The sequence below is a fragment of the Myiozetetes cayanensis genome, unplaced genomic scaffold (genome assembly GCF_022539395.1).
Source record: "Myiozetetes cayanensis isolate MyiCay16 unplaced genomic scaffold, myiCay2020 scf4, whole genome shotgun sequence".
Taxonomy (NCBI): domain Eukaryota; kingdom Metazoa; phylum Chordata; class Aves; order Passeriformes; family Tyrannidae; genus Myiozetetes; species Myiozetetes cayanensis.
Genome location: NW_026087631.1, coordinates 70,109,730 through 70,169,192, shown reverse-complemented (window position 1 = coordinate 70,169,192; position 59,463 = coordinate 70,109,730). Strand labels below are relative to the sequence as shown.

General features: G+C 42.7%; 2 protein-coding genes across 6 annotated transcripts in view; both read right to left on the bottom strand.

Moving 5' to 3' along the window:
- Window positions 1-1,432: 1,432 nt before the first annotated feature.
- ARK2N (arkadia (RNF111) N-terminal like PKA signaling regulator 2N) lies at window positions 1,433-45,871 on the bottom strand. Of its 5 annotated transcripts, XM_050330012.1 has the most exons (7): window positions 45,747-45,830; window positions 44,092-44,233; window positions 41,792-43,657; window positions 29,214-30,030; window positions 10,384-10,566; window positions 5,949-6,075; window positions 1,433-2,382 (listed from the first exon to the last, which is right to left on the bottom strand). In XM_050330012.1, exons 4-7 carry the CDS (start codon window positions 29,935-29,937, stop codon window positions 2,199-2,201), a joined length of 1,218 nt encoding a protein of 405 aa, XP_050185969.1. In that variant the 5' UTR covers window positions 29,938-30,030; window positions 41,792-43,657; window positions 44,092-44,233; window positions 45,747-45,830; the 3' UTR covers window positions 1,433-2,198. The 5 variants fall into 5 exon arrangements, with proteins under 5 accessions (XP_050185969.1, XP_050185971.1, XP_050185970.1 ...); XM_050330014.1 differs by lacking the exon at window positions 41,792-43,657; XM_050330013.1 differs by lacking the exons at window positions 41,792-43,657; window positions 44,092-44,233 and having other exon boundaries at window positions 45,747-45,871.
- A 7,433-nt stretch (window positions 45,872-53,304) lies between these two features.
- HAUS1 (HAUS augmin like complex subunit 1) overlaps window positions 53,305-59,463 on the bottom strand; it is a 9,115-nt gene continuing 2,956 nt past the window's right edge. Inside the window, exons 4-9 of the mRNA XM_050330017.1 lie at window positions 58,810-58,944; window positions 57,703-57,826; window positions 56,869-56,934; window positions 55,530-55,601; window positions 54,434-54,481; window positions 53,305-53,467 (exon numbers count right to left, since the gene is read on the bottom strand). Coding sequence (XP_050185974.1) covers window positions 53,408-53,467; window positions 54,434-54,481; window positions 55,530-55,601; window positions 56,869-56,934; window positions 57,703-57,826; window positions 58,810-58,944 — 505 coding nt within the window. The 3' untranslated portion in view covers window positions 53,305-53,407. The remainder of the gene's footprint in view (window positions 53,468-54,433; window positions 54,482-55,529; window positions 55,602-56,868; window positions 56,935-57,702; window positions 57,827-58,809; window positions 58,945-59,463) is intronic.

Below are 59,463 nucleotides of genomic sequence, written 5' to 3'. Positions count from 1 at the left end.
TTAGGATGCAGTTGTTTTTATATATACATGGAAGTCACATCATATACAAACTGGAAAAAAAAAAAAAAACGAAAAACAAAAAACGAGAAGAGTTAGTTTGCTTTTTTTTTTTTCACGGAAGGACTGCAAACGGGTCCCTGCAGCTTTCTTCAAAACTGATCTCCAGGAGCCTTTGTGGAACAGGGAGAAGCAGCCACACTAAGCCACTGTTCCAGAGTTACCCCTACAGCAGGTGTGTGAGCCCATGGAAACGACTTGAGGTGCGCGATGAAAACACCGGGAGGAGGGACCGACAAGAGCTTTTTTTTTCCCCTACTGCAGCGCCAAGGGGCTCCATCCACGCTCCCCTCCCTCCCTCCCACCCCCTCCCAGAGAAAGGAATCGCTCACTAGAAGCACCACATACATTTTTCTGGCCATGCAATAGCACGCTTATGTTCAATGTTTTAGAAAGCTGGAAATTGGGAGTTATCGATCCCTTACCTACTTGTCTTGTAAAGTGCAGTCCAAACTGTTCTGCTTATGGGAAAAAAAGAGATGTTTGTTACTGGCTATACTGGGCCGTTTCTCCTTTATGTGACAACACAGGCAATTCTATTTTTAATTATTTTTTTCTGCCCACAGGTAAAACTGTTGGAAGCCAAATAAATTTTGAAAGCAGCCAGAACAAAAGGAAAGCGGAACTTCCCATGTCCTGACCACCCCCCTGTTCAGCCTTAAATGGTAAAAAAATCTGAAGACAGAGCTGTACAAAATTCCCACTAGAAACATCCGGAATATGAAGGAACATTTTAATTGCACGACAGACTTTAAAAGTGAATAATATCGTCCTGTTGGAAGTCTAATCTTTGGTTTTTGCCTTGAGAAAGGCTCAAAATGACAAATGAGGGGCAGGAATTTCCATGTACACCACAGAAACCACAGCCCACTAAACTGAGTAGCTCCACTGATTTCTGCGAATATTCTGGTAAAAAGAATCTAATTCATGCGCTAAAAACATGTTCTAAAACTAGCATAAGAGGCATGACTTAAAGTCATTTAGGCTACAACCCTGCAGGCTGCAGATTATGAATTAAAAACCAAAAAAAAAAAAATTACAACCTTAGGTTCTGATCTCCTGATCCTGCAACATCTTTTGGGACAGAGTTTTAAGCACTTAAGTGGCCCCACGAGTTTCTGGGAACAGTCCCAGCTGAACACGAGCAGCTGCCAATGCTTTGCCAGGCTGGGGCTTTGGAATTTGCTTGTTTGTTGTTTTGTTGGGTTTTTTTAATTTTTTTGAAATGGTGAGTGAGGCAAATAAGCATCAGGAGAAATGAGGACTATGATAAAAACATTTCTCGTTTCTCCGTCTCCTCCAGGCAATTCTTGGATAAAGGTAAAAAATTCAGCTATAATTAAAAAGGAAAGGGATGCTGGACCTTTTCCTGTGCTTTTGCAATAATCAGCTGCTACTAAGTCACTACTATTACTATTTTAGCCTTGTCAAGCCATGGGAAATGATCAGTGAAACACAGTAGTCAAGTAGACGGAAGATTCAGCACTGAATAAACCATAAATAATATCGAAAATAAAAATGCTTGAATAAAAAGCTGTTCAGTGCATATGTTATGGGCCATTTGCATTAAAGACAGTCCCTCCTGCTGGTAACATAACCAAATCAGCTTGGGTATAAACACTCTTGGCCCAAATTTCGGAAGCGTTGAATAACCCCAGTTCCACTGAAATCAGTGAGGACACACCATTTCTTAAAATCACTGATGCTCACACAGCAACACACTAACTTCTACTAACAAACTCAGTATACTGATAAGTTAAAAAATGTTCTGGAGTTGGGAGGAGGGGAAGGGCGGGAGGGTGTAAGTCTGCACACTGTTACTTCTTCAGATTAACACACGCACGTTAGTAAACTGTAGATGTGTTTTAAAATTTGGTGCTGTTAATTCGGGAGGAATCCCCCTTTGAGAAGGCAAAAAAAAAACACCCCTTTTTAAGTCATACTGAAATTGTACTACATTCTTTGTGGACATGAGGAAAAAAAAACCAAAACGTCGTGACTTTGAATTTCATAGGGCCAAGAACGGGGTTGGGGGGCAGGGTTGGGGAGCGGGGAGGGCTCTGAAACTGAAGGTTTAATCATGAACTTCTGTGCCACAGAAGGGAGGAGGGGAAGGGGGAAGGGGACACAGTGACACGGAATTACAGCAGGAATTTGCGCCTGGTGTCCTCATCCAGGGTGAGGTCCACGACTTCTGGGGGCGAGGACCAGTTCTGCTGGGGAGCCACTGCTGTCCATGGCTGCGTTTGCTGGGCGTTGATGAACTGGGAGCCGCGCTTCCAGGAGGACACGCTCTGGATCACACCTCCCCTGGGATGCACACACCTGCAGCAAGGCAAAAAAAAACCAAAACCCACAGAGGATTAATGCCACCACTGAATTCAGGCACCAGAGTCTCAGCTGAAGGGTTTTATCACTTAGGCATCTGGTTAACATGTCCCTCTCCGAACTGCCCTCACGGGTTTGCCATCTGGGGAGTCCACAACATCTTAAATACCCAGTAAACAAGGCTGAGAGTAAATTTAAACTGTGGGGGGGATTACATTATTTATAAGAAATGGGTTCTGAGAGTGAGTGTAGAGTGACAATCCTTAAAAAGTACGTGCATGGATCCCAAGGATCTTGAAGAAGCCTGCCCCACCACGTGTAGTACCATAACTCAGAAGCACAGTGTCCTGCTGGCAAGCTTTACCCACTGGACTTTTAGAAACAGAAATATTTGAAGTGAGGCTGCATGAGACAAAAAGAAAAAGCCATCTTGCCACATTAAATCAAAACCATGTTAAAAAAAAAAAAAAAAGGAGGTAATGATACTTTCACTACAGTAATTGCAAACGAGATGTTGTTAATTGCGTTATGTTCGATTTTTGTTTTGGTCTTTTTAACTAAAAATTACCAACACGCTGGGAAATGCTCACATTCCCCACTACAGCCCCTCTTCAGCAAAACATTTAAGCTTTCAGTGATTAAATCATGTATTTAAACATAAGCACAGGCTCAAGTGCCTCACTGAAGCAAGATACATAGGTACTTATTTACGCAGCACTTTTACCTATTATATTCATAGCAGGTATGTGACAAATGAAGCATAAGTTAACAGCAATTAGAAAAAAAAGAAAAGCAAAATGAAAGACAGACTAATTTTGTTGCATGGTGAAGTGATTACAAGAATTTACAGGAGGCTCTAGGATGATCACTCCATTTCCAGCTGTAAATCTTACACAGGCACCAGTAAAACGCGATACCTAGTGCTCCAAAAATTGTTTTGGTCCTGTCTGCACAGATAAATATGAGGCGTTCTGGCTGCTGGGGTAACCTTCTCCCATTTCTTTGTGCATTTCAGGAACTCTAACTTTCTGCACTGATCCAATATCCCTGACACTGACATTTTATTTATTCTAATTTAAGATTACGGTATTTATTCTCTCCAAAACTACTTAGGTGATGCTCAGCTTTCTTGGTTCTGGTTGGAGTTTTGTGAAATAGAATGAAAAATCTCATTCTCTGAGCTGTAACTTCTCTGAATATAAATGTCTCGTTGCCTTCTCAGATGTGCTGTTTAGTTTTAGATGTGGTGTTTGGAATGGCTCCTTTATAGCTTCTTCAGTCTTAAAAATACATACTCAAAAGTATACATCTACAAAAAGCTAGCAACAAGAGATTGGAACTCTGAGAAATGTATGGGATTTCTTTCTTTTAGAGCTTTCTTAAGAAGAAATACTTTTAGGCATAACTGACAAGAAAAGGTTGTAGACAAAGCAAATTAAATATGATGTTTGGTGTCAGGGACTACAGTCCATCACTCTGAGAACAGTCCTCAATGCTTAGGCAAAGCTAAGACTAACTTTTCCTCCTGAAGATGACAAAAACCAAGCCATAAATTATCTCGTAGGAATGATGTCTCGCGAAAACAAAAGTGTTTATCCTCAAACAAGTCACTCAAGCAGCCAACAGCAAAACGTTCAGTCAGACACGAGCTCAGGGAACATGCTTCCAATCTGCAGTTAAGGGGGGGGGTACCAAGTAAAGGCAACCAAAAAAAAAAACAAACAAAAGGGGATAAAAAAAAAAGCCCTAGGAAAAAAAAAAAACAAACAAACCAGAGGAAAACTGTTTTATACACATGCACGATTAAAAATTAAAATCTAACTGGAGAAAAAAAATCCAACGAACCGAAAAGCATGACTTGGTGTCCTAAGTAGATGCCAAGTAATAATATTCCAGTGATGAGAAACAGCACCAATTCACTGACAATCTGAAAAAACTACAGAAGATGGACAAACCCCAGGGTGTCACGACTCACACCAGCCCGACGACAACACAGAGAACGGAGCACAATAAAAAACCAGCAAAAGAACAGAGCCCAAACACCACACTAACTAAGCATGCAAAAAATACTGATCAAAAACCTAAACCTTGTCCAAACGACAAGCCCATCAATACTTCATAACTGCAAGCCTAGACCTGCAAGAGAAATAAAACTCTAAACAGGATTCGAACAACCGAAACGTGTGAGAATTCACTAGTCCGTGAGAGATGAGAGGTGGGAGAGGGTTACAGGAACAAAGAAAAGCACAGAAGTGTCCTTTTAGTCCAATCTGCTGAAACTATTTCAGTCCATATCTACTAGAACTCATTTTTAACAGCAACTCCGTGTTTAGTTCTTCCCATTCTGTACATGGTGAGTGTTATCAAGGCAGCAGCATGGGAAGCTCTCCAACAAAGGACTGCAGCTGGCGGCTTATGTGTGCACAGTGCCAGGCAGATTCACACCAACTAGTGCTGGAGGGCAAGTCCACACCCCTTTATCATTAGCACAGAGATCCTCCGAGCCCTGGGTCTGCTGGATAAACAGCCCAAGGAATTAGTATCTTCCAAAAGAGTTGGCCTCGCGAGGACTTTCACTGTTCTAAAAGCAAAGATTAAACCTCTTCTCACCTCAGGACCCGAAAACTTCCCTTTTTCACATCCAACAGCACCAGGCTGTGCCCACACCATCTTTACATTTCCTGCACGGGAAACTGGGTCCTGCACACCTTCCTTCTTCTTTCCTCAAGGAAGATGCAGGGAAGGGACATCAAGAAACAGCTCTTTTCTTGTCCTGGCTCTGTTCCTTGTCCCCCTTCTGCCTCCAAGCACCCTCCAGGCAGCAGACCAGTTTGTATACTGTTTTATCTTGCTTTTAGTCCACCAAATTCACAGTCCACTTTATATGAAAAGGCCAGCCTTGTTCAACTACTTCATAATACCTGAAGCCAAGGAAAGATCATAGACTAAAGATGAAGAGCAAGGGCAAAAAATGCCAACCAAGAATAACAGCTGGAGCCCAGCTGGACAGGTTTCCAGCTGAGTTTGAGAGAAACCTCTGGCACCCTTACCCTCATCGGCTTTGGGGATTTGAACTCTCTTGTATCTGGAAATAAAAGCAAGATTCATAGTCATCTAACTTTTAATCTAAAGGGGATATCTTGTGACACCAACCTTGAAAAATTCATATTGTTTTTACAACTACTGATTAATTAAGCAAAGTGGAAGCTGATAAAAAACTTCTTATTTTGAAAGGAAACAAGAACCCACATAAATTTTTTTTTTGCACGTTCACATATTCCCTTAAAATCTGAATTCCTGATGTATACGTACATTTGGTATCTCAATATCTGGTATTTAAATACTACGTACCTTTAGCCAGTTAATGTTTGACATCAAACATTATCAAGTATCAAAGATATCAAGATATCAAAGATACCTGAATACTTATCAAGTTGGTCACGTTCTAAAGAGAAACACATTCTGACACCACCGTGACCAGCAGAACAGAAGAAACAACTGCAATGTTTGCCACCTTTTGGGGTATTGAAATAAATATTAGAGCAATAAAAAATAATTCATACCTGGCATGCTCCTGAACTCCAACAATCTCTACTTCGCTATCAGAAGAGGCAATATTAATTTCTTCATTGGCCTGGGCGTTACCAGAAGAGGTTATGTCACCTGCAAGGAAGCCTGGGTCCAAACAACCTGTGGACGGGGAAAATGGAAATACAGCCTATGTTTAAACAGCTTACACAGCTCAGAAACCACTGGAAAAGGAGTTTCTCAACCTAACAACAAAAACAAACAAACAAACAAACAAAGGGACAGAAACACTGAGATTGGAAAATCTTATTAGACCAAATCATTCAACTTCCAGTTCATCATCACCCGATGCACTAAATTTAACCAGCGTCAACAGCTCTGGTGATGGTGTTATGACACAAATGTGAACAAAGACCGACTGTTCTTGATGCAATTAGAATTTCCAGATGCAATTTTGTAACAATGCTAAGAGTTAGACTGTGCCTAAACCCCTCTGGCTTAAAGATACAAACCAATCTAATCAAGCTCAATGATACTGTGGTAAAAGCAAGCCTATGCACTGGACAGAAACATCACACACATGAAGGAAAATTAATTTATTTTCTTTAAATAGAAAACTAGGGGAGGCTGGTCAATGAAAAAACACAGCAAACCCATCAGTTTCTGGCTGTGCTGCTTCACACATCTGCTCTAACATTATTAAAAATAGTTTTTTAAAAAAAAATCTGTTTTTTGTAAGTCACATATACAACAGGGTCTTTTTAATTACAGTTCCTCCATGCTATCCAGTTCATCAGTCTGTCAAACAACAAGCCCTCTCTAAGTACAGCAAGCGTGGCAGGTTTTTGTCTTTCCTGCCAAGTACCACCAAGAAGGTTCTGCGCCCCAATTAGTGAAGCTGTGTTGAGTCATATTAAATAAAACTTGCAGGGAAAACACAAAGCAGAACAAAATTATTATTTCTTTCACACGAAATAGATTTTTTTAAAGCTCTGTTAATGAAAAGATGTAACTTCTACTCTTTTTTTGTTGGTTTTTGGTGGGTTTTTTTTAGGAAAAAGAGAAAGACAGTTAATTCTACTGTCTATCATTAGCCTGGAGGGTGCTGGGCAGCCCTGAAGTAGGTGACGCTACCAACTTCTTAGAAACCACTTGCTCAGCTGTATTACACAGGGGAACAATCATTTGTTGAGCAGGCAATTTGAGAGGAGGTGAATATTTTACGTGTATCTAGTTTGAGAGGACACATCCTCAGAAGATGAGAGGAGGAGGAAGCAATAACGATCCGCAGGATTTCAAAGGTGTGTGAACATGCAGAACTGATTACACCCCCAGGCAGATCAAAAGGACAAAGAGAGAAGAAATTAAACTTGAAACAAGTGCCAGGGAAACCTTCTAATGACTGCTTTAAGCACTTGGAAAAGACGCCAATTGAACAACAGAATGCTTTGTCTTGGAAGGGACATTAAAGTTCATCTCATTCCACCTCCCTGCCACAGGCAGGGACACCTTCCACTAGCCCAGGTTGCTCCAAGCCCCATCCAGCCTGGCCTTGGACACTTCCAGGGATCCAGGGGCAGCCACAGCTTCTCTGGGCAACCTGTGCCAGGGCCTGCCCACCCTCACAGGGAAGAATTCCTTCCCAATATCCCATCTAACCCTGCCCTGTGGCAGCAGGAAGCCACTCCCCATTGTCCTGTCACTCCATGCTCCCGTAAATAGTCTCTCTCCACCTTTCTTGTAGGGGCAGAGATGCTGCAAGTTCAGTTTTTGGAAAGCCAAGACCCCTAGTGCAACATCTGATCGGGATTAGCAAGGGAAGGAAACCCACGTGCTGCCAGGTATACCTGAAGGAGTAATTTCCACCTCACAAGACAAAAAATGTTTGTCAGCTAAACTTAAAATGAATTAATAGCCCAGGTAGACTTTTCCTAACATTACAGTTCAGCTGAAAGTTTCTTGGCAAATATCACTGACTGCCAGAAAGCCCAAAAATGGGTCATGGGTAATTTCTCTATTAGAAGTGGCTGGGCAGACAGTGAAACATGAAATGGGAGTGCTCAGAGACTTTGATTCACGTGCTGGTGCCTCCAAACTGTCAGAGGGCAGGGTTAGATGGGATATTGGGAAGAAATTCTTGGCTGTGAGGGTGGTGAGGCCCTGGCACAGGTTGCCCAGAGAAGCTGTGGCTGCCCCATCCCTAGAAGTGTCCAAGGCCAGGTTGGACAGGGTTTGGAGCAACTTGGGATAGTGGAAGGTGTCCCTGCCCATGGCAGGGGATGGAACTGGATGGCTGTAATATCTTGTATTAATGCCACACCACCCTTCTGCACCTTTTTCTAGACAGGCTAATTTTTGACAGAGGGGTAAAGCAGAGCAGCTCTTAAACAGCCCCAAGAAGGTATACCCAGAGGTATAAAATTGGAGTCCCAAAAGAGCTTTCATACATTACCATAATTTAAAGTTCCAACAACAAAAAGATAATCAGCAGCAGTGAAACCATGATTAGCAGAGTAAATACTGCAAGATTAGCTGATGTAAATCAGGATTACAGCACACAGACAGATTTACAGCCTCTGGCCATACAAATTTCATGCCTTATAACATGCCCACGCTGTTAACTTCTTTGCACAAATGCTGTGATGACGCCCAAAGTGATGCTTTGTTTGCCCTACAACACCAGGGCTTGCAAAACAGCCCCAAATATTTGCCCATGCACAAAGATGTGACAGCACAGTAAGATTTTTCACTGAGATAGAGCTTATGTTGTTGTTTTCCCATGGGAGCACATTCTTTCGTGTCTGCTAAACCAGATGCTGGCTGAAGATTAACTTTGTGAACAAGGTGCAAGATCTGAAAGTTCTGCTTTCCCAGTGTGCAACCCGAGACAGGGCAGGAAAAGGCCAGGACTGACAAAGGTGCAGTCAGATGTGTACCAAGGCTGCAGGGCTCTGGGGCAAGGAGGAAAACGAGATTCATCCTCTCAGCTGCTGACATGGCCAAGGCACCAGGACCAAATCTGTATGAACACGGCCAGGGATGAAGAATTCTCCTCAAGTTTTCTAGTTTTCTTTTACCAGCCTCTTCCTTGCAAGTCCCCCTCAATACAGGTGGAGGAAGGAAGAAAAATTTGTACCAGCACTGCAGCATTTTAGGTGGAAAGTGGAAGAAAGCTGGGTAAGAAACGTTACTTTTTATTTCCTTTCGCTCCTTTGCAGTACCAATCCATTAGTGCTATATAATACAGGTGATTTCAGCTGTTCTGATTGTTTTAAAAATCACTTCATAAAGGACTGGGCTTGTTAGTGGGCAAACAGCTGCCAGCCAGTTGCTATCCTGCAAAAAATACCAATGAGCTTGGAAAACATAGGCGAGCTTCAAAAAGGCTGGAACAAACATCCAGGGCAACAGTGAAAATAACGCACAAGGATTCTCATATTTAAATTATGGACCTGTCAGCTCCACAGTGATGGAGCATCTCCCTAAGAAAGCCACACATTTGTATTTCTTTCAGCCTTACAGAGAATGAGAAGCATCTCAGAGCCACCACGACACTCCCAGTGTGGGTGCCCTGTGGCAGGACACGTTTGGGAAACACAGCATAAAACACAAACCTGTTGTGGTCCACCACAACAGGAGAGACTGTGTCCTATGCAGCCAAAAATCCTAAGAGGGGTATTCAAATACCAAGTGGAAAGGAAGGCAGTGTGTTGGCACACCAGGCTGTGGGATGGAGTTGATAGGAAATATTCCCTGGTTGTTTAACTCTTTTGTTAGTGAAGAGTTAGGGGAACTTAAGTGAAGCTGAACAATTTTTATGAGCTACATGAAGTTCTCTGGATTCTTCCACAGTATTTCTGCTCTTGCTTTCCTGAAGGGAATTTCTTTGTTGTCTCCAGATGCTAAGCCCACCTACCAGCATCTTTTCACCCTTCATCTTTACCTGGTGCTGGGATGTCCAATTTTCTAAGGGATGCTGGAAATGCAGATGGAACATGGGACCAATTAATGCTTGTATTTTAAAGATATAAAGAGACCTACAAAAATAACAGACATACACAGACATTTCCAATATGTAAAATGAGATTAGGACCATTGACTGGCTGGTGGCATGGGCCACCACAATCAATCACTGAGGAACAAGTTGAGTTCACTTTCACTTAAAAAAAATCCCAACAACAAAACCCCACATTGAAGCTCCCAGTAGTAATTAGAGGGAGAAGGAGGAGGAAAAAATAATTAACAAAATTAGTGTCAAAAATACATTGCAGGAATCTTTGTCAATTTTTGTCAGTTTTATTTTGGCATAAATGTCACACCTTTTCAATAAGCACCTGCCCTGTCCTCTCACAAAATCCACACAGGGAGTTTTTACAGCTGTATAAACCATAAAAATACCGAGAGCAAGAAGGGGAGAGACACCAACTGCGATGCTGGAACAAATGTCAGAGGAAGAGAATTTAAACAAACCTGTATCAGCACTCATTTCATCCAGCAGCCCTCTGGTTCTCCAGGCAGATCCCGACTCTTGATTTCCCAGAGAACTATTGTGCTCTTGAACTACTGCAGCTGCCAAGAGATTGTCCACATTTACCACTTCTGGGTCCGAGTTTGTGTCTGATATATCATAGTGAGCCACAATGGCGGGTCCATCTGCAGGAGAGAAAAGCAACAGGGATTAGAAGTGTGAATGGCACCTCTGAAAGTACAAATAATTTGTTTAAGGATTAATGCAACCTCCTATGTGGAGCTCTTATAGTTTATAGTGATGAATTATATGAATCATTAAACTTCAGTTAATGAACACAGTCTGAGATTACAGAGACATTTTAACCTTTGCATACACAGAAAACACAAGTGTAAGAAAAACACGTTTATCAAAGTATCAGTTATTTGTGTACTGCCTTTTTTACATTAACCCATAAACATCTCCATATGTGACAACATAACATTTACAATCTTTAAAGGATAAAATCTCCAGTTTAAAATAAAAAGTAGTGAGTTACAGGATATTAAATTTGGTAGACGAGGTATTTATCTAGAGAATTTTACAGAAGTCAAGTGACAGGTTACATTATTGTAGGGCTGATGGAATAAAAACTAACTTTTTCACATAACTGATCCAGTAACAATAGATTTAACATTAGGCAACTTTCCTTTCATAACATTTACCTGTCAAGGGCAGGGGAATTTTTCAAAATTGCAATGTTTTTTGGTAGTTTGTTTTGGTTTTTCTTTTTAAGAGTAACAAGAAACAAAAATATATGTACAATGATAAATATGCTTTTCATTTAACAGGATTACCATATGCATTTTTGGCCACCATAATAAAGGAGGAAAGAGGGAGATAAAATTGCTTACGTGATTCTGAAATCTGTTCTTGAGGAATAACAAAAAGCTATTTTTTATCTATTTTGTTAGCACCGACTAAATTCTTTGTGATGAATGAAAATCACTTACAGTTGGAAAGCATGCTAGAAACAGAAGAGGCTCAGAAAAAAAAACCAAAAAAACAGGCAAATTCAAGACAAAGATTAATGAGAAAGCAGAGAGAATGGATAAATAATGCAATTTTGGAAGGATGTGGGTGTTTTAGCTCAAATGCCTTGCCCCAGCTACGGCTTATCGACTCAGAGTGGATGAAAGTGCCTGGACTTCCCCATCCCCAAATGAGAGGATCAAAACTTTCTTTGGGCCGAGGCTTCACCTGCAAAAACAAGGATGAAATAGAAGCCCAGGCTGGGCCAAAGCTCAGCAGCTTTGCTGTTGGAGTTCTTTAACCCCAGGGAGGTTCTGGAAGTTGAGCGACTGCAGGACCTTTTTTGTGTAATACAGGGAGGGTGTAACTTGCAAGGGATGATACAAAATAATCATAAACTAAGAATGTGCTCAGGAAGACAGGACCCTCAGAGTTACAAAGCAACTAAAGAAATCCTTAAAAGTCACAAAGAATAAAATTAAAAGCCTTCTCAGCAAAAAAAATTGGTTTCTTTTAGGAGAGTTAAGCGGCTGCTGCAGACAGAAAGAACACGATGAAATAAAAGTCTCGAATTTAATTCTCTGAAAAGCTGTTCCTCTGAGGTTTTTTTAGTTTGGGTTTGTTGTTTGTTTTTTTTTGGGGGGAGGGGGTGTTTTAGAAGCTTGATGCCTGAACTATAATTCAACTCACTATCTTCAGGAAAAGCCTATTTTGTGGTCAGCAACACATTTCATTAAAGAGTGAGACACTGCTTAAGTCGCACTAAACATCACTTTGGCAGCGAAGAAATTCACAAAATGTTTCCGATCAGACCTGCCTCCAGAACAACGATCCCGTGAAACGATGTTACCTTACAAACGTAAAAGCAGACCCGACAAAAATAAATGAGTAGTTAAATGCCAATGTATTTAAAGACCAACGTGAAACGCTGATGATCGTGACTGGAACGGAAGCCCTGATAATTAACTGAAAGGCAATCTTTGTCTTTTTTCAAAAGGCAATTACAAAATAATGGAATACCGAGTTCGGAGTTAAGCTGGCTGATGTTCAGTTAATTATTTGTGGCAGCTGATGATTAAATTACATGCAGAAGTTACGACCGGACTGAGCCACGAGAGGCATGTTTTCCTTCAGTCTTATCATCAGAGTTCAGCGTGAACATATATAATGTGAGCCATAAAAATAAACAGTCGAGTGCAGAAGATACGAGGGTCAAGTACAATATTGACTATTTGACCATTTTTTTTTTCAGTGGGTTATCTAAAATTTCAGGAGCTCTGGGCTGTTCCTTCAGGCCTTTTTTTCTCTCGCTTCTTAACTCAGATCTCCAAAAAAGCAGAAGCGAAATTTGATTTTTAGATAGACGTGTCTAAACGAGTAAAATTTGTATTTAGACAAAAGGCACCAATAGTCTCAAGTCAAAATTGTACCACTCCTACATGTATAATCATGCAAAAATGTATAATAAATGTATATACATGCAGAGTGATATTCTCATCACCTACCCATAGAAATAACTTGTGTGAAAGTCTTCATCAGTAGGAAATACAAGCATAAACTTGTTATCTGTAGCTCCACTCTTGTATCTTCCACACTTCCAAACAGCACACCTTATAACTTAGCTTAAATTCAGTATACATCAAACAGACAAAAATATTTTTCAATATGATTTACATACTGCAATTATATTTGTCAGCATAATAGCCACCAATTTAACAATCTGTGGGGGAAAAAACCCAAACAAGCTGCCTATTTACGAAGCAGTCACAGCAGAGATCTACTTTTTTGCTTTTCTCAGCCTTGCCCTTCAGGATCAGATTTGGAAATGAAAGGCACCCGACTCCAGGTTTATCCATACCTATCACTAGTAAATGACCTACAAAGCCAAGATAATGGCCATGAAGCTGCAATAAATCCTGGGATTCCCAACATTTATAAAAGAAGAAATAAGCCCTAAATGCTTACATGTGTTAAAAAACAAAACAAAACAAAAAAAAAACCCACACCAACAAAAAAACCCACTAAAATAAGTTGCAACTACAACCAGATGAAAGTTGCAGTGAAAGCACACAAAAAAATATATCTTCTGAAACTCCTCTGTTCCCAAAAACCTGTTTCTTTTTTGAGTGCTACATGGATGGGACAGGAGTGGTTAAATGTGGAAATAAATAATACTTTCCTAACCAACTACGTGGTCCTCCAGTGATGTGATGCAAAGTGAATGTGTGCTAGCAAAAAATAAGGACAATTGGCTTCAGCTAGGAAATAAAGTGAAAAAATACTTTCAGGTTGAAAAAGTAAAAGGATTAACTACAACCAGAGGTGTAATTCATCATCTTTTCTTTGCAACAGAGACAATCCAAATAATTACTGACTGTAACAGGATTTCAACAGATTAAAAAACAGACATCAAGATAAACCATGCCAGAACCAAAACTTAATGTAGAACAATTAGGAGGTTCCCTGGTCAGTAATTTAAACAATCTACTTAAGAAAAATCGCATCTTTTGAGAACCCAAGATAGCTGGAAGACATACATTTCCCTGGTGACAAGCATTAATTCATTTCTAAAGCAATAAATGCTTGAAAAAGGCAAGCCTGAAAGTTAATAAGTACCAGCAGCAAAATACAGCTGTTGACATTTAATGCTAAGAGGGGGAGGGAAGGTCTGCTCTTTCTCTTTATTTTTAAAGAATTCAGAGGGAGAGGTCATCACGGGGACAGCATTTCCAAGTGTCCAAGTCTCCCTTAATTTACTCAGCTCATCAAAACCAATTCTGCTCAGAACAACCGAATCAGGATTCACATGCACAAAAATCCATGTCTACACATATCAGCTTTCATTTTAAGCTTGCAACAGAGAAAATTCAATAATTTCTTATCAGCTGCCTGCTCCCATGCTTTTCACAGAGACGCATCTCAGCACTCAGCAATCTAAACAACCTCGTAAGATCCACACTCCTGTCACCCTTTACTTCATTGTAACGGCAGCACAGGCAAAAAGAGAGGAATCAACCACAAAATTTCAGCCTTAGTGTCAACTGCACAGGAAACACAAGGTATTAGCTGGCAGAACCTGAATGGGGAATTTAGTCCTTGAAATCTATGCAGCCAGGCTGGGAGAGCTGGGGGTGCTCACTGGGAGAAGAGAAGGATCCAGGGAGACCTGAGAGCCCCTTCCAGGGCCTAAAGGGGCTCCAGGAAAGCTGGAGAGGGACTTTGGAAAAGGGATGGAAGGACAGGACAAGGGGAAATGGCTTCCCACTGCCAGAGGGCAGGGTTAGATGGGATATTGGAAAGAAGTTTTTCCCTGTGAGGGTGGTGAGACCCTGGCAAAGGTTGCCCAGAGAAGCTGTGGCTGCCCCTGGATCCCTGGAAGTGTCCAAGGCCAGGTTGGACAGGGCTTGGAGCAACCTGAGATAGTGGAAGGTGTCCCTGCCTGTGGCAGGGGGTTGGAATGAGATGAGCTTTAATGTCCCTTCCAACCCAAACTACTCTGTGATTATAAGCCGTTGTTTCTCTTTAGCTTTCTTATTTAGTCATGCAGTGCTGAGCTCATCACCTGAACTCCCTCCCACCGTAGTAGAGAGAAGAGAGGAGGGAGGTTCAGCCAGGTAATCTCATCCTGGAAATTGCAGTCTGGAGCATCTCCATCTCCCCTCCTTCCCCAGCAAACAGAAAGAGCTTAGACACCGCCCTTACCCAAGACACCCCACTTTTACAGTGCTCAGGTCTGGCAAGATGAACTTCTGCCTTAGGAGCAGAATATAAACTTTGCTGTGTTTCCTCTACAAGTAGTGGAAAAAGACTGAAATCTCCAGAGGACTATCCTGGTTAAAAAAAGTTTCGAAATTAAAAGCCTAATTTCTGTGGTCTGAATTGCCCTTCTGGAGTCATCAGTGACTCTGCAAGGGAGAGGCCACGGAGCCATATTTAGGTGTGAGTATCACCCCAAGCTTTCAGACACACAGAACAGGCACAGTAATAACAGCAGCAATAATTTCAGCCCCTTGTTCTTAAAAAAAGCTTTCCATTAGTGGACCTGGAAGAGCTCCAAGGTGGTTTTTAACCTCCGTTTGCCCACGGGGGAAACTGAGGCAGGCAGAGATCTGCAGCTTGCTCAAGGCTAACAGGCAGAGGAGCTGGGCTTTGCTGAATACAACACTCCCCTCCACAATTACTGAGCTACTTTTAAGTGGTGGATTTTTTGGGGAGTTTCTAAAAATAGTGCCTAGGAATGCTTTTGCTAAAGGTGCAACTGCTGAAGAGGCTACACAAGAGGTAACTGCAAGCCTCACCTCAACAACTTTGCTGTGAATGTGGGCACTGATGGTCTCAATCTCAGCAATTTAAATTGCATTTATTTCTATATAACAAATGAGAGTATTGAGACATTTTAAGGTAATAACATACCTAAGAATGCCCTCATTTATAACACAAAACACAGAGTGGACTTTAATACCCATATAAATTTTAAGATCAGCTGATCATTGCTGTAGTAGAAACAATCATATTTCGTGTGCCAAAAGCTAAAATATTTATCTTAAGTGAATTGTCAAAACAGGTTTACAGTAGACACATCAGTAACTGATCTAAACCAAAAGTATTGATATACAAGACTAAAAGTGACAGGTTTTTTTGTTCTAGATAAGCAATGTAAACCTGGTATTAATTAAAGCATGACCCAGAGCTGCCATTTCAAAAGTATGTGAAGTTCAAATGGCACAAACTAGCTCAACCCTGAAACAATTCCCAGAGGGGGATGGGGGCAGATCATCTCTGCTTTTCTATGTTGTTTAGCAACATGAAACATTTCATTGCTGTTTATATTTATTTATTTATTCCAGGTTACAGTAGTTACATTTCTAAATTTACAAGGTTAAGCAAATAATACATTGTAAATACAATAAAATCAATAGTAGTGTAACAACATTCTCTCTAAAATTATAAAGTGAACTTTATCAGTGAATCCACTTTCCTCACATTTTCCTTCATTTCACACAGTAAAGCTTTTGTGTTTGTTTTTTTTTAACCACAATAATAAAATAAAATCAAAACAACACAATCAAATTATTATCCATTCTCAGACTGTGCAATTTTTTAATGTATCACATGAAAAGAGATCTCAAAAATTAAAGTCTTGATGAACAACATTGATTCTTTCAGGCTTTTTGACGACTAGATGGAAAATATCTCGGATTCTCTTTACCAAATTATAAATAAAGATAATAAAGAATTTTTCATTGTGCGTTAAGCCAAGGCACATGGAATATGGCTGTGGATTGAAAACTTTGGGAAGTGGCACCCACTTCATATCCCCATATAGGATCTATTTTCTGTGATGCTGCCTAATAATGCATTAATTATGGTAACAGATATATTAGCCAGATTCCCTTCCCCAGTTTCACTTGCAAAAGTGTCTCAGGAGGCTTTTGGAAACCATCCCACTCTTACACAGGTAAAAATAAGTAAACGAATAAATAACTCCCTCTGTAAACACAACTTGCAACTAGGAAAAGGCAGCAAACACACACCCCCCCTCCTGAAAACACCACGTTTTTGCAAGGAGCATCTTCCCTGGGAAGGACTGACACAGCTTTCTGGCGGTCCAGAACAACCCCGCGCTTGAAACCCCTCCCAGCTTGGCAAGCCTGCTTTCCATGTGCCTTCGCTCTGCTGATCCAGCACCACAAGACCCACAACATTTCTGAGAAAGACCCGTTTCCAGCTCCCTGTTTCGCCAGGAACTGTCCACCTCTATCAACCAGCCCGAACGTTTTGGCTTCTACAGCGCAGACCACGCAGCGCGTCTGTCCCAGCACCTCCGCGTGCGGGTGCAGCAGCCACACTGCACACCCTGATTGCTTCGAAAACATCTACTCAACTGGCCTGAATTACACACCCTCATCGGGCATAGACTCCCCTTAAGGTCAGCTGAAGGGTTGTCTGGCCAAAAACTGCAGAGTAAATTCAGTATTTTTAATGAGATGAAATGCCAGCCCCATTAAAAGCAGCAGAAAATTTCTACTAATATCAGCGGGGCTAGGATTTAATTTCTTAATGCCCTTGAAGTATTATTTTAAAAAGAGATTTACAGTATGTGGATACAGGAAGAGATAAAATACATTAACATGAGAAAACAGTGATAATAAATATGTTTCAACTTGTAACATAACTGTCAAATGTAATCCCGTTTTATTGCAGTTAAGATTAGTTTTCCAGTCTCAACTCTAGCAGCTCAGATAAAATAACCTAACAATCTTGCACAAACACTAGAAGACAATGAACTTAAAAAAATAGAGATGTGTATTTCTGCCTGAATTATTTTGTCCTAATACTGTTAAAAATGACACTGAAGGTTCTACACGTTGTCTTTTTTTTTTTTCCCTGCTCAGTTATTTTTGCAATAGAAAAGCTGCAAAAAGTTTCACTGCCTTAACTTGAATTTGGTTTATGTTGTATGTTAAATTTTTTTTTCTAAATAAAACCTGACCATTCAGATGTTTTATCTGAAGCAAAACCCCAAATCCTCCAAAAAATCAGCGTGTGAAGGGTGGAAATTCCTAAAGACCTCCCATATGAAACCCCATTGGAGGGGAGGGAAGCAGCATGAACACCTGGGGAAGAAATTGCAGCCAAGGCTGCAAAACCACTGCACACTGAAGCCCCTGGACATCTAAGGACTCCTAAAAAGGGAACAATTCTAGGAAGAAACCTTTTAAATTTTTATTTACTGAAATGTCAGTTTGACATTTACTAGAATTTCAACTGAGTATCTATATAAAGACTTACTTCCTTTACCTGCTGCTAAATTCCAGCTCCAGGGTCATTCAGGTATTCCACTGCTCCCTTGCTGAAACAGTCCCCACATTGAAAACACATAATTCAATGTTTAAAATTACACTATAGGAGCTTGGACGAGAGAAGCTCGTCCAAGGGATGTGGATGCCCCATCCCTGGAAGTGTCCAAGGCCAGGTTGGACAGGGCTTGGAGCAACCTGGGACAGTGGAAGATGTCCCTGCCCATGGCAGGAGTGTGGAACTGGAGGAGCTTTAAGGTCCTTTCCAACCCAAACTATTCCATGATTCTATGAACAGGCCATGTAGGTTTAAACTGGCCCCATCACCCCTGGAATTACACCAGTCTACACCAGCTGATCTGACTCAATGCATTCAAACTTTAAGTAAAATTCCTTTAAGGAACTAGAATGTTTCTTTACACCACTCTGAAGTATAAAACCCAGGGCAATTAGGGAAACTCATAAGTTATCATCTGTGGTTCTCCATGTCTGTGCAAAACTCCTACTGATTTCTCCTCTACTTGTCAAATTTGGTGGTTTTGAAGTAATTTGATGAGACATGAGCATAAGCATGCATTCAAAATGCAACTCTGGGTTGGAAAGCAGAAGAGTTTCCTTCTGATAATCCTAAAATAGTCTTAAATAAGTCAGACAGCTCTCATCAAACACGGAATGGGTAAGATTAAAATCTTTTTGTCAAAATTTCAGCTGAAGAAATTTTAACTCCCTGAAAGTTTCTAGTCAAAGCCCTTTGGAAATAAGAGCTTGTAATGGAAATCATGACAGACTTAACTGCAGCCATGTAATACAGTAGAAATATTCCCAGGAGGAAAAAGGAAGTATCTGAAACTCTATACTGGGAACCTGTTTACTCAAAGAGATGCCAAAGGCTGCCACACACACTTAAAACAGAAGACTCATCACTAGTACGGGAATCTGAAGGTTGGTTTCTGAATCTCTCAGATCCAGAACACAATGGTAGGAGAGAGATGCTCCTGTTTAATGGCACAGGCTGCCAAATCCTTCACCAGGTAGGTGATGCTACACCTGAACAGCAGAAAGGAGGGGCTCCCCTCTCAGTTTCAGGCCAAACATAAGTCCTCACATGGAAACCCGGCTCATGGAGCAGATATCCAGCTGTGTGAATGTTCAACAAACACTTTTAGTTTCAAAGGAGGTGATTTATGACAAAGCTGAAGATTCAGCTCCGGTTTTGAGCCCAGTGGAAAGAGGGACCAAAGAGTATTTACCATTTACAACCACGGGTGTTTTTAACACTAGGTAGCTTTTGTGGGGAAACTAAGTTAAAATTACACCTCATATGAATTATTCTCTCAGTCTTCTGGGTGCCTTGAAATAATTTTATCCTAGAAAGAGTACAGCTCATAGGTCTGTATGCTCAACTTCTGTCACCCTCTGCTTGTTTTTCTCATGTTCACAGCTGCTTGCATTGAAAATAACAACTAACAGTGATGGATAAAAATAAAAGGTTTTAATTTGTTGCCTACAGTAAACAAATCTAAATTTTTATCTGTTAATACATGGAATTGTTTCTTTTTTTTTTTTTTTTTTTTTTTAAAGACTACCTGACCAACACATAGAAGATTGGCAGAAATTTCACTGGCTATGTCCCTAATTAAGTTATTATCCATTTATGAGATTCATATGCAAAGTTGTTTCAGTCCAAGTGATAAGTTCAGCTGAACTCCTTACACAGTTTGTTCTGAAATACCTAATTGCTCTCTATATATTATTTTACAAAAAAAGGTTAAGGGCATGCTTACAGACATACACATTAAAAGAAACCAGTCACTGCAAAAAGCTGCTTCTGCATGCAGGGGAAGATTTATAAAGTTGTCATGCTTTAAAATATGCTGCTCTTACCATCATCATAAAGGTATTTAAATATATATATAGATAGATAGATAGATAGATAGGAAATCTATGAACACCAGAAGGATCCATTTTGGTGGTTTTTTAATATCAGCAAATACTCTTCCCTGAAGGATCTGGTGTTTTAAACAGATGAGGACAAGTTGATCAAATTGCAATCAAGCACAGAACAACTCGTTTAACTTCTACCTGAAATGCACACAATTTCAGACGAGAGAGTTTCCTAACAAGTTCATATCAAAATCTTTGTAAAAAACTTATGCATGAAGGTGATCTGGAAAGAATTTTATCCCAGTACTTAAAAATTATCTCCTGCATAGTCTTTCAAACAGTTACTCTGAAAATAACAAAGCTCTCTAACCCAATTTTCCTTTAATGAAGGCATCACATATTTAAAAACAAAAAAAGTAAGTCTATGACAAGAATAACATTAAAACACCAGTGTTACTACTATGCTGATAACAAAAAGCATTTCTTGAGTTCCTGTTACAGGTTTGATCCAAACCGCCACATAAATTGATGGAAAAACTCCCACTGACTTCAGGGAGGGGGGGAAAAAAAGGCCAGATCTACAGGAGATACTGTGGTTACTTCCAACAGGAAGAAAAGCAATTACACTAAAATAACTAGTGAAAAAGTGACTGTGGTTTGAAAAGCAGAGTAAAAGAGCTAAAGGAGACCTACAGTGTTCTCTTTACTTAAACTATGTCTATGCACACCTTCAATTTCCACTGTAAGAATTTTGATTTTCATTTGCATTCAGAACTCTTATCAAGTTCTACCTGATGATAAATATACATTTTTTGGTAGCTACAGAGAAGTTACTTCCCATGAAGAAAGGCCTTAATGCAGAGGTGACCAAAAAAAAAAATCCCTGTGTGTAACAACAATAAGAATTAAATAGAGACTTCTAATATACACTTTAAATTAATCCTACTTTAAACATCACAGCTTCAAGCCTGCCTATTCAGGATAACTATTAGTATATTAAAAAAAAACCCAAACAAACAATCCACACAACACCAAATGCTTGCATTATTTAAATGAAACTAATGCTCTGGCATTCCCCATCACAAGTAAATAATGATTCCAGTGGCATTCAAGCGTGGTTCAGTCTGACCCAGACCAGCAGCCCTTCAGACCACCATGCTGTTTACTTATCTGGCTGTCAAGCCTCCCTTCAAATTCCTGTGCCAAGAATCAATCCATCCCCCTGACTGGTGCTTATCTTGGGGCAGACAGGGCTATTTTTACTCCAGCATGAAGGATGTGGCTTGTCCGTGTATACAGGAGGGAAGCTCTGTGTGCACAGGTTGGGTGTGACTCATCTCACCTCAGTTCAGCCAGAAGTTATCTCTTATAAACTGCTGATAAGGGAGGTTTGGACATCTAATGGAAGAGAAAGGCACTGCTGGGAGATATCCTCAGTAGGGGCTTATCTCTTCCCACTGACTCAGGAGGAGACCCAGGGAACAGCAAACTGGACACCTGGAATTAGCGGAGATGACTTCCACCCAAACCAAACACACACACACACACACATATATATATTAAAAAAAATATAAATATATATACACATGTGCCTATTTGTGCACACAGTTTAAGACAGCTGCATCTGTAAGCATGCCATGTGCAACACAGCAGTGACATTGATTAAAAAAAAAAAAACAACTCTGGACAGAAAAGGAACTACTACATGGGAGACAAAAAAAAAAAAAAAAGGTAAAAATCCACTGTGCACAGTTGTTACATATATATAAATATATATAGCTAAATATTTAAGGTAAGCTTATTTACTGCTTCGGCCCAAAAAGGAAGAAGAAAAAACTAATATGTGACGTGTTCAAGCTGCAGAACTTGTGAGTAAGCAGAGTTAAGGAAATGTCACGGGTCTGCATCTAGTCTGGGTCTCTAAGGTACTTTACCTCCTTAAATATAAAACTTATTTCCTTATATAAATGTTTTAACATGCAAAAAAAGGGCATCTGGATGAATACCCTGAATGCTCCTATTGTAGCAAACATAGCTCTACTGCTTTTGGGGTATCTAAACAAGGATCCTAAGTTATACTTTCCCAAGTCTGGTGACGAAAGCTTAGGGTGGTTCCCCTCCCCAACACCTTTAAAGGTGTTTATATGTGTGTGCTGGCACATGCATGTGGGTATACTGTGTTTTTTTGGTTTTTTTTTAAACTACACATATTCTCTATAAATTAGAAGTAACCAAAAGATACCATGGCAGTAAAACCCAAAAGAGAAAACAAAACAAACATATACAAAGAGAAAAGCAAACCTCATTTTTCAGCATAATCCAAAAATAACATCAAGGTTGCAAAGATCTGGTTCTCTTTTTTTTTTCCCCCCCTTAAGTTTATGATTGATTCACATCAGGCTCTGCAATATTCCCATTCTCTGGAAAGATAGGTGGAAAATTGTTATTAAAAGTCGCTGGAAACTCGAGAGTAGCATCCACATTCTGATAGCCCACGTAAGAATTAAACGACTGCTGAGGAAGTACTTGGCTATCAGGCATCTGTATGAAAGCCCCTGACTGTGTGGTAGGGGGGATTCTTTGGCCAACTAGTTGGATTTTAGGTTCCCTGGGCTCCAGTTGCTGCTTGCTCTCTTCGTCCGTGTCAAGACGGGTTAGCTTTTCTATCCACATGCGGAATTTCTCCTCTGTCTGCCTCTGCATCTCGGCAAAGCAGTTCATGGCCTCTTCCAGGACATTGCCTATGCAGTTCCTATCCCACACGGTGCCCCTGTCAAGCAATCCTGGAATTTCCCTGGTCGCTCCTCCAGATCCCCCAGCACGACTGAAGCCAGCTTTAAAGACATTGAGGCCATTTGATAAGTCATCGTTAAGTAAGAACAAAATACTGTTTATCAAGGCATGTTAACTCAGGAAAACAACTTTGCTAATTCTGTCCCCGGGAAACGACAACATGAGAGGAATTAGCAAATACTAAGAAACGGTATGGCTGTCAAAAAAAAAGGTAACGTTTTACACTCAGTGAGGTTGTAATAGAAATTTTGGCTTTGAAATTATTTTCATTCTAGAAGTCTCAAGCAATTCTGTCACAAAGGTCTGGGTTTTTTTTTTCAATAAATAAACCAAACTACTCCAACTCCCTTGCAATTTCTGTTTTGAATTCAAGTGAAGGTGCAAAAAAAAACCATTAATACATGTTCGGTCCTGTCAAGCTGCGATCCAAAGCGCTACTGTTCAACTGCTAAACCTGAATAAAATTAATTGTGTGTGTTTTACTTACACACTTGAACCCTTTTATAACGGGGCTGTTAAACACAGACAAAATTGCACACGAGATAACAGAGATAAAGGCTGGCATGATAAAAAAGCAGCCAAGCCCAAAGCTCTTGGTCCAGTTTTGGAAAACACAGCCAGTGAGGATGAGGAGAACACACAACACAAACATGGGATAACCTGTGAGAGCTGTGCTAACACAGGAGGCGAGAGCAGCCTCTGCCCAGACACAGCTCCATCGCAAGGACAATCCACACAGCAGCAGTGACCAGCCCCACTCCAGCTAGGACCACGCTCTCCGCCGGCATTCCCAGAAAACAGGGAATTTTGGAACGCAGTCCTCCTTCCTGCTATCCATCAAAAAGATGTGGGAAATTACTCGCTTTGCGATTATCAGAAAGAAGTTTAGCAGCAAAAGGGCCACCCTCATTACCTTACTCTTCTTATCAGTAACAAAAGGCAGTGGTATCTGTATTTTTAAGCTTAAGGGTCCACTCAGGAATTATCCAGGAAGCAAATCAACCTTCAAGAAAGCAAAGCTCTGTACCTGTTTGAGGAGTCATAAACAACATATGCGTTGTTTATGACAAACGTTACCTCAGGTCATTCCAAAGCGAGACAAGCACCACATCAAGCTACACAAAGCAGCCACAGGACCCGACAATTTCATATGTAAATGTGAAACTTGTGGCACCCTCTCGCTTTAACAGTAATAGAAAACACCCTAAGAATGAGAGAAATTATTGCACAGCCTAAGTAAATATTTACTAATAAAAACATAAGGCACTAAATCTTTATTGGGATTTCACTGTGTGCATGAAATTGCAATATTACTTAAAACACCACATTCTTTTTAGGAGCTATTTAAATGAGGTATACACAGGTCCTTCAGTAACAGCTAAAGAAAGACCAGGATTATTTTCTTATTTCTGAGCAGTTACAAAACCCCCTAATTTTTAAGTCTTTCTCCCCCATCTGTTTACCTGTCAAACAGGCTGGATATTCAGCATTCAGGTCCTCTGCTCAAAAATAATTACTTTATAGCAACTAATTTACATCCCTCCAACTGCATTTTAAGTAAAAATAATTATGCAATATGATACCTTATTCCTAAAAGATGGGTTGGTTATTTTTGTGTATTCAATGTTTTTTTTTTCTCCTGTTCAATTACTCCTAGTAGCAAACATCCAATATATATATAAAAGGCAGTTTATTTGTCATTAGTCAGGGATCTTATCCTAAAATCATGGAACAAATGACAGTCTTATTTCCATAGGCTTATTAATAGGTAATGTTAAGCTTTAATTTATATTTAATTTATTACAATTTAAGTAAAAACTATTGATGGTGATACGTGAGACAACCTACCAGGGTTTTTAAAGTTAAGAATGAACTGGAATGGTCAAAATGGACAAAATTGTTTTGTAAACTGAAGAAACTATGTGTTAAAATATATATAAGCCTGCAATACTATTTTTAAAAGGCACCAGTCATAGTGCATCTACAATTTACAGTAGCATCAATGTTTCAAATGCTTCCGTTGCAATTATTATTACAAGCCTTATTCAATCTTTATTTCAGGGTTTAAAAAAAAAATTAAGCCAAAAAAGCATTTTTATATTTTAAAAAATGCTAGCATTTATTTAATTGGTCCCTCCTCTGTCTATAAACTTAAAACTCTCTAATATGTTTTTTTATGTTATGCCACATTTACAGGTGAAGAAATTTGCAGTCACAAAGGGGTCAGAATCCAAGATTCATACCCTATTTTCAAGACAATTCCTCCTGCAAAGTAGCACCAAAGAAATGCCCCAACACTGTCTCTTTATGAGCTCTATCAGGTACTGACCAAGTATTAACCAAATCCAAAGTTATTTAATTTAGGAAGTCTGACAACTTAAAAATTTAAGACATGCTTCCCCCTTCATTCTAACTGGCAATGGTTGACTCCTCTGTGTCATTTATGCTACAGATTTCCAAAATTAACATCTTACTGCAAATCACTTTCAACAGACTATTTTTTTTTCCTGTCTGTTAAATGTAAGTGTCATTTTGAGTCGCTTGAACCAAATTCATCCCTTGCAAGATGCTTCTTTGAGGGTCTGTGCACAATCCTTGGGAGGAAGGAAACCTGGACACAGTGTGCCCCCCCTCTCTGGGTTTCTGCATATCAAAAAAACTCTTGGGTTTGTCTTTTTTTTTTTAGCAAAGTGAGCTGCAATTTTTTCAACATCAACACTCAAACTGTCTAATAGATTCTTCTGAAAGCCTGGAACATGAGTCACCCCCACTTCAATTCATATTTTTCCGAGTTGTGGAAAGCACAATGGTGGTGGAATGCCAATATTTTCGCATTTTTAAAAACCCCTTCCTTCTTCCAAGAATGAAGTGTTTACAGAGAAATAAATATTAATTCTCAGACTTGCTCTAATGCCAATTGCATTCAGAGTTAATTTGCAGCATCAAAAGTGAGACTGTTTAAAGGAATAACTTCCAGCAGCATCAAGTCTAGCAGAACCTATTTGGGACTTCTACGCCATGTTTACATGGTGTTTAAGAATGGTAAAACCCCAAATGCCAACAGAGAGGCTCAGTCACTAAAAGGTAAAAAATTGCTTCTCATCTGCAATAATCCAAAGATCATGGCATTCCCTGAAATGAAGAGCCCAAGTTTACGACTGCTCAGGTCAGTGAAACAATCCTCATGAGCACACATGAAGTTTAGACTGACCCTGCCTTTTCAGGTGTGAAATAACACCACAGGATGCATTCAGAGTAACACAACTTATACTGTGCTTATCTCCTGTGCAGCTCACAGCACTTGTACTGAAGTACCACCAGCAAAATCTCAACTCCTCAATCTTTCCTGAGCAGAAAACCAAGCCTTGCCACTATTTTAATCCGCAGTACAGCTGAGTTCAGCAGAGAGAACTGGCTCTCTGTCGCACAAACGCTCTCTTAGCAACTTCATGGCATTATTTTCACTCGACATTTTCCTCACCTTACAAATTCAGCCGAACGTATTTCAGAGCCAGTGATGTTGGACGGTTCAAAAAAAGGTAACTGCACTATTTAAATGGAAGAGGTTTAGCGACACACCATGAAAGAGCACTGTATTCTCAAATGTGGCAGTTTAATTTTCAGACCACACACAAGCAAACTGGCTGCTGCACCACTCCCTGTGCCAATAATTTAAGAGCCAGAGTATGTGTAACCTTTGTCACGAAGGTCACATTAACTGTCACTAAAAATTTTAGAGCATCTCTGTTGGCAGAGCTATTTTTCAGACAACAGATGGTGGAAACTGAGCCCTGACTGTAAGTGGTGTTGAGTCAGTAACCAGCACTGCAGCTGAACTGTCCAAATGCAGGCAGACTGAGGGGAAGGGAGGCTACCTGGAAAACTCTTCTGCATCAATGTGTACAGACTTCTTTTAAAAGTAAAGGCAAAAGTTTCTTCACATCCTGACACTGGAGTTAAACCTCTCTCTCAGCTTTTGACTGTGTGTGTGCAGAGGACACTCACGGCCTGAATCTCCGGGAATGCTTTTTTAATACCCTGAATTATCTTCTACCTACGCGTTCGTTCCCTGAATTTTGAGGATATTCACAGTGTTACGCTAAGTGCACTAAAATGGCTTTCTAGTCACAAGAAGGATTTCAGTACTTCGCCAGCTCCAGGAGGAGAGGTCACAGATGGCACGTCAACCCACCACTGGGACCGAGCCCTGGGAGTCCGACTCCGACTCGCACTCCACTGCATCTGTTACGACCACAGCGTTTCCTCAACCCACAGGCAGCACAGAATGCATTTTTCTGGGGCCAGGCTTTGTCCTTATCTCTACAGAGAACATTTTTCTCCTGGACCTGCGAACTGTTTCCCACAAACCAAAGCCCTTCCTACTTAAGGGAGAAACCTCAACGTGGCAGGTTCACGTCGCGCCAGGTGGCACCAAAAGGACAGCTCAAGGGTTTCAACGTCATAAACGGAACTTAGCATCAAGCAGATGACACATGCTATGGAGTAAGAGCAAATGTTAGTGTTCCCTGGGATGGTTTGTGCACTGCAACACCTCGTACTGCAGGCTGAACTGGGCTCTGGTGTCATCACCACTAAATTAAGTCCGTCCGTGCGATGGGATCTTTCCACCACAAGCACCTCATGGTTAAGACCAAGAGCCCAGTGAGACACTCAAAGTGCCCTGGAATGGTTTCGTGTCCCTGCAAAGGCAGTCAGAAATCCAAGAAAACCAGAAAATACCATGGGGTGCCTTCCGGTTCACAAGATACTTTTATGGCTTAAAAAAAGTATATGACCTGAAGGATTTATTCTGTGAGGTCTGGATTTTTTTGAGAGGTGGGGAGGAACTGGTCCCAAAACTCAGTGAAACAGTCTTCTTCAAAAGGCTCTGAATCAGGCTTTAATTGCCCAAAGTGTAAATATAATGAATAAAAAGGTACAAAACCATGAAAGCTAGAAGCCTGACTAAGTACTAAATTGGTAAAAATAATTTTAGATCTCTATTAAAAGTTTACTACACAGCAATTATAGGAGGAGATTATGCCTTTCCCAGACTTTCTAAAAATAAACATTTACTTCCTTTGTGCAACCTGCTTCCTAGCAGGTGTGGGAAAAACGCCAGTTTTCATGGGGACAGCATCATCCACCATAATCAACTCAGTCAAAACAGTCATTTGTAAAATCTGCTGCAAATATTTTAAATAATTAATCTGGCAAACATTAGTTCAGCAACTTAATATTGCAGTTTTCCTTTAAATGTTCTTGCCCTTTGTAAGATTTCTCAAAAAAAAAAAAAAAAAAAAAACCACCACAAAAACACCAACACAAAAAACCAACACCTTCTAGCACAAGAGGCAAAAAGGCATGTAACCCAGCAAAAATTGGCAAGCCAAAGGGTTTATTTTTATGTGATTTTATTTCTGATTGCCATATGAAGATTGCCATATGATGATGGTTCTGTGGTATAATATGCTGCAAGAATAATTCACACAAAATCCTGTCCACGGCACTTGAGGTAATAAAATAACAAAGACTCAGCAAACAAGAACCTTGAAGAATTCAACTTTCTTTTGCTAACAAAATTACAGGAATGCCCCTATAATTTGCTACTTCCCATCTTAACCCATATGTGTCAGAAAGCTAAAAGTGTAGAAATTACTGAATCTTAGGACACAGCAAAACAGTAGCAGCTCTGTCTAGGATATTGAAAATTCATGTGTGAATGTAGCCTGGGCACCTGTGTAATCATGTTTATATCCTAAAACAGGTGACCAGCTGCAACCTGCAAGAACTTAGAATAAGGCTAAGCAAGTTTGTCATGCATTGACATGTTGAGCTGAAAGCACAGAAAAAGTGTAGTAATGGCCAGGGCCTTGCTGTGACACAGGCTGGAGGTGCTGTGCCATTTCTAACACAACTGCCAAGCCGTGGTCTTCCTACACTAAAGCAAAGCTGGCCACTTATCTCAAGAATTAGATTATCACCATCTAATGGGATTTGACAGCACTGACAGGAATTCATAAAGGCTTACAAAGGAAAAGATCTGAAAATTCCAGAATTCAAAGGTAGTCCTTCCTCCCATTTACCATCGCTACGCTTTGCTGGTGTGCAAAAGTGCACCAAAACCTCGTAACAGATCCTAAAATTTGCCCACATCTCATTAATACACTGCAGTCTTCAAATTTACACAGAGCTGCAGTTCTCCTGTTTTGTTTTGGTTTTTTGTTTGTTTGTTTTGCTTTGTTTTGCTGTCTCAAGCATCACTCATCTAACTTAGCAGGTGTCAGATGCGTTTTGGTTTTTTTTTTTTTTTTTTACAGTTCAGTTTAAAAAACATCCTCTACCTGGTATCTCTGCCGTGATTGTCTTGCTGCTCCCTGAAACCTCTTCGTCGTCGTCGGACGAGCTGGTGCTGGAGTCGCAGGTCAGGTCGCTGTCGCTGGTACTGCTGTCCTGCAGCAGGTTGTACTTCTTGCGAGCAGCCGCCTCCCGCTTCTGCCTCAGGAGCCGGATCCTCTCTTTGTGCTTTTGGCTTCGGTGGCCCTTGGCCTTGGTAACTCGACCGTTCTGCTTGTTGCTGGACTGTCGGTTTTTCTTGGCAGCCATCGTTGAGGTTTCGCTCTCGGACCTGGATCTCCTGGATTTCCTCCCAGCTGCGGCCCCGGACGCCGCAGAAGGGTCTCCCTCTGCAATAGCTTCAGCTTGACAGGGCTCATTCTCTTCCGTGGAAGACAACGTGTCTGAGTCAGCCAAATGCCCACTGGAAGAAGGGGAGAGCATGCAGTGATTGGAAGAGTCACTCTCATAAACTCGGCCGCCCGCTGGCTTGTCGCTCTCCGTGGATGCCAGCTGGGACTCCGAGGAGTCTCGCCGCAGTTCCATCAGCAAGCAAGGCATGGAAGAGAGCACTGCAGAGTCAGCTGCAGTGGGCATGCTGTCCTTCTGGGTTTGTGCCTCGAGCTCTATAGGTCCGTCTTCATCAGGAGCAGCCTCTTGCTTTTCAGAAGCCTTTGGTGGAACTTCTGAATCAGCAAGTTCTTCAGCCTTTCCCACTGCCTCCATCTTCATTGCAGAGAAAAAAGGTCCTCCTGGTCTCAAAGCATTGGGCACGGGGTCTGGAAGAGTGGGCAAACTATATGTGGTCTTCAGGAATATAGCACCCTGCACAGGGACAGAAAAGTAAGAATAATTTAAACAAATCGCTCACTCATCCCTGCTCTCACAGCATTACCTAAACAACCCATTGCTTCCAGTATGGTTCACAGAATCCCACAATGGTTTGGATTGGGAAGGGACATTAAAGCTCATCCAGTTCCACCCCCCTGCCATGGGCAGGGACACCTTCCACTATCCCAGGTTGCTCCAAGCCCTGTCCAACCTGGCCTTGGACACTTCCAGGGATCCAGGGGCACCCACAGCTTCTCTGGGCAACCTGTGCCAGGGCCTCCCCACCCTCACAGACAACATTTCCTTCCCAATATCCCACCTAACCCTGCCCTCTGTCAGTGGGAAGCCATTCCCACTGTCCTGTCCCTCCATCCCTTGTCCCAAGTTCCTCTCCAGCTCTCTTGGTGCCCCTTTAGGCACTGGAAGGGAATCTGAGGTCTCCCTGGAATCTTCTCCAGGCTGAACACCCCCAGCTCTCCCAGCCTGGCTCCAGAGCAGAGTATTGTATTGTTCAGTATTGCATTGATTCTTCTCAATTTACTTTTTCTAGTGAACTCATCCTGTTACACTGAGTTATTCCTTTGTTTTTACACGCCCATGAAGGATGGTACTGAAGACACACTAAACATGGTTCGCTTCATTGGAATAATCAAAACAGATCAGAAAACAATAAAAATATTTCTGAACTCCTACTTTATAAAATTCAATCAATATGTTATAACCAACATATGTTCAACTTCTTTACCTAGACCTTTAAACATATTTTAACAGAGAATTTTAGTCCTTCTAACAACTTGAAAATTCCCAGATGTGGCAGCATCCCCCTAGACAGACCAGAATATAGTTCAGTTTCCATATCTGTGGGAAATCTACTTTCAGATGAACAGGAACTCGACCTCATAAAACTACAAAGCTTTTCTGGTGATTTTCAAACTGTACCAACGAGACACAGGTGAAATTTCATCACTGTGCACAGAAACTGAAGAAGCTGCTGAACATCCCAGAGCAAGACTTCAGACACCTTCCTCTTCCAGTGGAACTGCTCTGCCAGTTGACCTTTAAGTACCCAAAGACTTATTTAAAAAAGAACTGGCATGAAGTGCTACTAAATCGTCAGAGACAGGGCTATAGGCACCTGTCCTTGGAGGCATTAGCTACATGTAACACAGATTTGCTCTCAGGCAAGAACCACCACCTTGGTGAGTCTCCTAAAGATGTTTCAGGAGTATCTAACACACCATCTGAGAGCTCCTTGAGCATCTCCCAAACAAGCCCTGGTTATATGAGAACCTGAAGGCTGATCTAGTTGCTCTCAGATCCGTCAGGAAAGCAGCATCAAGTAGTAGGGACCGCAAGCGAGAAACATTATCCACCCACACCAGTATCCTGCATTTTTCTTCAGGTTATAGTTTAATAAATGGCATTGCTTCAGTGCAAATACAAAGCCCAAGCTGTTTATCTGATTGATAACTTGAATGTTATCTACCAAAAAAATACCTGAAGCAGCCTCAAGGAAATTTTGTTTGAGAGATCAATAGTTATCATTCTGCCTTCATTATTCACACTTTGCCTTTTTACCTACATTTTCACTTGGAATTCAACACACAATAAAGAGCTTTCAACTACCACATTCGCTTGCAGATCAATGGTATGGAACAAACCCTTTATAGGTTCAAAGGTATAGCAAACAATAAATTTATGGCACTTCAGAAAACAAAGTGTGAACAAGAAAAAGCAGCAGCAAGATTTAATCTAAAAAAAAAAAAAAGCACTTCTGCAGAGAAGGGCAAACAGTACTTGAGCATTCTGAGGAAACTTGGGATGGTTCAGAGGTTTTTTTTTTCTGTACCCTGACAATCCTTATTCAGTTTCCTGATCCATCCCAGGATGCCTGTTATTGTCTGGATGCAATTGTACATATGTAATTATATGTATGCAATCTCCAGCACAATATAAGGGTACTTCCCTGCTCCTAAAAGGTGCTGTGCCAAGCTCAGCTTTGTCCTGCCTGCCCTAACCCACTTTGAAATCCCATTTTTAAAGAATACTAAAATAGAGTTCATGCTTCCTTCAGGCTAATGCTGTGTGGTGCAAGGGAACCATGAAAATACTCAAAGGACAGGAACACCAGTTAAGGAAAGAGGGGTTGGTTTATATCAGACAACACAGGGAAGATGGAGATGACGAGACTAGGTCTGCTAAATATAAGGGGAAGAAAAGCCCTAAGCCCCAAGCAGTAAATGCAGCTTTTTCCTTCCAAAAAACCAGAATAAAATGCACACTGCAATAAATACAGGAACATACATCTAAAGAAAAATATTTGTGAATACTTGCACTGAGTAAAACTCTCCCAAAGCAACTTGAGAGAAGAATTTCTGGAGATGGTAACTTAATGTAAGCAGTAAATACCACGTAGGAACAACTTCTTTCCAAGGCCACAGAAAAGCATCAGCAAACCCACATGATGAATACACACGTTCTGAGGCATAAATGCATCTCAATACTGTAACAAAATCAGTATTTCTACCGTAATTCATTCATAAATCTACATTATCCAATAATTCTCCTACTACACAGGTGACAACTGAACGACTGGCCAAGACTTCTGCACGGTGGGTAGTGCAAATCCTAGCTTTGCTCTGGTCATGCAGTTTGAAATGAAAAATACCTTCTCTAAGAGTTCTGAAATGTACAGAGAGGCTGCTCAGACAGAAACCAGAAGCGCATTAGCCTGGCCAGATGAAAATATATTTAAATAATCATACTAATAACTGCAGAACAGCTTCTGCCCTATTCAGCCTTTTAGCCTGGGGAGCACAACGAAGGGAGCTTGACAGGAAGCTAAAGGGCAGCCAAAGTGAACTACAGGCTTTTTTACACCAATGTCCTACTCAGGAGCATCATTCACCTCGCAGCTCCCAAAGGGGGAGTACAACACCTGTACCTGCCTTTCCATGCCTCCCCCCTGAGAGCCAGAAAAAAAAACCACCAACGTTTCACCCACACGTTGCCACCTTGTTAACGGTCTAATTACAATGATTTTATAGGATTTTTTTATTATTAAGTCGGATCTTGCTTTAACTACTCCAGCCACACTGGTTTAATCCCTCACACAGCAACCACTGAATTATATTTTCAGTGAGTTTGCAGCACAGGGCAACAACACTGACATGTGTTTCCGTGTCCATGGAAAAAATACCTGCACTGGTGAGGCCCCTTGAACTGGTTATTTAGACATCACCAGTTCCAGTATTAGTATGAATATAAACCAGAACTTTGTCTTTCTTTCACTGGAAAAAGAAATCCAGCATGACTCAAACAGACTTTGCTGCTGGGAGGAATACAGACAGTTCAGGGGAAAATATCTATGCCAAGGAAAGCCTCGTCCCAAAGAGTGAAAAAAATGTACTTCTTTAATTCTACTTGAGAAATGTAGAGATCAGCAAGAAGAGACTATATTAAAAAACTCCCATTCCTTTCTTGCCACGCACTTTTCCAGCAGCAGTACTAGAAAAGGTAGTCTCAAGGTGGTGCTAGAGGGAGACCCTTTTTTTTACTGCAACAAGAACGCAGCACTGAAGAATAAGTTGTGACACTTGCAGACACAGATGGATACTTAATTAGACACTGATTGGAAATGTCATTCTTTCACTAATCAACAGATACTGCAATGATGATTTTAAAAGCCAGTTCTGTAAAAACTTCTGTGCTAGATTTCTCCAACAGAAAATACATTATTTTCCAGTCACACAGAGAACACACCAGTGTGCAGAAACTATTAAATCATCTAACTGTACCACTACCTGAGAAACATTTTGAAATGCTGGACTCATTTCTAAAAGCACATCATTTGTACACAAGGAAATCTGCAGTTCAGTGAAGAAATCCAGAAGGATTTTGAAGGTCAGGTTAGCAGGGACAGCCCTGCCTCTCCAACAGGTGGCTGCCACTAACAAGGATGAGTTTTGCCCCTTACTCTTTTCCCACCTAATTGTGACTGCACAAGTCATATTCCCTCCTTTGCACCAGAACCTTTTCAAGGGCAGGTTCCTTTAACTAAGCCAGTAGAAATCAAAATGAGAAAGTAAGTGACATTTTCTGCCAGACCAGTCAGGAAGGAGGGAAGCGAGGGCAAGTAGAAACTATCCCTTTAGAAGAACACAAATCTGATGAAAAGCTACCTGCTTGAACTCACAAGTTCAGCCTAGACACAGGAGAAGGTACCAAGCGATCCCTTCATGGCACAGTTTGCTGTGGGAAGGCATTTTGGTAGATAAAAATGTGATTAAAAGCAGAAAAAAACCCCAGAGCTGATAGTAGCTCCCCAAAGACCAACTACCACGTAATATATACCACTGCACAAAGAGCTGTATTGAAGATGGCAGGTTTCCCCACAGCAGAGAGGCATCAGATTATAAAAATAAATAATTAAATAGAGTTTGCAGAGCAGCAGATCAGCTGCAGGTGGGTGCCTCTGGAGAGGGACCCTGAGGAAAGAAATCCCCAGGCAATTACACAACTTACGCACCAGCCCCTCAGGCTCACTGTCCGCGCCTCTGCGCCTCTTTGGTTTGGGGTCTTCCAGAGCCGAGGAGTCTCCCTCCATGTCCACATCCATGTCCATGTCCATGTCCATGCAGGCAGGCTGTTCAACCCCTGCGGAGTTGCAGCTGTTGCTGGTGGTTGCTCTCACCTGATCTGGTCTGAGCTTCTGGTGCTCACTGGCAGAGCACATATAACTGAAACAGCCCTTGGCTCAAGGTAATCAGCTCTGAGCAACAACTAAAACATCGGTGGGTTATCAGTGTTCTAAACACACTAAAGACAAAACACAGCTCTGTATCAGCTGCTAGGAGGATTACCAAGGGAATAAACTCCATTCCAGAAAACATCTCAAGGTGTTAAGTTCGCAGCTTCCTGTGAACTCTGAGGTTGAAGGTTTCATCAAATCCAGCTACTCAGGCCAAGCAAACAACAACAAACTGAATCCTACAGTATTATATATTAACAGTTAGAACGTTCCTCATTCTAGTTACAGCTCATTTAAGCTGAACAAGGAGTATCTCTCAAAAGTCTGAAATACTTAATATACACCATGACATCTTAACCTTAGTTGTACACTGCCATTTTAGGTGCTACTGAACAGATTAATGGTAAAGAATGCCCATTTTGTACAAAGCAAGACAGCTCTTTTTTTCAGAAGCCATGGACAGGATGGATTCTTACTTTGCAGGTACTTCCTTTTTCACAGCAGCCTGCTGTTAAAATCACTTTAGTTTATTACTAACACGTTTCCTCTTAATCAGAGTCCAACAGACCCCTGCTTATCACCTTCTTCTGCTGATGCTAGCAATTGTTTAAATGGAAAAAGTTATCCAGCAGAACACTGCCTTTTAGTGCCATTTTAGTTAGTGCTGAAAGAAAACAATTTGAACAACCTATCTCCTCTCACCACTTGCCATTTATTTGCAAGCTCTAATTTTTTTTTTTTTTAAATGAGAACCTGTACCTATATTATTGCAGGAAATAACATCATGTATGTTCTTCATGCTTTTGTGACTACATAAATTAAAAGTTAAACTGTACTGCTGCATACAAGTTACTCGTTCAGAGTACATAGCTAACTAGAGATCCTTCCAGATCTTTCCTCCTCACAGTTCCAATGCCACAGAAGTCAATTATTTTCATCTAAATCTGAATATATGTTTGCTATTTATATGAAATTAAATACTACAATGGTTCACTCTTACACAAACAATTATTTCCATCACCAGTGGATTACATTATCTCACGCAGATGAGCATAGATGGAATAAATCAGAGGTGTGAAAGAGGTAATGACAAATGCATACAACAGAGGCTAATAAAATTATGTAAAACAGCTGACTATTTTTAAAAATGTAAACACACAGGCAAGCTCGTCAGGAACTCTGAATGTAACTTGACAGACTGCGTGTCTGGGGATGGTGGGTTAGGAAAGGACAGAAGCAGCACACAGCCTGGGCTGACTGTAAAGCACAGTTCATGTCAGCTTCCTAATGCACGAAAAACTTCTGGCAAAAAACAAAGTTATTCCGTCTTCTGACAGAAGGACATGTAACCCAGAAGGTGAGAAGTGCTAATGAACCTGTCCACTTGCAAAGCTTCACCAAAAAAAAAAAAGACATGTAGGTGCAGCTGTGTGTTGGTCATGCTATTTTTCCCCTTCCCGAATCGCTTTGTTTTCCATTAAAAGCTGACACTGATTTAATCAGTGAACTCGTCAGCAACGTCCCAGTACAAACAACTCATACAGATATCAGAGAAGCACAGAGTGGTTTGGGTTGGAAGGGACCTTAAAGAACATCTTGTTCCACCCCCTGCCATGGGCAGGGACAGCTACAAGACCAGGCTGCTCCAAGCCCTGTCCAACCTGGCCTTGCACATTTCAAGGAATGGGGCAGCCACAGCTTCTCAGGGCAAATTGTGCCACAAGGCACCACCACTATCACAGCCGATAATTTCTTCCTAATATCTCATCTAAACCTGCCCCCTGTCAGCTTACAGCCATTACCCCACGCCAGACAGCAACATTTCTAATTAACTAAAACAGCATCAATCCAAATAATTAGGCCTCCATCAGAAAAGACTGATCTGCATCCAGAAAAATATAGAAGCGCCAACGCTTTCTGGACCTCCCAGCTCGTTCAGTTCCTCCCCAAAATACCACACATTCTTTTTTTATATTATTTTCTTTTGTGTCACATGTACCTGTGCACTTAAAACAAGAGGAGTGAGACCAGCACTCACTCAATTTAGCTCAAGACAGTTGACTCAGCTCTGTGGGGATGTGTGTGCACGATGCTCCACAGCAGATTTTTCATAACACTGAGCCACCCCCACAGGGATACTGTGTAATTTATATAGCGTTCCTTTGAAAATGCTGCCCTAAAGCTGACTCACTGGCATACAATTCTACCTAAGGCACATTTCTGGGAGTGGAGCTGGCTCTTTATCAGATGATTCATAAATCAGGCCTGGTAGCAATCCCAAATAATAGGACCCTTCGGAACCGACATGGTAAGAGAATTGCAGTGGAAAACAAAAGAAGAAAGGATTAAACTAATGCTCTGTTTCTACTGGTTTTGCATAAATAAACAAAGGTTAAAAATAGGCTGCACCTACTGAGTGATCAACAGGCTGCATATACAAATTATCCAAGACTGAATACAAATTACAAATTTGTGTGTTAATATAAAGCTTTGCGGAGCATCCTTTGTAATCTTGAAAAGAAACACTTTTCATCCTAAATAAGAAGCAAGACTTCACATTTAAATATAGGTTTTTGCATTGTAACACTTAATGCATATATTCTGTCTCTTTCAGAGGAAAGGTAACTACCAGCTATGGTTTAGTTTCACAAGTCTGCACACAGGCTTCCCAAAACATTCACCAGCTGCTCTGGAATCCCACAACAAAAAAATAAAACAGTCCTTGCACACAGATAAAAGCAGTCAACCTTCTAAAAATCTCACTTCTTTAGCAAAGCAAACCCATTTTTCTCAAGGGCACAGCAATTCAAAGTCTGCAAAGCTCTCTACTCCAAGAATTAGAGGGGGGCATATCTTTACTACTACCTGTGGCTCACTTTTAATTTTTTTCTATCAACAAAACTAGTGGCAGAAATCAATGCTAGGACAGCCATGCTTTGTTTCTTTTTCTCTCTGCGATGTATTAGCTTGCAGAAGATCACCCTACTGAGGATGATCACACAGATGGAGCACACCTTTATCTAAGATACTGAGTTCAACAAATCTTTCCACTTTACCTCTCCATTCCCGTTACTCGAAGGAAATGCATTCTGTGCTTCCTCATTCTGTACAAACAGACCTCTTCTTCTCAAGAAACGTTGGTCTGTTGTTCTGCCTTGGTCAAGAATGCTCACAGAATCTCACAGAAAATGCTCACAGAAAAGCTGCATCTCAAACTGCCAGAGCAAAACGGCAACAAATTAAGCCTAATTTTCAGAGCACAGCTTAAGAACGTTTATCTGAGATATGCTGGAAATAATCAACATTGTGTTATTCACTAACAGCTCCAATTGGCAGGCCAGGACAACTGCAATGGAACTTCAAAGCAGTAAATCCATCTCAGCAGTGCAGTATTCCCAGGATCATAAGGATTGGAAAATACCTCTAAAATCATCCAGTTCAACCTTCAACAGAAAACCACCACCCTATTCACCACTAAACCATGTCCTGCAGTGCCAGACCCACACATTTTCTGAACACTTCCAGGGATGGTGACTCCACCACTTCACCATCTTCACTCCTCCACTTCCCTGGGATTCATTCTAGAAGGGCTTGTGCTGTCTCCCACAAAAATCGAGGCCAGTCCATCATGGGCAGGCACAAATATCTCTCACTTTTTGTGCTGTTTGGAAATCTCAAGGCAGCAATGAGTGCCACGGGACAGGGGCTGCAGGGAGCCTTTAATCCATCCCACAGGCCACTGCCACTGAAAAGAGACAGACCTGCCTCCCGCCCTGGGGCTGTGAGCACCCTCCAACTCCTGTAACTCCACCTCCCAGAGGAAAGCTGTGCACCTGGGCTGAAAGCAGAGCCAGGATCCAGAGGGGCAAGCAAGACATCTTACACAGCAGGCAGCAGCCAGGGGCCTGGAGCAAGGCAGAGCCCCGGGGATTCACCAGGTCTTGCCAAACACGGCTCCAGAATTGCACAACCCTTGACATCAGGACAAGAGATGCTCTCAGGAGATAAGTTTGTCTTGTTTTGTCAAGTTCTGTGTAAAGTTCCTTTCCAGGATCCGTGGTGCCCACCCAACCAACACTACTGCCTCCAGGTCTGTCTCCTGGGCACTTCCCAGTCACTCTCTGGCATTTCCCCACCTCTCACAGCCATTCAAGAGCTCAAAATCCACTTGCTGTGGATTTACACCAGCCATTTAAACAAAGATGAGTTATGAGATACTAAGTAACTCTACAGTTTATAAATATTTTATGATCAGACCTTTTTACACGTCTTTGCCACGGGAAATAAACAAAACCAACCCTCAGGAATTTTAAAGCTTCAAGTACTTTAATTCAACACCAATGAATGTCTTTGCCTTAAAGCAGTATCTTCCTGGCACAGGGCAGGAACATACCCATTTTATGGTCTGGCCAACTGAAGATCAGGTGATGTGCCCAAATTCTACAGACAAGAGCTGCAAGCCTGACAAACCCTGACCCCAAGTAATTTTCTCATCCATGAATCCACTAATATTAATAACTTATTTAATTATTAAGCTAGCAGTATAATCTAAATATTGCAACATGAATCCCCAGCAGGTATACCACTGAAAAATAAACAGTATCAATACACTAGAGGCAAAGCCACGAGGCATTCAAAGGATGAAATTCGACAGGAAGATACCAACTGCTGTTGGGCTTTTCTTGACACCAAACCCCTTGACCTGTTTTTTGGCCAGTAACAAGAGGTGCTGATTGATTTCCCCACCCCCTCCCGATTGCTAATAATTGATAGCACAGTCCTTATGTGCCCAAAGGGCTCCTCAAAGAAGAAAGCACTTGTGACACAGGTCTCAGTGTGAAGCAAACACGGGTTGGTTCTACAGACGAACAGAAGCTGCTTTGGGTGTTCCAAAACAACAGATACATGTGTGTTATGAAAAATGCCTCTAACATGGGTTTTACTATCAGACACTTCCTACAGTTCTTTGCTCCCAGCTGGCAGAGGAGGAGAAATCTGAGCTGGCCTTCAAGAGGGCAACAGACAGATCAGGAAACAGACATTTCTTTCCCACAACACACAGGAGAACTTTGCATATATTTGACTACAGAAATTGAATAACAGTATGTAACAGGATACCAAAAAAATTAAAAGGTAGTTTTCAGCACTGCCCTGCAAGTACTGACAGGAGAAAAAAGAACACCACACACAACCACCTCCTCTCCCTTCCCCCCACCTAAAACCCCCATGACTTACTTATCCATAAATAAAGCACCATTTACCCCAAAATTATTTGTTGCATTATTATTCCTGTTTAGGGGAAAGTGGCTCAGCTGGTAGAACTTTCTTCAGCATAAAACTAATCCTTAGCAACAGCAGACATAAACTATGTAAACAGCTTTTCCAGTAAAAGGGATAGATAGAAGGAAAAAAGAGCATCAAGTCTGGAGTATTAATTCAACCCCATTCCATTCATTCAGCATAGTCCTACTGTTGCTGCAGGGTGGCAAGTTCCATACAAACAAACAGTGAAATCCACTAGAGATGTCAAAAAATAGAAAAAAAACATTTTCCTCCTGTAAAACAAACAAGGGAAATTGAGGTGAGGTCTATAGCTAATTATTGAGGGCTTATGAAGTTAACTCTGGCAAGATATTCAGTGGATTTCCCTAGCTTAGTTTTATGGTATTCAGCAATTTCTTACAGTGAGCACATCAAAAGCCCATGAATTGCCTTTTAAGATGACTTACTAATAACAGTGAGTGGAGACACAAAAAATGAAATTTTGCCTTAAAGGCTTTTTAAAAAATAGAAAGAAAATACCCAAAGAAATGTGGGGTTTTTTTATGATTCCTCACAGATTCTGCACAGTGCTCATCAATAGGTGTTACCAGCCCTGGAGGAACCACAGCCCTTGACAACTCAAGTTGTATTTATCAGCAATGGGCTCATGGGCACTGCTACCCACGAGCCCATTCTTTCCCACAAAAGACCTCTAATCAAACACAGTGAGGCTCCAGACTACCAGCACTTCATCCAACTTGCTTAATTAGTGAGACAGCCTCCAAACCATTGTATTTCCAACCACAAATTACAAATTAGCAGACAGCTTCCCTGAGCTACTTTTTAGGAACATTTTTCCCTAAATTGCCTGATTATTTAGAACTGTCTTTCCGGCAAGAGACGGCATTCCAAGAGAGCATGAACCAGGGGAGCTAGCTGAGGAGTCAGGAGAATTACCAGCTGATGGGAAAGCCTCAGTGCAAGAGAACAACATTGTCTCAGCCTTACCTGGCTATCACACCATCCCTTTTTGCCTCAGGAATTCTGACAGTACCATCGGAGCACACAGCACCGACCTCACATCGCTACCATGGAAATGCAATATTCCCAATGAAAAACAAATTACTGAAACGGTAATTGCTTCATCATGCAGACAACTGGTATTATAAAGTCTGGCTCTTACTTATTCCCAGCTCTGCTACTGTGAGTCATCTGGCCTCTACCCATGTTGGATCTGCCTTCTCAAAATACGTCGTGAAATGCTAATGATCAAGCACCACGGAACAAGACATTAGAGCAGAAAGGTAGCAAGAGGAACACTTATCCAGTCGAGGTCTGGCTCTTCCTGCTCATTTCCAGGAAATTCTGAAGCATCAAAGCAGAAGAGAATTGTGCAGGACACTACAGAAGCCTCACTATAATGTCGAATCCATGAATCACATACATTGAAACAAAAATGCTGGCTTGAAAGAGTCTCTGAACACTGGAGTTTAATTAAGAAGTGACCACATGTTCTGATTCAAAAGTTGTCAGATTGAGTACTAACAGCTTTTAAGTTGTCTTAGAGAGCAAACATCGTAAGGTGTGATAAGACTGAAGCCTGTACTCTCTTGTGCTACTTCAGTCAATTCCTGAGCACTGGACAGACAGACTACATGGTCAAAGTGACACAAAAACCCTAAACACCTTGTTAAATAAAAAGGGATATTAGGATGGATCATTCTGAACCTAAAGCTGACTCACCTCGTGACCACTGCCAAGTTACTTGACCTCCCTGAGCAGTTCAGTAATGCATCTGACACGGTGTAACAGCAACACCTGCGCCACGGAGCCACATCTCATTTCCAGTCCTGAATGAGTAATCCACGTGTGCCCCAACTGCAGGGAGCCACTCACAGCCACGGAGAAACTGCTGCAGGCTCCACTCAGGCTGATCAGACACGGGAAGAGGCAACGCTAACGAGTGGGAACAGACAACCACACCTTTAGATTGTAACCCTTAAGCAGTAACACCATGCAAGTGACAAGGTATCAGTCCCTCAGCTTAGCTTAACAGAACTCTGTTAAGAGAAAGCAACCGCAGAGGCTAACATTTACACTCTATGCACATTTTCACATACAACCCCTTTCATCCAGTTCTCTTTCTGCTTAGAATTCCACATTTGTACACACTGGATTTACAGGCCCAGAACTGCAGTATGCACTAAAAACGTGGAACAAAGATGTGGAAGAAAGTTATGATTTTTGTGCTGATTCGTGTCGTTCAAGTTCCCTGCAATAATATCTGCTGCCGCAGATCGGTAACAGTTCTGTGCTAAAGTTAAAGGCTTAACTCCCACTTACACTTATTTTGGTTCTGGAAAACCAAAAGCTGTTTCCTTTCCACGTAAGCCTCAGGTCACCTCAGAGCATGAACACACACTGTACCACACAGCTTTAACCCAGAGCTCTTTCCCAGCACTATGCCTGTTCCCCTCTCCCAGTGCTGTTTCACTTTCAGCTGCCTGCTGCTACCAGTAAGGTTCAAGCGAGCAAAGACGGATTTCAAGTTTTAGTCCTTCTTTTCCAGAGTGCCTGTTCTGAGGTGCAAGTTACACACTGCTAGCTAGGGTGTTTAAACTTTTCACTGTGGTCTAGTAAATGTGTAATTAACTCTGCTGCTCAGCCTCTGCCAGTGTTCAGAGTTTTCTAAGTCAGACAACTGCAGACAAAAAAACAGAAGCTGAGATTGATCACAAATCCAATTCTGTCAAAACATACCATCAGCACACTAACTCTGAAATGCCACAGACAATAACATGAAGGTTGCTTGAAACAACTTATTTAAAGAAGTCTGCAAAGCTTTTAGTATCACCAGGTAATGGTGGTATTCTGGTCAGAGGGTAACCAGCCAGGTGGATTACTTGCTCTGCAGCCACAGCTCTGTGTGGTACGTGGAGATTCCCATCTCATTAACAGCTGTTTAAGTGAGATGTTGATATTCAGGTGGGTCATGGGTGGCACATACATCCTTGGTGCAGGAGGCAGTTGATGTGACAACATACAGGAGAAAGTGAAGAAAAGTGAACAGAATCCACGCAAAGAAGCCTGCATTTCAAAGGAAAATACACATTAAGGAGAGGGGGAAAGTGGGGGGAGTGTTGGGACAGCCAAGGCAATTATTTTTTGTTGCTCTGAGCAGCTTACACCAACTTATCTCCTTGGTGTTTAGTGTTCAAAGCCCCTCAAGACAATCTCTATCTACTTTTTGTTGGTTCAGTCTCACCTTACCTCATCAACTCCTCCCCAGTGGCCGTTTGTCCAAGGCACCCACACATCCTTCCTACCTCTCCTCTCCAAGCTGGGCTTGCCCTCTGTGTGTGTTGAGGCCGTTCTCAACTGCCTTGTGGTTGGCTTCAGGTTCCTTCCCTTTTCCCCTCCCTCTGCAGGACTGGGTTTAAAGCATGCACGCCCTCCCCGACTGGTTTGTGCGCTGGGATTCCCACCAGGGGCTGCTGACCCGCCGCACACATCACACACCTGAGTGTGTTAAGGCCACAGCCCCCTTCTCTTCCTGATTTCTCAGGAATTTCTCATCCCACCTCTTCACGATGCCGACCAGCAATTAGGCTGAAGAGCAAACAGAAACAGTCGACACAGTGTAATTACAAATTCGAGTGCTCCAAAAATGAGTCAGAACTGCTATCCCCGCACGGGAGGGCGAAAAGCAGCTGCCAAGGCTCACGTACTGCCTTCCATCACCCACAGGGTCCCTCCCCCCGGTTCCCCAGACAAAACACCGGTGTCACCAGAACTACAGAAAGCTGTGTTTTATTGGCTTTCAGTGGCCACACAACCATCCCCCCGCCACCACCACCCTCTAGAGCTTCTTTTGCCAGCACCAGGCCTGCTCTAAGTCAGCAGAGGTGAGGAGCACTCAGAATGCTCAAAAGTCACTGCTGCTGGACAGAGGAGTTCTCCACACTTCACCTCACTGCTTTGGTACCGTACACATACACAGGAGAGGATGTCTGGGTTCAGCAAACACACGACAAGCAACTTACTGTTCTCCTCAGAGCTTGTTAAGAACCTTTTCCCTCCTCAAAGGCCACGTTTCCCTCCTCCAGGGCAGCAGGGAAAGCTGTGCTGTTGTGACTGCCTGACTTCCAGCTCTGGTACCACAGGAACAGCAATTACAGGTGTTAACTAGGGCAGGAGAACCACACCATGGAGACCTCAGAAGAGCACCATACTCAGTTTTCATCTCAAGGTCAAACACGTTTTTAATAGGCTTATGCAACATTAAGACACTTTTAAGAGAGAGATTTTAAATTTAGCATTTGTTTGCTGTTCCAAGGGGAGAGCTATTACTGTTTGCACTTAAACTTTTAGCTTGAAAAGTGGAAATGGGGTAGTCCTTGCCCATAAGGGAAGCTATTACTTTGTCTGATGCTTGACAAGTACCAGAGGAGATGTAAAACCAAACAGCATCTCCGGGAGGGGGGGAATTAAAAGAAATTTTACCTTTTAAAAGCGATGCTTATGCATTCAAAGATTTACTTATTCATTTTTAAAAGCCAGAATTACCTGACAGTGCAAAAAGAAAAAAATAAATAAACCAAACAGGATTGGCTTATGCCACAGCATCCTGACACACAAGTTCTTTTTCAGCCTTTGAAGTGGTGTTCAGTACTCTGGACTGGTTTAAAGTGCACAACTAGTCGTAACCAAGACCCTGTTTAACTTAAGTTACTGCAGGTATGGTTTCACCAAGGTACCTACAAACTTTAAGGCAAGTTGCCCTGTCCCACTGTTAACAAAGACAACTGGATGCTGCTTAACAAAGGTGGAAGCAAGGTGAACTTTAAAAAAAAAAAAAAAAAGCCCCAAGTCTTTAAAAAGGAGCATTTTAAGTGGCTGCCCAATAACCCCAAGGCAAAGAAAGTTACAGTACTGGAACTGAGGAAATAGTTAAAATATTATAAGTCTGCCCAGGCTGCCTTTTTTCCCTTTTTAAAAAGGAACAAGTAGCACAGTTAACTTTTATATTCCCCTCGGATGGTGTGTGGCTCAGAGCCACATCTGCAACCCATTAGACGTCAGGAGCTCAAGGGGAACCCGGGACAGATGCACGGCGAGCAACTTGAACTTTCTTTCCGTATAAAAACCGAGGTTCCCACCAATGGAATACACCACCAAAAAACCAAAAAAAACCAAAAAAAAACACCAAAAAACCAAGCAAATAAACAAAACTTAGAGGAGCGCAGCCCCGGAGCAGTTACACCCGCCGTTATTCCAAGGGGGCTTCTCTCCTCCAACAGCCCAACGACTTGAAAAGCCGTTACCAAAAAAAAAAAAAAAATTAAAAAAATATATATTTAAAAAAGGGACACTTTTTGACAGAAGTCCCGGTGAAAGACAAAGCAGTCCGGGAGCTTTCCTTCCACCGGGAATCTCCACCCGCCGGGTCAGGGCAGAGCAGCGGCGGGGCTGGACCAGGAGCAGCACCAGGACCAGGGCTGGGACCAGGACAAGGAGCTGGACTAGCAGGAGAAGCGGGAGCATCCCCGCAACACCCACCACCCCAGGCACCCCACCCTCGTCCCGGGGATGCGGGGCCGCTCCCGCCGGTACCGCCCATCCCATCCTATCCCATCCCATCCCATCCCACCCCATCCCCGCGGGCTCGGGCCGCCCCCCGCCGCCCGGCCGCACTCACCCGCTGGAGGCAGGGCCCCCCCAGGGCTCCCCGGCGGGGGCAGCGGCCGGGGCATGGGCGGGCGGAGCGGCAGGAGCTGCGGGAAGCGCCGGGAAGCGCCGGGAATGTCACCGGGGCCGCCGCGCCGTCACTTCCGCCCGCCGGGCCCGGAGCGCCGCGCGGGGCCGGGCCGGGACACAGCGACCCCGCGCGGCGGGAGCGGGGACGGGAGCGGGAATGGGGACGGGAATGGGAGCGGGGACAGGAATGGGGACGGGAGCGTCTGTGTCATTGTCACTGTGTCTCTGCCTCTGTGTCTCCGCGCCTGTGTCACCATCACTGTGTCATTGCCACTGTCCCTGGGTCACTGTCACTGTTACTGCAACAGTCACTGTCCCTGTCCCCATGTCCCCCTCCCTGTGTCAGCGTCCCCGTCCCTGTATCACTGTCACTGTGTCACCGTCCCTGTCGCTGCGTCGCCGTGTCACTCACACTGTCACTGTCCTTGTCGCCGTGCCACTGTCACTGTAGCAGTCACTGTCCGTGACCCTCTCCCTGTCCCTGTGTCACTGTCCCTGTTCCTGTCACTATCACTGTCACTGACTCTATCACTGTCACTGTCTCTATCCCTATCCCGGTCATTATCCCTGTCACTGTCACTATCCCTGTCACCCGCACGCCCCAGCACCCCTCACACGCTCCCAGGAGAGGCACTCTCTGACTCTGATCTCCCACTGATCGCCTCCAGCACTGACCCTGGCGATCCTGCGTCTGCGCTCCCTGATATCACAGAATCACAGGATCGTCAGGGTTGGAAGGGACCTCTGGAGATCTCCCAGCCCCAGGCTGAGACCGGACTCGGATCCGAGCCCCGGGGGCTGGGTGGGGGAGCCGTGGGTGTGCAGTCAGGGCCGCTTTTGTAATGCCCTCGTTAAACATCGTCCTGGTGTTTCCTAATCGGAGCATTTGGGTTCGCAGCCCCGGGGCACGTGTGCTGCACAACCTCACGGTGCATTATTGCAGGTAAGCGCCCTGCGGTTGGGAAACAGCGCAGCAATCGTTTCGGCACAGTCCCCAAGTCCCGAGCAGGGCTGCGAACACCTGGGAAGCTTCGGGAGCTGAACATTCACCGTGCAGCTGCTCGTGGCACAGAACCGGCCACAGACAGCAGAGAAACACGTATGCATCTACCCACACCACCACCCGAACCATGCTGGGAGACACAGACACCACGTGCCACCTCGCAAGGATTCGTCGTGTTACGAGAAATAGAGACGGGTTCGGGTAGAACTAGAGCTGCGCGTTGGGGAATTCACGGTTCTTTTTTATAACGGTATTTTACTGCTTCGCAAGACACTTCTCCCCACGTATGTAAAAGACTTTCCTTGCAAGGAAGGTGAACGCATTATTTGGGGTGTCAGCATGAGGGGGCACGCTAGTAAGATCCGTACCTAAGGGAAAATAAAACCTCCCCTACGTTTGGCTGCTGGGAGCTCGGATGCAGAGTCTGCTCCCGTTTCCCATGCGGCTTTAGCCGTGCGCTGCCACCAGCTAACACCAACCTCCACAACCCAGCTGCCTGCTTCTGGGGGAGGGAAAAAAAAAAGTCCAGAATCTATTTACAGGGAAGGTTGTGCTCCGGAGGCATCACCCACAGGACATCACGCTGCTCACAGGCGTTACGACACGGCAGTCAGGAACAGGCAGCACGGGTTTGGATGGAAGTACAGAGGAGCAGAAGGGCACAGGCAAGGGCAGTGAGCATCTGCCTCGGATTTGCAAGAGGGAAGCAGCTCCAAGAGCCACGACTGAAGGAATCAGCAGGCTGGAGGCTTTACAAAAGGGAAAAAAAAAAAAAACAAACAAAACAAAAACCTGTCATGGGTAATGTGGAATTAGTAAACTAAGCAGGGACACACTGGTGATCTGTAAATGTTTGAATGAAGCAAGTGGCACGAAGGGAGGAGACTGGCGATACACTGATGGTTTTAATGGGGTGAAATTACAGAAGGGCATGTCTAAGCCGAGAATCCGTGTGGGAAGCTTTTGAATGGAGAACCACAGGCTGGAAAACTCCCTCTGTAAGGGAAGCGGTGAAAGCTTTATTGCCTGAGATTTTAAACACCAGATTAAGAGGGATACCAAGGGACTCATTCCGAATTTTCGGGGAGACAGGACTGAAAGATTAGAAGGGGAAGGGGAGGCAGGAGGTGGTACTGGCTCATGGAATTCTGGGAACACAGCCCAGTGCTTCTTCTAGACTCGTCTGACTCCGTTTTATCATTCTTTGGCTGCCTCTGCTAAGACTGAAATGATCTCAGCATTAGTTACCCTATGAGGAAGGGATAAGAACTCCTCTACCACAGAGAAAAGAGCAGAGGGAGTCTCAGTGGAACACCCCTAGAAAGGATCCCCGGGGACGGGAGCAGCTGTGGAGGGCCCAAAGGTGCAGCCCCAGCCTGAACTTCCAGGGGATGCTCACCATGACCTCCCTCTGTGGCATTTGCACTTCCCCAAGGACAATGGGAGGAAATTCACTCAGCACTGCAGCACAACCCCGAGCCACACTCCCGTGCCAAACCAAAAGCTGGTTGTGAGAGCACTTTGGCTCACAGGGGCTTCCAGGCTGGCTTCCATCACCTGGCTCTTGGCAGGGGAGTGGAGCTCCTCCATTCCTGCTGTCATCTCTCCCCTAGCACCAGGATATAAGTTTCCCTCCAGCTCCAGACTGGAGAACGACGCTTCATCTCCGTGCATCTGATGGCAGCATCCATAGGGACATTGCTAAGCATCGTTCTCTGAAGGGATACAGAGAAACTTTACCCTCCGAGTAACATATAAACAACACCCATTTCCCAAGCTGGGCTGTGGGCTGCCAAGCATCTGAAATCACAAATGTGCTGTTGAAACCTGGCCAGGTCACCTCCCTGCTCCTTCGTGAGGTCACCCAGGCTCTTCTGCAAAACAGAGACCCAGGTGTCTGGCATACTGAGGGGTTCACTGATCCCCGAGCTACAGCCCAACCCTCCTGGGGAAAGAAAAGAAATAAAACCTTTCCTTGCTGCTGTGCTTTATCAGCCAACATCATCTAATTAATCAGCACAGCTGCTTAATTAGCATTAGAGGCCTATTTATCAAGGGGCTAGAGGAAGCATTTATTAGATTAATTTTGTAGTTGTTGGATTTTTCTTTTTTTTTTGCTGGAGCTTACACAGTTCAGTGCTGAAGGACTTCAAGGCAGATGGAGGCAGTGCCGTGTCCTCCCACGCAGGTGGTACCTGGGGAAGTGAGAAGGAGCATTGAGACTTATTTAAAAACACATTCTCTTTGGTAAAGCCTCTGCTTACTCTCTTGTGGGTTGGTTGTTGTTGTTTGGTTTTGTTTGTTTGTTTTTTTTAGGAGAAATATTTCTGAATTGGAGAAGCAGAAATACTTCCAGCCTAGTACTGAAGTTTTTTCAAGTGAGGTAAGTGTGTAAGAAAATTAGAAATGTTTCTAAAGCTGCTTGAAGTTACCAACAGTGACTGTGTTCTTGGATACAAAGTAAAGGATTTCCTGTAAGGTCACATCGACCAGGATTATTATTGTTTCACTGCAGACCTTGTAATTTAAAAAGTCAAAGAACAGCTTAGAAATACAAAACCTTTCCAGACTTCTAAGACCTATTCAATATTAAATGTAATTTAAAGAAATCTTGAGTACGCTTAGCATTTGACACATCAAATTTTTTTGCTTGTTAGTACCCAAAACAGCATTGAGTATCAAGATATTTGGAGAGTTCCAATGGAGGCAGTAAAAAATGCAACCAACTCACTTTTAAAATACATTTTGAAACATTTAATGGTTTTTAAAATTATAATAAAGTCCCATATTAATACAATATATTTGCTAAACGATTGATATGAATGGGGGGGGGGGAAGTGAATACCTTCAGTCAAAGGAAGCCTGAAAAGCAGCCACAATGAAATGTTTCCAACAAAGAGGGTGTTTTTATAGTACTAAGCAAGATACAGCCAAAAGAGATTCCATCCACATCTTTTGATTCAGTGCATTTGTGGTAAATAGATACGTATTTCAGCTCAGAAGCCTCAACTTTGCATGGTGTATTTTGCATTTCTCTAGCACTTTTGTTTTTGTTATTCTAGTTTTGGTACCTAAATGTTTTCTTTTAAATAAATCCCTATTGCTTTGCTAGTTTGCAGATGAATTTTAACATAATATTTTTTTTTCTGAAAGCAGTCATTATTTTGCATATTGGCCTGACGAGAACAGTATGTCACTTCGTGGTAAAATGCGTATGAGTTTTTCCTTGAGGTTGACCACCTCATATCTGGTGCATCATTTTAATTCCCCCCTTTCATTGTTTGTTTTGTTGTGGTTTTTTTTTTGGGTTTTGTTTTTTTTTTTTCAGGTGGAACTTGAGTCCTCACATTTTCCAGGAGGAGGAATTGAGTTGCACGGTAATAAAACACAAATATCTTTCGCACTTTGTTGGGGAAACTGAGTGCTCTGCAGCCGGCTCAGGCCCCACACCGGCTGTCAGCTTGCAGGTGTTAACAGACAGATGCCTTCAGAACTCCATCTGGGAGCTCTGAGAGGAGCAGCTGCTGTAATCTGAAGGGAGGCTGGAGCAGTGGGGGCCTCTCCAGGCGTTCCTGTCACTCTCACTTGGGCGATTATTCCCTAATGTCCAACAGCCGAGGGTCCAGCTGGCAGACACCCGCTGTGACCTCCATGGAAACACTCAACAGCTGCCTGGGCAGAGGGGCGAGCCCAGAATCAAATGGTTTGTCAGCCAAGCACTCATCCTGGCGTGGTCCTGCCTCAGCAGGACCTCTGTGAGGTGTCCCTTTGCCAGCGTCCCACCCCCACGCTGGAATAGCTGGTCCATCCCAAAACACCAGCAGCGAGGAAGGATTTCAGCTTGCCCTGCTAGGCACCCTGCCCATGCCATATCAAAGAGCTGAGAGACCTTCCCAGCACGCTCCGTGGATCTCATTTACTTGACTTTTCCCGTTTCCATCCCAAGCTGGACCGTCGGACGTGACAGCTCCCCAGACTGCGCTGAGGTTTACACTCAGCTGTGACACACGGCCCGAATGCAGCTGCTGGGGATTTCTTTCCTCCTGGAGTTTCCAGTGCTCGGAAGCAACACATGGCTGTCTTTGGGCAGCTCTCCAGCCGGTCTGGCCCCGCTGCTCTCTATGTTTAGGCTCTACACGTGCTGTGAAACAGCAGCAGCCGGGGAGTGGTGCAGCTGCTCTGTGGGCACGGGGAGGGGGAGAATAAATACCTCCCCCCGAGGCTTCACAACTGGTGCTAAGGAAGTGCCACGGTCCTGGGAAATCCTCCCAGGCCTGGAGTCATGGTTACATGTGTGATATAAAAAGCCTTCCTCTGATGTTAGCCCAGGAAGTCTTGAGGCTCTCATTAAAAAGCAGGGCTGGTAGCACCCTCAAGCCCTCATTTAATGCATCTTTGTATCCCACAATGTGATCAACACTCCCTCACATCTTAAAACACTTAAGTAAAGCATTTCTAATCTGCTCTTAAAAGCCTCCAGTGATTAAGATTCCTTAATTGTCAGGCCATGACCTCCAGTGCTTTACACTGGCTTTTTTGTTTCTGGTGTCAACCCAGCCATGTTCTGATGTCTTCCAAGACTTCTTTCCCCTTCCACAGCAGGAAAATCAGATTATGCTCTTGCTCCTTCCATGTTCAAAGATCGCTCCCAAGGCTTTAGGGTGGTTTTTGCTTGTAAGCATTAGCTGCACCTGTAGCCATCCCTGCACTACCACACCAGATTTCACACCAGTTACCTCTGAGGTAATTTCACCTCAGCCAGTTCAGGCCATGAATTTTCCACTTGCTTCTACCCTCTTGTTTTCTAGCCCAGAAATAACCAAAGATAAACTGCCACAAACCTAAGGCAACTAGCCCTTTCCTAACAGCTAAATTTAAAAACCTGAAACTAAACAGCAACTCCCTCCAGCGTATGGAAAATGAGGCTGGAGATTCCCACAGGCAGTGGCTCTCTGAGCATCCTTCAATTCCTCCCGACCATGGCAAAAAAAAGGAGGTGACGAAGGTCACACTTATATTTTATTGACACCAGTGTAATTTCGAGCTTGCACCTTTTTAGAAACGAGAGCTATACCCTAAGCATGATCAGACTCAGAGCTCACGATGCTGTTGCCTTGAGGGAGGACATGAAGCAACAGAATCTCCCTTCCTTCAGATCAGTGACATCGATTTCTGCAGTGAAGTAACAGGACCTGGAGACATGCACACCGTGCTGAGTCGTGGCCACAATTTTCTGCAACTCTAATTGCAAACAGATGGAGCTACAACTTGTTACTGAGAGCACCACTATTTGTCTGGATGTTGCCCAGCGCAGAAAGGTCCATGCCTGATGTCCTCAGGCCACCACTTCTAGATTTTGCTTTTTCCCCACCCACAGGAGATTTTCAGATTTTTGGCTTTAGTACCAAACAGCTTCCAAAAGCTGAAATGTACAAAACACTTCTAATAGTGTTTGAAGGCTGGTGTGGTGACAGCATGGAAATAAGAGGAGGGCTCAGGAGACCCTTATGGAAGATGACATTTGAGGTAGAATTGGCAAAGAAATCTATCTGAAAAATCATCACACCCCGCAGTGGTTCTGCAAAAATACCAATGCACTTTCAGGCCTAGAAATGTGTTACTATGAAGATCTTTTTTTCTATCTGTTTTAAAGCTATGCCTGCAGTACCCACAGCTATTTATCTGCTTTCATTTTATTTCATTTGCTTATTCCTATTTATAATGGAAAGAGAAACAGCAAGTTGTCAACAGTAGACTGGTACCTCTCAAAGCCCTGAAAACGGGCAAACCTTACAATTCAGTGCCATGAGCTTCCATTTTCTCAGATGGCAATAAAACTACAGAAAATGGAGAGGTTGATGCTCCTAGGTCTCAGCTCTTCTCCAGAGCAGGACAACCCTTTCTGTGGAGAAATTCACCATTATTTAGGAGACTAAGTAGGAAGTGGCCTGAATGATTTCTTAATGGCTCTGTTCACTCTGATTAACACATCAAATCCCTGCTGAAGACATTAAGGAGAAATGTTAACTGCTCACTTCTGCTTAAAGAAAATGCTTAAACTGAGAAGGCTCCAGGTACGAGCCTACAGCTCCTCTTCACAAACTTGGCAAACATCAGACATACTTGAGTAACTCAGAAAAGAAAATTGTATGTCCCCAGCCCTGGAATGGCAAGAAAAAAACAAAAAAAGGGAGCAAAAGCCAGAGATCTAGTAGATGTAGAGTCTGTCCTCAGACAAGACCATCAAAGAGAAAACTACAGGAAAAAGCATAACCCAGAGACTGAATATGGAAAATGAAGAAAACCAGATTCCCTGATCAGTTCAATTCTAAGCAGTAAATGGTCACCCAAATCCTGGCAGCAGGGACACGTGGGGAAGGCACTGTGCCAAAACAAATACAAGGCTACATGAGCCCCTAAAAATGGCTGTACTTGCTAGAAGCTCCCAAGTGTACCAGCCAAGAGACAAGAAGAACAAGGCAGGAAGCTGCAGAAGTACAGTAACAATTCTGAAATTTTTTACTAGTGTAAATAAGGAGGCAATGAAAGGAAAATAATCTTCCACACAGGCCACTTCAGGTGAACTGCTGTCTGCTGGGCTACATGAACTCAAAAGCCACTTTGTCGAGCTCCTTTGAGAGTTCGTCCTCCAAGGCCTTCTAGAGGGAGAGAAAAACAAGTGGAATCAGTGACCGTGGAACAGTTTTCATACATTGCTGGCAAACAAACATATCTACAACGATCAAACCCTGGGAGGTTATTAGCACTGACTGATTAACCCTGGTGTTGAGTTGGAAGGACTCTCTACTGCAAATTGCAGGCAGCTACAGAGAAATCTCCAAATGAAGGGCTAAATGAGCTTAGTTGCCTTTATTCTGTGCCCCAATGTGATACTGGACACCATCCAGCTCCCAGGGAGTGGGTATTCTGACCTGAGAACAGCCTCAGGCTGGTTAAGGGGAGCTTGTATTCCTGAACCAAGAACAAGTGGCTCACCAACATGGGCAGGCTCACCTGAAAATGTACAAAATGCTCTCAGTTAGCTTTAAGGCCCACCACTGAATAACTTGTGCTTTGTGAGCAAGCGGGCAGCAGCCCAAAGAAACAACAACAGGTTTTATGGGGTTCAAACAGGGCCCAGCTCACCCAGTAAAGCCACGTATGAACTTCCCAAACAGCTTTATGGAATGTTTCCCGACAACCACACCTGCAGACGACACAAGCACGGCGGAAACGGGCACTGTGTTTTACAGGGGAAGGTCCCCACTGCAGTCTACAAGGCAGCTTGTTGAATAAAACACGGGCCCCAGAGCTCTCCTAGAGTTCAGCAGCAGCCGGGAAGGCCGTGAGACCAACACAGCTGAGAGAATAAACACTCCAACAGGTGAAGCAGGCAAACTCCACAGGGATACAGCTACCTAATCCCCACTGATACCACTATGCCCAACTGCCTTTGCAGCTCAAGACACCATTCCTCCACCAGTTCCCCTGAACAACGTGCACAGCTCCTACCTTACCAGAGTAAACTTTCCCTTGAGATCATTAAGGCTACAGTGCGAGGTGGGTAAATTTGTAATCAAATAATACATGTAGCTTCTGAAGGATAAAAAAACCCCAACCCTTACCAGTTCTTGTTTTGCTTCTTCAACCTTCACTTTTGCCAGGGGAATACTCTAACGAGAGAAGACGGCATAAAAATCAGTATTTCGGCAGGAAAGAGTCCCTGCCCCTTTGCAAAGGTCTAGTGATTCTAGCCACAGGTGAATTCAGTGATAAGAAAACTAGGTTTGGGTACACCCTTCACATGCAGAACGTACTGACATTAAAAGCCTAGTATTGGTTTGGTTTGGGTAACCATCTATTTTACAAAAGTCTGACATGGACTGAAGTCTAAAAAACAACCCTTAAATTTATGCAATTTTCCAAACCTACCAATCAAGGGACCTGATTTTAAATGTATTTGTGCATGAATTTTCCAAAGCACAATAAGCTTGCAAGGATAAACCTCCCTGGCTCCTGCTGCCTGCACCAGAAATGAGGTGTTGGGCTCTCCCTGTCCCCACTGACAGCCAGACATGAGGAGGGAACTGGAGAATCTAATTCAGTTTGAATGTCCTGTTCCACCTGAGGAAAGGAGGCAGATGGCTTGGGAGGAAGATGGATTAAACAGGGGAACAGTCCCATCCTTCAGCCTTTTTCTGTAGGAGCAAGACAGCAGTGGTTGTGTGAGGGAGATGGGAAAACCGTGTTTTCAGAAAGCTGAGTACCCAGCACTCTCAAGAGAAATCAAAGAAAAGGATGGAGCAGCCATTTTAGGGGACAAGGCCTACATTTGGCTATTTCTTCATCACTCTTAAAATCTTGTTCAGAGCTCCAACCTCTGCTGTGTCCACCATACTGACTGCCTGATGACATATTTAGCTAATATACTGGTATATATATTACATTTTCTTCACATATTTCTTTGTCTAATTTCTAGCTAATTCACCTGGCAAATATGTCCACTTTGACAGAATAAAGTTTGCCTGGCAAGCATACTTAATTTCTTGGTTTTTATTAATAAATAGTCTTTTGTTTAAGTCAAGTCTTTGGTTAGTATCATTAACAGACCTGTAGGTCATCCACCTGTCCACCAAAGCCACCACAATACCCTTTAAATTCTGAAGGTCATTAAAACTAATCTGATTGCAAATACAATAGAACAGTAAAATGAATAATTACAAGAGGTAAATCTAAGTAGATACGCAGTTCCTTCTTCAGAGACATAACTTTTTTCTGCAGTTCAGCCAGTTCCTGTGAAGAGAGTGAGGCAGATTATATTCCAGAGTCTTGAACAAGTGGTTAAATCAGTGAAATAGATCCACAATCACCTGGAGCATTTCAGAATTCACAGACATTGTCAAGAGCTTTCATCCTCCTTAAAACACATGAAAAACTAAAGTTTTGCAGCAGTGAAAAGACCCTCCCTTACACTTGCACTTATTTTGTTAACAAGGGGAAATAATTTCTCTTTGGGGCTGCAAACTGAGAGCCTTCCACACTCCTCAACTCTTTTCAAATAACCAAGGTAAAAAAACCACAAAGTAATTTGTGCTGCCCATTTCATAGAGCTCTTGACAAAGCAGATCTAGGAATGTCAGGGAGTCAGACCTTCCCTTATTCTTGGTTTCTAGAAGACAACAAAGCCCAGAAAATTGCCTGTGGCTTTTTAGTTGTAAAATTTCAACAACATTTAGTTCTGGTCAGTACTCTCCTAAACCCTGTGCAATGTAAGCATTGCCACCCAGTGCTGGCTCAGGAGAACGACAGCAGGGAAATCGGGAAACCTGCTTTCACTGTTCCGCTCAGAAACGTGCAGGAAAAGACAGCAAAAGAAATCTGGAGGAAGACTAAGTTCTTACTACAATGACAGCAAAAAATATTGAGATGTGGTGAGTGCAGACAGACTAACACAAATGTCACATGTACAAACGTTTCAGCCCAAAGCTGGAGAATCTTTAGGTACTAATTCAAGAAACATGCTTTTTCTTTCACTTATATCTCACTGGGCTTACAGTACAGCTGAAAAATGTTACATTTAAGGACACAAGAAAAAAAATAGCACACAGTTCTTGGGAATCTGGGTTTCACTTGACCTTGTCTCCTTGCTTTAAAGGGCCTGAAAGCAGGTTTATTTTACATGCAGTAGAAGGAATCATTTGGGTCATTCTATCAAGAATACACAGGTAGCCACGCAATGGGATACAGTCCAGAGAATATCCACTCTGTTTATAACATGGATCAAGGAGGCAGAGCACAGGCTGCCAATTTGCTTTCAGTGGCAGGAAATTTATCCCGTGGAAATTCTCCAGTAGATGCTTCTCATTTCCTAGGAGAGACAAACTCACCCAACAGACCCCAGTTCATGGGTATCCATCCATGGGGGTTTTTATTTGTGCTTTTTTTGACCACGTTTTTTGTTCAGGTAACCAAACAGCAAACTGCATTTCCTGAAAGGGCACAACAAACAAGCCCAGTGTGCACCCTTGCAGAAACACCCATCCTGAACCCAAAGACCTACCTCAGAGGATTTCACAAGTGCATCGTGTGTCAGGGATTTGTCCAACCCACGGTCAATCAGCTCGCTCTGCAAACAGGAGAGAGTTCATTCGTAACTGAGCACGAAGCGTAACAAGGAGGAGAAAGATGTCACCATTTTCTTGTGTTTTTATCTAAACAGGCAATGAAGAAAGCAACAGAAATGTGCAATTTGAGCCACAGCTAGAGCTGCTGTACAAAGGCAGTTGCTGCTACAATTTGTGCCAAGAATAACAAGTTTTTCCAGAAAACCAGAGGGAGAGGAGCACTTGGCCAGGCTGGAAAGAGGCTTCTTAGTAAAATGTCACCAACTGTAATGCACCGCTTTCCATCTCATATTTGTCAAGTTATCAGACAGCATCTAAGTGTTAAACAAAGCATTCACATGTCCTTCATCATTTACGAAAGCTGAAGGAGCAGGTAGTGCAGCATCTGCTTTCTGTACTTAATCATCCATCAGTTTCGAAAAATGGCTATATTCAGTATTCTGAGACACAGCTTAAGCTCACAGAATCAGCTGTTCTACTGGTAGCTGCCTGTATTCTCTCATATGACAGTACCTCACAATAACCACAAGGCAATCACAGCTAACACAGTTCTCAGGGAAAGAGGAGAAGGGGTTGTACTGATTATAGGATGTGCTGAGAGACAGCAGGAACAACTGAACTGTAGGAACATATTGTTCTGTCAGCCCAGGAGTCCTCAGTCCGAGTCTAGGAGGCTCCCGGAATATCTCTGTAACTACAAATTTGGGCCTGACCAACCACGGCTGTGTCATCCCATCACAATGCCTTGTCACAAAATCCTCTCCACCTACCTCAGCATTCCTGATCCTGATTCTTAATTCCAAGCTTTTATCTCTTATGTACTTCAGGGTGTTTACTCGACTGTCGCTTTTGGCATATTCTTTCGCCTGACATTCCTCTACTCTCTCAATATCACTTAAAAATAATAGAAAAAGAAAATAAACTTTTACATTCAAAGAGATACCAGCATATGAGTACTGTTACTTATCTATGCTCGAGCTAAACCCCATAATACAACCAACACAAGAAGGGAGAAAACAGAGAAAAACTTGCACTTTCCTGTGAGATTTCCCAGTGGAAACATGTACAGTTGTTACCTTCAGAATCTCAAAGGCCAGAGAAAATAATGGCTAAGGGGAAAGCCACCTGCCTAATAGCAAAGGGTAATAGTCTTGTGCATAATTCCCCCACTCAGGTAGAGACCTGTTACACAAGCTAAACTTCAGATCACAGAGAGGGACCACAGCAAACCTGCACAAAGCACACAGGTTTGGTATCTCTGCTACAAGCAGCAGCACAGTTACCACTTTAAAAGACCAAAAAAAAAAAAAAAAAAAATCCCAAAACAATTAAACTGGAAGGGAGCTGTGGAGATCACTGAGGCCAATGCCCACTCATGGCTGGGGTTGATCCTGCTCTGCTTGGCAAAGCATTTCAGATTATATCCTCCAGGGAATTGACTTGATACTGATTTTTTTTATATATATATAATTATTAAGTTATTCCTATACAGTGGTTAAGGGAAATTCTTACCTGGGAATGTTTTTGTTTTTCCTTGCTCCTTCGCTCGTACTACAGAGCTCATGCTAAATGTGCCAGGAGAATCAGGTTTGCCCTCAGCCTCAGACAAAGGTAACTGGTAGAAGATGCAAGCTCATCTGCCTGTAGACCATTTTTGCTTTAAAATAATGGGTTTGATGGTATCCCAAATCTCTTCTGATCACTGAATATGCCCATGGTGCATGGCTTTTGATAGATACCTCCAAACACTTTGAATTGGACATGTGTCAAAACCCTGAAAATTTAGTTATCCTTGTCAGTTGCCACAACCAGTGTTGCCCATGGCAGAGATCAGCAGTACTGCTTGCACCTTTCCCTTTTCCTCACCCACTACTCACTCCAGTAACTGCTGTTTCAACATCAGGGCTGAAGCCAGTTTTTTCTTGGTGACGTCCAACTTCCGCTGCAGTTCTCTGTTTTTTTGCTTTGTTTCAAACTTCTCCGAAGTCAGATTACTGATGGCACAGAGGAGGCTGGTGAAGAGAGAATCAGTGGGAATGCTCAGGAGTCAGCTCCTTTAAAAGTCAGAATTTCTTATTATTATTCTTTTCTCCATACTTTACATAAATGACTTAGTTTTCTCCTGATATTATGATAGGAGGAAATTAAAGTAAGTCACTGGGGGAATTTGCTTTCCTTAACTAACACAGATTCCAAATGGAAGGGAAAACGGCACAGCAATCTGAGTAGGAGTAAGTGAAAAACACCTGGCACCCCGGTGAATAAAACCACTGGGTTTGAAACCACCCCCAGGCTCCATCCCTGCCTTGCCAAATCGCCTTCGAGAGAAACTGTATTCAGTGCCTGACAATGCACTGCCCCGAGATGTGCCCAGCAGCATCTGAGTCTCTCCCTAAATGCTTCAAAGCTGCTTTGCCCTCCAGCTCAGCGGAAGAGCTCCAAGAACCAAGATCCTAAACATCACAGAAGAACTGGATTCCAAGGCAGATTTTGGCCTTTCCTTATTGCAGTGGTGCTGTGTCAGGGGCCAA

Coding starts and splice junctions, on each gene's coding strand:
- ARK2N (XM_050330013.1), bottom strand. CDS start 29,937: ATGAAGATGGAGGCAGTGGGAAAGGCTGAAGAACTTGCTGATTCAGAA. Junction 6,076..10,383: donor TGAAATGAGTGCTGATACAG/GTTTGTTTAAAT, acceptor CCCCGTCCACAG/GTTGTTTGGACCCAGGCTTC. Junction 2,383..5,948: donor GGAGTTCAGGAGCATGCCAG/GTATGAATTATT, acceptor GCCTTGCTGCAG/GTGTGTGCATCCCAGGGGAG.